The following is a 60,948-nucleotide window of genomic DNA, read 5'->3' on the forward strand; positions in this document are numbered from 1 at the left end:
GCCCCGGTGATTCCGCGGTACGCAATGCCAACCATCTGATATTTGTGCTAAGTGGGATTGCTGAGCGAAACATCCGGGGGGCAGCTTACCAACATGACAGGTGGCGGGAAGGGCTCTGGGCTCCAGCAAGTGGGCATCTGGACTCCCTAATATCCATCCAGGAAGGGAGATGCGAGCCCACATTCCTCCGAAGCCCGGGATTGCAGCCTTGGTTGCCGCCTCGCTCAACATCTGGTCAAGGCTGTGGGGCGGGCAGGCCACGTTGGTTGGTGGTGGTGACAGCTGTCGTTGACAGCCAATAACGAATCACCTTATTTGGAGAAGAGTATTTGCCTGCCCCCCCATCCCCCCACCCACATTACCTGGGTCTGAAAGGCTAGAATGTTCTCAGAGAAGGAACTTTTCTTGGCAAATGTTGGCTTCATAAAGGATGAAGTCATGACGAAAGAGAAGACCTTGCAAGGGCACGAGTCTCATTGTTTGCAGGGACAGCGCTGCTTCTCGAACCTTAAAATGCTCATTGGTTTCAAGCCTCAATCGTGCTTCTGCAGTGGGGCCTCTGATTCAGAATTTCCATCCCGCGTTCATAGGGTGGTGCTGGCCCCATGGACCCCTGTCCGAGGACTAAAGGCTTGTGTCCATGAGTCTTATGGGGACGCATAGATAAGAACCACCCGGAGGGAATTCTTCCCCTCTCTCCCCCACGAGGACTGCCATAGGGGGTGATGAGGGGCAGTGCATATTTTTAAAAAGGATTTTTGAGACCTAAGTCACATGCCATAAAATCCACCCATTTTGAGCGTACGTACAGTTCAATGGTTGTTAGTATTCGTTGTGCAGCCTTCACCACAATCTGAGATTAAATCATGTCCCTCACCCTCTCCTCGTTCCTCTTCCATCATTCCCCACGCTCATCCCCCAGCTCTCGGCAACCACGAATCTATTCCCTATTTGTATAGATTTGCCTTTTCCAGGCCTTTCATGTGGGCAGAATCACCAATATGTGGTCTTTTGTGTCTGGCTTCTTTCACTTAGTGTAATATTTTTGAGATTCATTCATGTTGTAGCCTATGTGCCAGGACTTTGTTCCTTTTTATGGGCACATGTGCTTGTGAAAAGCTCAGTGTGATTTCGTGGCTTCCTGGTGGAGGACCACCCCATAGAAACTATCAGCTTGGAAAGCATCATCTTTTTTTTAATTTTCAAAATGAGGAAGCAGAGAGGCCGAATAATTCCTTTGTGCAATTAGTAATTGGACCCAGTGTCTTTTGACTTCAAACCCCAGGTCCTTTCCTTGATGCAATGTCCATGAACCCAGCAGATAACACATCTGAGGTCACCTCAGGCTGTAGTGCTCTCCCAGAGCTTGCTCGCCGGAAGGCAACCGGGATGCCTTTGCAACAGTCTTGGCAAAGGACAACATTCAGGGGAACATTTCCAGCTTCAAGAAGGTCTTGTAGAGCCTTTTGAGTTTTTATTGAAATCATTGGAGGAGACACATTACACGTCATGATACATAGCAAAATCATCCTTTTTGAGTGTCACATCCCCACATTGCACAGTACAGCAGCTGTCCCCTCCTGGGGTATCCCTCTTTCTTTGTGTTCTCTCTCTCTGTCTCTCTTTCGGGCTATTGGCTGGGTTTTTTTCTGCTTCCTCCACCAGGAAGGAGTTATTTTCTTTGTTGCTTAGTCCTTGCGCTTTAAAGCAGATCAACTTAGTCATTCTGGGCTGTTCTCTCCTTCTCTGTTTATACCTTTATCCGTTTCTCAGAATGGTGCTCTAAGGACTGGTGAGGTTGGAGAAGGCTATGGCAAGTTTGGAAATATATTTTTTTTAAGATTTATTTCCTTTTTTAAGAGAGAGAGAGGGAGCAAGTGTGCGTGAGCACACACAAACTGGGGGAGGGGCAGAGCGAGTGACTCCTGTAGACTCCGCTGAGTGTAGAGCCCCACACAGGGCTTGATCCCACAACCCACGAGACCATGACCTGAGCTGACACCAAGACACCAAGAGTCAGATGCTTAACTGAGCCCCCCCACCCCCAGGTGCCCCAGTTTGGAGTATTTTCTGTGCTGTGCTACAGGTGTTGGAGGTGGGTCATGTTCTGGGCTACCACGGCCTATCTTTGGAGGAGGCGTCCAAGGGCCCAGGCATCAGCCGCCTGGCTGATGTCCAGTCCAAAGAGGGATGAGAAGCCATCCTTCTTCTTAACCTCAGCTTCAGGCCAGAGTCTTCTTGGTAAAGGCCTCATGAAAAACAGCTTCCTCAAGAACTTTGACCCTTTTATCAGTCACTGGTCTTCCTCCCCCCCAGCCTCCTGGTTCCCCTCTAGCTCTGGACAAGCTGAATTGTGTTCAGAGCCTCTTGTAATTGAGGCCGTTACATGCTGGGCTCAGAGCAGAGCAACTTGGCAACTCAACAGCTTTAGCGTCCCTGCTCTCGACGTCGTCCGTGCCCCGGTGCCTCTCCCTGCCTTGAGCTGCCTTTGCTCATTGAAAAAGGAAGACCTGCCTGCTTGGGACCTCAGCATCTCGGACAGGCCTGCAAGGGCCCTCCGAGTTTATCTTCTCCAACACGCCCAATTGTCAGGTGGGGAAACTGAGAGCGTCAGGAGCCAAGTGTCTTGCAATCGTCAGGATGTTAGCTCCGAGTGTGTGTGTGGCCGTGTGAGAGTCAGAACAGAAGCAGCAGAAGAGAGCAGATTCTATAGAAAGCAGAGAGCAGAAAAATATATCGCAAACTGGGAAAACAAGAGCATTTGAGTTGGAGGTAAATTCCCGAACCGTCTCTGTTGCCTCATCGTCTGGGGCAGAGGAGTGATGGGAATATTAATGTGCCATGCCGGCCTTTAGTTGCAGAGTGCGTGAGTTCTAAGGGGGAAAAAGATCCTGGAGAGCTTCTGGAAACCACGTGTCCAACACAGTTCTGGCACACAGCAGGCGCTCAATAAATATTTGTTGATTGATTCAAAGTAGAACAAGTAGGCATGCTCCACATGTAGCGGCAACCCTGCCAAGTATGTGCTGCTTTTTAAAAAATATATATAATTTAATTTATTTTTCCTTCTCTCCCTACCCCCCGCCCCCGGTAAGTATGTGCTTTGTTTAACAGGCTGCAATTTCTGCATTTGGCTTGCAGGTGTCTGTGGGTACCAGCCCCGGGCATGAATGTCACCCTTTCTTCCCGTGTCCCTTGTACGGGTCTTTGAAGCTGCCCAGTAGTGAAGGGACCGTGTCCCTTCACCTGCAGCACATCCAGTTGAATTCGACTTCACAATCAAGACATTCTGAGTGCTCCCTCCTCATTCATCTTTCCTGCAGAGTGGGACTCAAAGGGGATAGAAGGGAGGGGCAGGGAACATTATGTCTTGTAGGTCCGATGTCTGACTTTTGTTTAATCACAGCGCCTAGAGGTAACAGTGCGTAAAGCTTGCAGGACAGTATCTCATCCATTTTCTCACTTGGTTCCTTCGATAGCCCGGTCAGGGGCTCCTGGGAACGAAGGTCAGGCTGCCCACCCCAGGTCAGTGCCCGGCTTCCTGTCTGCTCTGAGGTCTTTCAGGCCCCGCCACCCAGTGCGGTTTCCCCGGCACCCTGATCGGTTCACCCCAGCACCTCTGACGGGGCCTTCCCAGGGTGCTTTTGGAGCAGGGCTCCCTTGGGCAGAGCTCCCCTTAGGGCTGGGGCCCTGCAGCCATGGCTTCCCTCGGGAGATGTTCTGTGCTCAGAGACCGTGACTCACAAGCTACAGGAAGTTCTTGGCAAGCTCCCTGCACGCTGCAATAAAATTAATGGCTCAGAAGGTGTGTTTGGTGAAGAAGAAGGACACAAGCAATGACTGTACAGTTCCTGGCTGGAAAGCACCTGCTGGGACCTGGGGAGGTCGGGCCCTGGTTTGGCAGGACGGCTGCGGCCTCCATGGCATCAGGGGCCAAGCGGTCTGTGTGAGGGTCCCCGGGACGCCTCCATTCCCTTGAGCTTGCCCCGCTCGATCTGGGTCAGGTTCTCTGGACCTTGACACATCTGTTGGGATTCTTGCTTCACCCCGCCCTCCTCAAAAGGCCACCCTCCTCATCAACCCATCCTCGTTCCTCTGGCGCCTCGTCTCAGCTAGCACCGAGGAGGAAGGTAGCCGCCGATGCCAAGCCGCGCGTAGCCCGACGAAGGCCGTTCTATGAGGAGGCGATTGCCACTTGTGCATGCAGGGGTCCAGTCATTTTTTTTCCAAACTGAATATTTATTAAGGTCCCACCATGTGCTAGATTCCTGGGATACGATGGCAAGCAGATAACACCTGCTCTTCACACGGATAGGGCTCCTCAGAGGGCCTGGTTCTAGGGCAGGACAGTTACATCGGCAGCAACAAGACGGCATGAAAGGGGAAGGACGGGGGCCTCAGAGCATGTGGCAGGACCCTCCGGTCGCTTACGGGTGCGGAGTCAGGGCTTCTTAATTCAGAAGGGAACTCTGATGGTGGAATGCCAGGCAGTGTGACAGACTCCCATGGGAGAGGCCAGTGCCACGGGCTCTGGGTCCCAGGCCCCGCCTCGGGCCTAACCAACCACGTGGCTTCCGCAAGTCAGCTCACTTCTCGGCCTTGTTCTCCTTCTCAGCACAATCAGGACCCTGGTCTTGAGGGTATCTAAGGTCCCCTTGAATGCTGAAACATCCGGTGAGCCCCGGCTGCATCCAGTGTTTGTTTGGCACATCGATTCTTTTAAAATTTAATGTTCTACTGTATGTTAGTAAATTGAACACCAATAAAAAATAAATTAAAAAAATTTAATGTTCTAATTGAGTAATCGACAAATATAACCATATATTTAAAGTGTGTAACGTGGTGATTTTTACCCAGAGACGCTGTGGTTTGATTACTAGGTCAAGATGATTGACGACACATGCATCACCTTGCAAGTTAACCGCCCCCCTTTCCTGTGGCGAGAATGCTCACGGTCTACTCTCAGCGACTACAAGGTACACAATCCCGTGGTATGAACTATAGTCCCCAAGCATCCGTCAGGTCCTCAGAACTTAGCCTTCTTAGGACTGGAAGTCTGTACCCCTTGGCCTCTGTCACACCATTTCCCTCTCTCTCCAGCTCCTGGCAACTGCCATTCTATTCTCTGTTTTAACGAAATTGGATTGTTTGTCTGTTTAAGGTTCCACATGTAGGTCACATCACGCATTATTGATTTCTCTGTCTGGCTTAGTTCACCGAGCCTCATGTCCTCCAAGGTCATCCGCGTTGTAGCAAATGACAGGAGTTCCTTCTTTTGTATGGCTGAATAATATTCCTCTGTGTGTGTGTGTGTGTGTGTGTGTGTGTATCACATTTTCTTTTTCTAGTCATCCATCGAAGGACATTTGGGTTGTTTCTATATCTTGGTGATTGTGAATAATGCTGCAGTGAATACAGGCATGAGGAGGCTGATTCTTAATCTTTTTGGATGACCAGATCCCCCAGAAAACTGTCGAGTTTCTCCCAATGCCACCCAACATTTTGCATATAAATTCAGGGGACTCCCATGGCGTTTGGCAACCCCTGGTGAATTTCCGATGGCTTGACGCCAGGGCAGTGGAAGGCAACGCATTTGACCGTGTTTGCGGAACACCGACACCTCCCTTAAAGCAGAGAGAGGGCTTTTCACTTTCAGAAAGTGACCCCCTGGAAAGTGTCTAATAGACTCCCTTCTGCTTCTGTGTTTGGGGAGCTGCTTTGCCTTCCAAGGCTCTTCTAATTCTCTGAGGAGTGGCGTAGAGGAGCTGTGCGAGCGTGGGCTTTGGTGTTACGCCATGCGGTGCAAAGCCTGCCTCTGCCACAAACTGGCTGAATCATTTGGGCAAATTACTCAACTTCTCTGTGCTTCAGTATCCCCATTTGTAAGCTATTGAGGGTAATAGCACCACTTACTGATCTCACGGGGTTGTTGGGAGAATTAAGTAAGATGAAATCTGTGGCCTGGCCAATAATCAAAGCTCAATATACAAGAGCTCCATAACAAGAGTGGACATCAACATTAAAGCAACTGTGTGCGTTGCTTTTCTGTCTCCCAGACTGGGGGAAAGCTTCCGGAGGTTGGAGACCTGGAGAATGAATTTAAAACTGCTGCCTCATACCGACTATCAGCTGCAAGTATCGAAAGACCTAATAAAAAGCTGCCTCTGTGGTAAGGACATCTGGTATCTCACACAGGACGTCTGGAGTTGGTGACTTCAGGGCTGGTTCATGGAGCGCTTGAGGGGTTATCCATGAGCTGGTCCCTTCCATCTTCTCAAGGGTCCTTGGCCATTGGCTCATTCATGAAGTTGTCTCTTTTGGGTCAGAATATGGCTGCTGCTGCCTTAGGCATCACGTGTGGAGGGTCTCCTGCATGAAGAAGGGGCATTTCTTCCCATGGATCTCTTTTCTGGGAGAGGAAGCACCCTCCCCTGAAGCCCCCGACCCCTGCTTCCCCCAGCAGTCTTCTCCTCAGGACCCCTGGCCAGGACTGGGCCACGCGTCCGTGCTTTCTCTCCAAGGAAGGCCGTGTTGGTAGCTCCGGCGTGGCATGGCTGTGGGGTGGCCCATCTGTGCCACCTGCCTTACCAACGTTGGGGTGGCCTTGGCCCAGACTTCTCACATCAGCATACCAACCTCAGCCCTCCGTGTCTCTTCCATGACAAGCCCATGCTTCTTCTTGGACTAAAATATATTCCATCAATACCGCCCATTGAAATCGATGCTTTGGGAAGGTATCCAGCGTAGACTATGGCTTCCATGACAGTAGGTCTGTGTGGACCCCGGTGTGAAAAATCCAGGGAGAATAGGTTTTTGCGGCATTCACTGAAAGCTTTTTGAAAAATGGAGGGATTCCGACAGAAAACTGGGGACCCCCAGATTCTAGGTTCCGAGCTCCTTGGCTGGAGTGGTTGGTGGAAGGTGTGGAGCGGCGGCAGGGGCAGGACTTTACTGGGATGGAGAGAGCGATGGGCATGGCCAGTCCTTGGCTGGAACGTGATTTCCGGTGAACCCCCAGCCCCGGGCCTGCTCCTTGCCCCAGGTGAGGAGCGGAGGGAATTCCTTGCACAGCGTCTCTGGGAAAGGGCACTGTGTGCCCAGAGGCCTACCTGGCAGCCGTCCGGCAACGGAGTCGGCTGAGGGAGATTCCCAGGTCCCTGCCTGCTGTTGAGCCCTTATCTCGTCCCAGGCTGCGTCCCGAGCACTGAGCGCTCGTCGCGCACTTGGGCTTCACAGCAGCCGGTGACATGCTGGTGACGCTCCTTCCCCGCTGCAGGTGGGGAGCGTCTGAAGCAGCCCGGCCCGGGTCACTCAGCTGGTAAGGGGTGGCGCTAGGGCCGGGGACCCTGCGGCTGACTTGGGGGCCCTCTGACCCGCGGCGAGGAGTGTCCGTGTGAAGTGGGCCCCACGCCCTTCTCTCGCGGCCTCCTACCCTTTCCTCAGCTTCCCGCAGTGGCTCTGCGGCCTCCCCGGGGATGGTCAGCACGTGGCCCCTCCCGGTTCGCTCGTAGTTTGCTCGTGTGCACCCTTGTCCACACACACGCACACGCACACACGCGTGGGACTCTGGCTTCCCAGGGGAGCAGAGAGGCCCCGTCTGAGGCGTGGGGGCAGCGGGAGAGGCGTCGCGCCCGTCCCCGGCCCCGCGGCTTGGGTTGCGGCCCTGGGGCTGCAGGTGGGGGAGGAGGGCGCACAGGCCGGGCCCCTGCCCTTCCTTGTCGCCGCACCCGTTGCCGTTGGCTCTCAGTACTTGGCCTTGTAGGAGGACGGGGGTCGTCCGGGTGGGTGACAGGTGGACGGCTGTGGGACTCTGGCCGCGAGGTGCGCCCGGGACCTGCTGCGGCCCGAGGGCGGCCCGGGTGGCCACGGCTGGGAAGGCCCGTTTGTTCTCTGCTGACGGGGGCCGCGGCGCTGTGGACTCAGCCAGCTGTCGGGGGTTACTGAATCCCGCGGGGCAGAGGACCCCCAAGTCAGACGCAGGGTCCCCCGAGGAGGACTCCGGCTCGCCAGCTCGTAGCCGGGCTACAGGTACGTGTGTCCCCCCCAGGGCCTGGCGTTCAGTCAGACGGGTTTGTTTTTCATTCCAGAGATTGCCTGGAAGTTGGCTTTTCAGGGGATAACATTTTTTTTTTTTTGACTTTGAATCAACTGATTTTTTTTTTTTTAAATCAACTGATTCTTTTCAGACAATTCCTTCCTGTAGCCAGGACTGCAGGACGGGCCTCTCCTGAAAGTGCTGGACAGGAGTCGCGGAGAGGGCCAGGCCCGGGCGGGAGCCGGAGGGGGCGTGGGGTGCTGGGCCCGGCTGGCGGGTCTCGGGTGACAGGCCAGGCGCCCCGGCTCTGTCTTGGGTTTTTCCCCCCAGATGCACTTGGTTCGTGTGGTGGAGAGGGGCCACAGTGCCCCAGAATGTGCTATTTCTCCGTTTCCTTGGGCTGGAAAACCTTCCTGGCAGTGTTTCTGGGAGTGTGTAGAGGCATAATGTGGGGGGATGCTGAGGGGTCGCCCTCTGTCACCGAATAATCCCGTCGGGAAGACAAGACGGACACTTCCACAGCGACATGACGTGACTTAAGCAACAGAGTGAGGGTCACTTCCGGGGGGCGCCTGGGTGGTTGGGCGGCTGGGCCGGCCTTGGGCTCAGGGCGTGACCCCGGGGTCCTGGGATCCAGCCTGCTTCCCCCTCTGCCTGGGTCTCTGCCTCTCTCTGTGTCTCATGAACAAATGAATAAATTTTTTTTTTTTTTTAAAGGTCCTCTCGCTTGGTACCCAGGGACCGGAGGAGAAGCTGGTGACTGAGGGGCAGAGCAAGGGAGGGACGCGGCCAAGGAGACCGGGAGGGCGCACGCCCAAAGGGCCCCCAGCAGGCTGGGCTTTAAAGACCCGTGGAATTGGGCCCCGGGGACATCGGTGACGGTGACAGTGTGGGCCCCGGTGAGCCTGCGGAGCACCGCGCTGCAGCCTAACAGGCAGGTGCTAACTTGACCTATGACCGCTCCATGGTGAATGCAGCTCTCTGTGTTTTATAGACGAGAAAACTGGTTTGGAGAAATCCAGAAACAGGGGCAACGTCGCCCCACCAGTAAGAGGGGTCCAGGGGCTTGAACCCCGTTGCGCCGGGCTGCGGAGCCTCTCCCTGTGGGCTACCGGGGCCTTGGCAGACACCTGTCGGCGGCTCCGCGCTTCTGGGGCCCGCGTTCCAGCCACGTGCGCACAGCCGTGATGCTCCCCCTGGAACAAGGGGGGAGGGAAGGTCCGGGTCCCTAAGCGTTGGGTCCCCGTCCTGTCGGGGAGCCTCCCCGGGGCGTGTCCGCAGTGGCCGGCCTGCGGGAGCTGGGGTGCAGGGACCGCCCCCGCCCCGCCCCCCACCTCCCCCCCCCCCAGCTGCTGGCTGCGCGCTGAGCAGCTGCTCTTGTTTCAGGCACCCCCCCCCCCCCCCCCGCCAGCTCCCCTGGGGGCCTCACGCCCTTCCTCCCTGGCCCTCCCGGGGGCGGCATCGGGGCGTCGGGAGGGTCAGTGCACAGGGGGGGCTCGCGCGTCCCGGGGGTGCTGGCTCCCCGCCGGCTTTGCAGGTGGCCCGAACCGCAGCTGGGGATGCGCGGCCGCGACCCGCCCCCCGACTCGGCGGGGGTTCACAGGCCCAGGCAGGTGTTCTAGGGCCCCGCGGGGACGGGACGGGGACGGGGGGGCGCGGCTCACCCGGGAGTGGGGTGACCACCTCCTCCGCCCTCCTTCCTGGTCGCTGGGCGCCTTCCCTCGCGTCCCTAACCCTGCGGGGCGCGTGCCTCCTGGCCCGGGGCTGCAGGTGCGCTGGGAACGGGGGCGTGGCCAGGGGCGTGGCCGGGGCGTGGTCTGCGCTGGCCCCGCCCCTGGCGCTCCGGGCGGACTGCGAGGCCTGAGCATCACTTTAGGAAATGCATGGAGAAAGGAAAGAACCATTAACTAATTAATTAATTAATTTCAAACTAAGGGGCTTCATTTATTTATTTACTACCCTTTTTTTCTCTTTCTCTTTTTTCCCCCATACATATAACTCTATTGGAGCTCGATTTGCCGACATAGAGCATAACACCCAGCGCTCATCCCATCCAGTGAACCAGTAATTAGGTAAAAAAAAAAAAAAAATTATTAATCCTAATTAGGTTTTCAATTTTTTAAAATTTTTTTTTAATTTTTTAATTTTTTAAAATTTTTTTAGGTTTTAAGCTGCTTTTTGTCTTTAGAGGCTTTTGAAAAGAAAACTGATTTAGGTCCACTTCAATATCCACCTGTAAGAAAGGAAAATTTTGTTGTTGTTTAACTTGTCTTTTCTGTTATCCAAATGAAGACTATTTTTTTTAATGTGTAGTTCTGTTTGTGTTATTTCAAATATCAAAAGAAAGATTCTTCCACTAAATTGGCTTTGTAATATGAAAATGTATTAGTACGAACGAATAAGATATGTACTATATATATAAAAAAACAAGAAATGAATGAAAAAAAAAATGAACTGAGTATCACTGCATTTCGGTACCACCCGAGGGGTCTACACCAGGTGTATGATTAGAGTCCCGGGAAGGGGGTGGAGGGGCAGGAAAACAGGTGAAGAAACGGCTGCCTTGGATTTCATCGTCCTAATGGCCCATAACTCGTGGGATCGAGCCTTCGGGTTGGACATTGGGGTGATTTCCAGTTTTACACCCCCGGGAATAACAGTGTAAGGATGCTCCTGCGTGCAAGTCCTTGCACGTCCTTCTCTTGTTTTTAAATCTTTTTTTTTTTTTTTTAATTCATGAGAGACCCAGAGAGAGAGAGAGTGTGAGTGAGCCAGAGACACAGGCAGAGGGGGAAGCAGGCTCCATGCAGGGAGCCCGACGCGGGACTCTATCCTGGGACCCCCGGGTCATGGCCTGGGCCCAAGGCAGGCGCTAAATCGCTGAGCCACCCAGGGATCCCCATCCTTCTCTTGCTTTGGGGTAAACGCCCGCAAGCATGTATGTGGGGCCAACGGTCATGAGCACTCGAGGCTCCAAGACTTACCCTGGCCCTCCCCTTGGGCAGCCTGCAGTGTGCCCGGCGCCTCGTGCCCACATGCCTTGGCTGGTGTGGGCCCGTCCGACAGACTCTCCGTTGTTTTCATTATTGCAGAATTTCATTTCTTTGGTGAAAACTGACATCGGATATTACGTCTCGTTCTCATGTTCAGAGCTGTCTGTCCATGTCCGCACTCACTTCAGTGCTGTGTTGTTACCCACTTCTTTTTTTCCCCTCCCTGGTTATATGATCTTTCTTCCTATGTTGACATCCATCTGGCCTCTATTAGCAGGCATTTCTTCCACTTTCTCATACTTGTATTTGGCATTTTATACATCAGTGTCCATCGTGGTTTGTTGCTAATCACCTTCTGGACTGGTGGCACCAAAACATATGATGACCTTTTGCAGCCCACAGTTGGGGTGTCCGTCGCTACGTGCCATTCCTGGTGTTAAGAGTAACAAGGACTACGAATAATAAGCCCTCTGTTCGATAATGAGTTGGCCGTGCAGGATGTGTGCACGGCCGCTGTGCAGAGTCGTGCAAGTCGTGTCGTGCAAGTCGTGCAAGTCGTCCTAGGGTGCCAGGAGGCCCTCTTCCTCTCCTGGTGGGGGCCAGTCACACCTTTGGATACCTACTTTTAATTCTCAGGAAGACACTATGTTCTTCAGGGTTCTTCAAAGAAACAGATCCAGTAGAAGATAGAGATGGTGCCCAGGTTACGATGGGTTACTTACAACTTTCAGACTTTGCAGGGGTGTGAAAGAGATATGCGTCCAGTAGAAGCCATACGTCACGCTTTAAATCTTGACCTTTTCCCCTGGCTGGTGATATGCCATGCGATACTCTCATGATGCTGGGTTGCAGCAGCGAGCCTCGTCTCCCAGTGAGACACAGGCAATCCTGCAGGTAAACAGCCAACACACTGATAGTCATTCTGGACCCATCTGCCCACTGTGTTTTTCACCCTCCGTAGGGTGAGATGACGTTTTCAATGACGTCTAGGAGATATTCAACACTTTATTATAAAACAGGCTTTGCGTGAGATGACTTTGCCCAACTGCAGGCTAATGTGAGTGTTCTGAGTGTGTTCAAGGTCCGCCAGGCTAAACTCTGATGTTCTGTAAGTTAAGTGTTTTATTTTTTTTTAAAATATTCTATTTATTTATTTATTCAGGTGGGGAGGCAGAGGGAGAGGGAGCAGCAGACTCCCTCCGTAGTGAAGAGTCTGATGGGGGCCTCGATCCCAGGACCCCGAGATCATGACCTGAGCTGAAGGCAGGTGCCTAACAAACTGAGCCACCCAGGCCCCCCAAGTTAAGTGTTTTTTTTTCAAGTTAAGTATTTTAAATGCATTTTTGACTTACAACAATATTTTCAACTTGCAATGAGTTTATTGGAACATAACCCCCACTGTAAGTTGAGGAAGACATATATAAGATTTTTTTTAAAAAAAGATAAATTGGCTCATGCAACTACAGAGGCTAACAAGTCCAGCCTGCAAGGTGGGCCAACAGGCTGAATGTTGGACCCAAGGAGTGTCCAACATTCTAGCTTGGAGATTGTCAGGCAGGAACAGCCAATGTTGCAGATGAAGTTAGATGAAGTCAGAAGGCAGTCAGCTGGAACATTATTACTCAGGGGAGGGTCGGGCTTTTGTTCTATTCAGGCCTTAGCCTGATTAGATGAGGCCCGTTCATATTATAGAGGGCAATCTGCTTTACTCTGCTGATTCACATGGGAATCTAATCAACTGTTAACGAGAATAAAATATGAATGTTAATCTCATCCAACAACACCTCTGAAGAAACACTCAGAATAATGTTTGACTAAATGTCTGGGTTCCCCATGGCCCAGTCACATTGATATATATAATGAACCATCACAGACATCCAGGGACCAGCAGTCCCTGATGATGCAAGAGGGTAAATTTGAGCCTTGACCTCTGTGTAAAGAACTTAATCCTGAAAATACTGATCTTTAAGAGCCTGGAAATGAAGTAATTTGGAGAAAGTTGTGCTAGAATGCGACACAGATTTGTTTGAGATGAAGTCTCAGCTGTTACAATGAAATAGCCTAAGCGAGGGGAGGAATATGATACAAATATTAAAACAAAGTAGAGTAGGGAAGCATTTTGCTCTCATCTTTACTTCAAAGTGATATGGCTGTTAACATACAGGTTTGTATCCACACTTTCCTCAGTAACTTGGATTGAGTGACTTTGAGTTTCTTCTCAAAGCTTGTTAAGGTTTCTTCTTACATTTCATCCTTACAATGGTCCTGTAGGGAAGACAGACAGACACTAGGATTCTTTACACCTGTTTGTCTCTCAAACTCCAGTTACCTGCTTTCCACCTTCAAGACTGTTGCCTCGGTGTAGTGGAGACTATACCTGTGCCATTACTTACTTTATTGTGATTATTGCCACTTTTTATTTAAATTCTTTTGATATATTTTAAAGCAGAACTTTGTATTACTTATTTGTTTTATTTTAAAAATATTTTATTTATTTATTTGACAGAGAAAGAGAGAGCGCTGGGCAGGGTGGACGGAGAAGCGGACTCCCCCTAGGAGCAGGGAGCCCCATGCGGGACTTGATCCCAGGACCTGAGATCGTGACCTGAGCCCAACTGAGCCACCCAGGTGCCCCTGTATTACTTATTTGTAAATGGAAAGCCAGTATGACCTGTCTTAGACAATAGGTACCCATGACAGTAAAGATAGTGAAGAATAGAACATTGAAAAGGTTTAGCTATTGTTATCTGCAGAAATCTCTGAGCTGGAGGCCTGCTCTTTATTAGTATTTGTTAAAAAAGGGAAATTAGCAAATAGTAGAGGCTTGTTTAAGGCTACGGCCAAAGGGGAACTTTCTCCTTGATAGAATCCGAAGGCTTGAAAGGGATCTGGAAAGAGATTTCCTCCTTCTCCCTCCGATTGAGTGTCATTTAATCATCGGAGTTCGAAGTGTAAGAGATGTTTTGTACCATTTGCCTTCCACATATTGGAGAATGCCGCCATCTGCGTAGCTCTGCTATCTGTATCTGTATAATCTAGAAAGAACTGTTTTTACTCATTTCTGTATTTCTGGGACTCAGTATGGTCAGCGAGCAACAGGTAATGAGGGAAGGTAGGAAGGGAAGGAGGGAGGGAGAGAGGGAAGGAGGGAGGGAGAGAGGGAAGGAGGGAGGGAGAGAGGGAAGGAGGGAGATTCCCTGAGGATGCTCCGGGTGCCTGAATTAGGATCAGAATGTACATCAAGCCCCCGTGCGCTCTCCTGGATCCGTCAAACACTCGAGTTTACAGAGGCAGTCGTGAGGGTTGGTCCTGCTGGGCGTCTCTCCAGCTGTAGGTCTGGTTCTTTCCTCAACTGGCTCCTGGCACCAGCCAGGTTGTGCATCCACTGGCCGAGGACCGCCGACAGAGCCAGGGAGGATGAGCCCTCAAACAATCGCTTCTTTAAAAACCTCAGAATAATTAACAATGGAGAGGCTACTGCTGGGTTTCCTTGGGGGGAAGGACAACAATCCTCCAAGGCTGTGCTTCTACTTGCCCGTCCTTGAAGGCCCACGTCCTTGTGCCAGAAGAATATTGCCGAGACTTGGGACCCAAATCAAGGTAATTAAAATAAAATCTCGGAATCTTCCTAGGGAACAAATGAAACTTTTCATAAGGGACTAATTGTGAGGCCATCTGTAGATACTTTGCAGAGCTGAGTAGCTGGTTCATATTAGCCGGGGCTATTTTCCCTTATTGCTTCCCTTGCAACAGACTGACTGTTTTCACTTAGGTGCCGCTCTGCCTGCTGCATTTTTCTTCTCTCCAGAAGCTACTGCTGATTCAGTTCATTAAGATCTTACGGGGAATGACTGCTAGGCCCTCTGCAGGGACATGATATGTAACGTGACAGCCTTGCCCTCCGTGCCATGAGGGTAATAGCAGGTAGCCTGTGGGGTTCCAGGCCACGTGCTGAGCATCCGACACGCGTTATTTCAATTTCCTTCTCACAATGACCCCGGGAAGCAGTCGTCTTACTGGGGCCCCGTCACCCACGCGGAACCTGAGAACGGAGCTTGCCGTCGCTGGCCTGGGTCACACAGCCAGGACTCACACCTACATTTTTCTGGCCTCAGAGCTTGAGGTTTCAGCCGCTGCCCTGTCCAGTGGACCCTTGAACAACACAGGTTTGAGTTCTGCGGGTCCACCTACACGCAGATTTTTTTGGATACAGTACAATATTGTAAAAGTATTTTCTGATGACTTTCCTTCTTCTTCTTCTTCTTCTTTTTTTTTTAAAGATTTATTTATTTATTCAGAGAAAGAGAGAGAGGCAGAGACACAGGGAGAGGGAGAAGCACGCTCCATGCAGGGAGCCCAATGCAGGACTCGATCCCGGGTCTCCAGGATCACACCCCGGGCTGTAGGCGGCGCTAAACCACTGTACCACCTGGGCTGCCCTCCTTTAAAAAAAAAAAAAAAAGATTTATTTATTCATTTGTGGGGGTGGAGGGGGAGAGGGAGAGGGAGAGAAAATCTCAAGTAGACTCCCTGCTGAGCGTGGAGCCCAGTGCAGGGCTCTATCTCACAACCTTGAGATCATGACCTGGGCTGAAATTGAGAGTTGGACGCTTAACCAACTGAGCCACCCAGGCGCCGCCACCTCCCCCGCCTCACCTTATGACTTTCTTTATAACATTTTCTTTTCTCTAGCTCACTTTATTGTAAGATTACAGTATACAATACATATAACATAGAAAATCTGTGTTGACAACTTACTTTATCGGTAAGGCTTCGTGTCAATAGTAGGCTAGTAGTCGTTACCTCTTTGAGAAATTCAAAGTTATACTTGGATTTTCTGGGAAACCTGGGTGGTTCAGTCGATTCAGTGTCCAACTCTTGGTTTTGGCTCAGGTCATGGTCTTGGGGTTGTGGGACTGGGCCCCAAGATGCTTGGGTTGTCTTCAGCACAGAGTCTGCTTATCCCTCTCTCTCTGCTCCTCTCTCTCTCTCTTATAAATAAATACAATCTTAAAAAAAGTTATACTTGGATTTTTGACTATGCAGGGCCAGCTCCCCTCCCCGCCCCCAACTCCTGCATTGTTTAAGATCAACTGTATACTGTTTAGGGAGCTTAGGGATGCACATTTGGTGATAAAATGATCAGCAGCCAAGGAAATGATCATGTATCATCACAGGGAGGGTCGAGGTGGAGATGGTGAAAATAGGGGAGTTTCTGGGGTGGATGGTGAAGTCCTGTTTGTTGGGCTGAGTGATAATCAAATGAATGTGCTCATGGTAATTCATTAAGCTATACCGTGGTTTTGTGGGTTTTCTGTATCTTTCTTTTATAGTAAGCATGGGCCACTAGTAAGAGGTGTTTATGATATCATGATTCATGTAAATATAATTTCCTGTAGGACACTGACGTGCAACTGGAAAGAAACGTAGTCCTCCGTCACAAAAACCGAGTTTCACAAAGTAGACTGTTCCGAACACCAACATCATGCGGATGGTCTTTTCACTTTCAAGATGATGCAAGATCGTGCTGCATTTCAGTTAGCTTCGTGTGTGGGTTGTGACTTTCTTACTTTTGTGCTCCCCCCCCACCCCCACCCTAGAATTTCCGTTTGTCTTTTTTCTCCTGTGGACAAAAGAAGCATATGCCTCCACATCGTCACCAAGACCCTCCGGCTGCCTCATCAGAATACTAACTTGCATTCGTGCCTTCTTGGAGGCTTATTCTCAGAGTTCTCTGATTTCTTATTTTAATTGGAACTGATTATTGCTGCACAACTGACAACTGTTATCCTGGGCCTTTTTTTTTCTTTCGTTTTTTTTTCTCTTTTTATTTTTTTTAATGGGTGCCTTATTTACTGGATCCCATGTTTTCCTTTTCTCTTGGATTCCTTTTTGCTGTTGTTGTTGTTGATTTGCTGGTTACTTTGAAGAGAATTTATTTTCCAAAAAGTTGGCATAAGAGGTCTTTTTTTTTTTTTTTTTGAGTTCTTGAATGGGAAACAATGTCATTGTTTTTAACCTCATGTTTCACTGAGAGTTCGGCTACATATGGACTAGTAGGTTGAAAATAATATTTTCCTTAGAAATATTTGAGAACGACTTTCCAGCATCTATTGTTGCTGATGCACATGACACCAGTCTGGTTCTCATTCTTTTATAGTTAGCCTTCATTTGTTTTTTTTTTTTTTGTCTCAGGACAAAAGGATTGTCTCTTTGTCCTCAGGGTTCACAGTGATGTGCCCTTGTGTGGCTTTTTTTTTTTTTTTTTGTCTTCTGTACTTGCTGAGCCATTGTAGTCTGACACCATATATCTTTCTTCAGCCCTGAGAAATTTTCTTCTGTTATTTATTTCCTCTTTTGCTCTCCTGTATTTGCACTATTTTCTCTTTCTGAGACTCATGTTGGGGATAATTCCTGCAGAGGTCCTCTATGTGATGCTTACCATTCTGCTTGTATTTTCCATTTCTTTGACTTAGGCTCTACATTCCAGGAGAGCTCTGTGACTTTTTCTTTGTAGCCTTTCTAGTAACTTAAAAATATTTAGTTATTTTTTATTGTTCCTTTTTTACAGAAGTCTGCTCGAAGGGTTTTATTTTTTTAAGATTTATTTATTTGAGAGACAGAGAAAGAGAGAGTGCATACGTGCAAGTGGCGAGGGGGAGAGGGAGAGAGAGAATCTCAAGCAGACTCTACGCTGAGTATGGAGCCATCACAGGGCTCAATCTCACGACCCTGAGATCACAACCTGCTCCAAAACCAAGACGCTTAAGCAAACCAGATGCCCCTGCTCTAGGTTTTCTAGGCATAGTTGTCTTCAGTCGCTCTGTGTATACTGGTGAAAATTCGTTTTAGGTTGTCTTTTTGTCACTTCATTAGCTGTTTCTTTTGGGGTCAGGTATTGGATCATCTAGGGAGGTCCTCCTATTTTGTCTGTTGGCTTTTCTCTATTGTGTATGCCTGCCACTCCTTTGAATGGAAGGTGTCATTGGCAGCCTGGAACGAGTGTGTGTGGCCTGGAAACCTTGCTTACAGGGTAGGTGGGCAAGGAGACAAATGCTAACTGAGAAGGGCTTGACTCTGGGCTTATATTAGTCATGGTTCTTTGGATGTGAGGGAAACTTACAGGACAGATATGGAGTTATGAAGCCTAGGGTAACTGGAAAGAACTAGGATCAGGGGCAGGACAGGAGCCGGCACCCACAGGAACCAGAACGTTTCCAGAGATTTACCTCTAAGCAAAAACCAAGGTTTAGGACAGCTTTTTCTTCAGGGTAACAGAAAGAACTTGAACCATATGTAGTCTTTGAGTCACTCTATTAGAGAGATGACCTGATTGGCCTCATTTGGATCAGGTGTCCACCCTTGACCAAGAGAAGAAGGCACTTTGGTCCACGGTTTCCTGACTGACCGGACTACAGGCAATGCAAGATGCATGGTTCCCCAAAGCAACACCTGGGTTCTACAAGAAAGAGGAATAAATGCAGGACAGGCAACGGTTGGTGCCCATTGCAGGTTCTAGCATGTGCACCGGTAAGCTTGTTCCTCCCTAGAGAAACATTCACTCTCTTTATTAAGTGTGTCTTTTTTTTTTTCCAAGAAATAATTTCTCCGCTGACCGTTGTTGTCCAGATGTCAAGGTGGGAATGCGCCTTAGTCTGCAGGTGTTCCAGGGACAGACCTTCAGTGCAGCAGCCTGATCTACTTCCCACTCCTCCTTGAGCAGGTCTTGAACTCAGAGCCCCCGCCCCACCCTGCACAGCTCTGATCTTAGCTACGGCGTTCTCTGCTTTATATTCCTCTCTGCTTTCTCTGCCGGTACAACTTCATGGATTTATTCTCAGAAATCTATCAGATTTCTGACCTTCTACAGGCTTCCTTTAGGTGATCTATTCCCTTTTCTTCTTCTTTGTCACATCAGTGTGGTTGTAGGAAGAGGCGGCAAAGGCCTGTTCCGCCTGCCATCTTGTATCAGGAGTTTTGGTGGCTAGATTAATCCTTTGAATATTTCCGTGGAGGGTTGATTTTAAGGGCTCCCTTATTCTTGGCAAATAACCCACATCTGTTGGCCATCAGATGAGAAGCCCCTAGCTTTTTCTTTGCTCAAGAGGGAAAGAAGATTTACTATTTATGTAATGCTACGTTCAGATTTTATCAGCCGGCGCTCTGTTGATCCAGGTCCGGGGGCCCTGGCGTCCAGCTGTCCTCTCCGGCCGCGCTGACTTCATTGCCGACAAACGTCTTCCACGTTCATCCTCTCCCGTGACTTTTATGTTTGCTCGGATGCTGAATTTTAAGGAGAACTTCCTTCTCTCATCTCCCAAAAGACACAAAGGAGCATCTGTTAAACTCTCAAAGGCTGAGGTTCCCTCTCTTCTGAGTGACATTTTCGTTTTAGGAAAGGGAGGGAACTCAGAATACATGTATTCTCAACATAGGAATGAGGCGACCTGAAATTGTAGCCCCGGCCTTGTCCCTTCCCCGTGTGTGACCTCCGGGAGTCTTCGAGCCTGAACGGCAACATCTGAAAAACGGGGCTAGGAGCACTGACAGTATTTGAAAAGCACTTCGTGAACTATCACATAAATGAAAGCTATTATTCGGGAGGCTCAGCACTGTGGAAGCAACACTTAAAATTGCCTTAAGCCCATGGCCTCTAGAAAAGCTGATTCTGGAACCCAAGGCAGATTTTAATGATTAGATCCACTCCGTGCTACAGGGAGTGTTGGCTCTAAGGTGCATTTATTTGTTCAATGAATATTCACTAAGCACCTTCGCTGGGTCCTTATAGGCATTCCAAGAGGAAGATCAGCTAAGTAACCTGTTTACATCTTTTTTTTGGAGCGAGCAACTGAGCGTGGAGGTGGTGGGGGGTGGGCAGAGGGAGAGGGAGGGAGAGAATCTGAAGCAGACCCCAGGCCCAGCGCAGAGCCCGACCTCACGACCCTGAGGTCAAGACCTGACCTGAAGTCAAGAGTCGGACGCTTAACCTACTGAACCACCCACGGGCCCCGACACGCTTGTATCTCATAGGTAGGTTTGTAGATCCTGCCTTCATCAGACAAAATGTGTAAAAATCTGGCTCCCCAAGGCGTTAGGTGATGCTTACTTACTTCACAAAATGTTTCCCTTTGTAACTGATTCCCCACAGTGAGTTCTCCTAGTGTTTTTATTTTATTTTATTTTATTTTATTTTATTTTATTTTATTTTATTTATTTTATTTTATTTTATTTTATTTTATTTTATTTTATTTTATTTTTATTTTTATTTATTTTTTTTCTCCTAGTGTATTTAAAACACGATTCTGTTTATGACAATCGTAAACACGATTCCAGGGGCCTCTTACGGGAAGAAGCGAGGTGCGTTTAGATCACGCAGGGCATTACGATTTCTTCTTCTCAGGGGACTGTTGCCTTGTTCTGCCTCCCAGACAACACTTGGAAAGGGCAGGAGATAACTACCGAAAACCGAAAACCGTTTTTCCTTCCCCCTGGGCAGGAAGATTGTCAGGATACTGGTTCCGTTGCTGTCGCAGAGGCCAGAGCACCAGTGGCTTGGGCGAGACGGAAGTTTCTCTCGTAGACAGAGTAGTGGCCTCCCCCAGATATCTAGGTCCTAACCTCTGGCACGTGTGAACGTTACCTTGCACAGAAAAAGGAATCTTGCAGCTGCGATTAAGGTTACAGACCTTGAGAGACCTGGGAGGTCATCCTAGAAGATCCAGGTGGGCTCTCCCAGGCAGACAAGCGCGATCAGAGGGAGGAAAAGAGCGGTGGTGAAAGAGGGTCAGAGAGGCGGCCCCGGAGAGTCTCAGCCGGCGCCGTTGCTGGCCTCGAAAATCGAGGAGGGGGCCACAGGCCAGGGCCAAGGGCCGGGACGGCCTCGGCAGCTGCGAACGTCCAGGGGGAGCCAGGCCGGGCCGCACCGCGGCTTTAGCCCCGTGAGGCCCCTGCCCCGCTTCTGGGCCGTAGAACCTGGAAGTAATGGCCCGTACGTGCTGCCTGAAGCCACGTGCTCCGCGTCGACTGTTACAGCAGCAGGAGGGGACGAACTCGTGAGGATTGCGGCGCCTTGGAAACGGGGAGGTCGCTTCGGAGTTGAGCAGGGGCAGAGGCGGGAGCATCCGCAGGGCTTGACTGCCCTCGACAGACCGAGGGTAGGACTTGGGGTGTCCAAGTGTCTGCTGCTGGGGGCTCAGCAGAATCATCCAGAGAACTCCTGCGGCTTGTGAACAGGCTGCTAACAGGAATCGGACGCTCAGGGCCCCTCGGGCGAGGGCCCAGGAGACGCAGGCCGCGCTCTCGGAGCCCCATGAGCGTGGGCCCTGGGCCTGGGGGAGAGGCTGGGCTGCCGAGGCCCGCGATCCCGTGGGCAGCCGAGCTCGTGGAGGAGGAGCGTGGCTCTCCCGCTGAGGAGGTCGTCCTGCCGCGCCTGGAGCTGGGCCCACGTTCCTCCTGCAGAGTTTAGCCAAGTGCAAGGGGACGGGAGCTCCGTTGTTTGGAGAGAGCTCCCGGGGACAAGCTGAGGGTGTGGCTCCGGGACCTCTGGCTGCCACCTCGGACAGGCGCGAGGCTCAGGGTGTCGCCTGTCGCACAGAAGGCCGCTGAAGGGGACGGGCCTCGGCACCCGGGCGGGAGGCCGCAGACCTGGGACTGGGCAGCCCAGCCTGCGGCCCAGAGTCATGCCCAGGAGGAGTCCCTGTGGCCTGCACCGGAGACTCCCAGCGTTCTTGATCATTCTGTGCCCGTCGGCGCACCGTGGGCTCGGGCCGGAAGGGACAGAATGGAATGACACAAAGCTGTTGGGCCCCCGAATTCCAGAGCTGGGGAGCAGGCCCTAGAGCTCCCCGGGTGCCAGGGCGCCCGTCAGGCCTGCGAGAGCAGGTCAGGATGTGGGGCTCGTGAGGTGGAGCCCGGCGCGGGGCTCCGAGCTGGGCGTGGGGGCTGCCCGGGGTTCCCCCTCCTTGTCCCTCGGCCCTTCCCTCTCTCCCTCTCTACAACGAAACAAGACTATGCAGCGGCCAACACGGGCCGAGGCGGGCACATCGTCGGGGAAGGGAGGGCACGGTCCGCGAGCCCCTTTCCTCCGCAGAGCTCGGGCGTGACGCGGGGCGGGCTGCAGGCACACCTGCTTCTTCAGGTAACGTGTCGCGGTCCCTCGTGCTTCCAGATGGCGTGCAACGGGGCGTCGGTTGTATTTACAGGCTGCTCAGGCAATCGTATGGACAACGGTCCGGGTTGTTTTGAAGGAACCAGAAGCTGGTATGGAGAACCAGCACGTTTTTTTCAAGGAGATGTCAAAGTGAGCCTCATCCAAGCTTAGTTATTTGAAGGACACACTTTTTTTAAAAAAATATTTTATTTATTTATTCATGAGAGACAGAGAGAGAGATAGGGGCAGAAACACAGGCAGAGGGGAAGCAGGCTCCATGCAAGGAGCCTGATGTGGGACTCGATCCTGGGTCCCCAGGATCACGCCCTGGGCTGAAGGCGGCACTAAGCTGCTGGGCCACTGGGGCTGCCCAGGACACACGTTTTTATGCCAATGGAAGTAGAAAGAAGGGAAATATATAACGGCATAAGAACAGAGTTAGTTTGTTTTTTTAAAATTCTATTTATTTATCCATGAGAGACACAGAGAGAGGCAGAGACACAGGCAGAGGGAGAAGCAGGCTCCATGCAGGGAGCCCGACGCGGGACTCGATCCCGGGACCCCGGGGTCACGCCCTGAGCCGAAGGCAGATGCTCTACCACTGAGCCCCCCGGGTGCCCCTAGCTTTTTCATTCTACAAGAGTTACCTGGGAACTCTTTATTTAGGTCTGTGGTAGCTCCACTCGTTGAGTTTCTTACATTCACATATTTATAATATGTCTTTTTGTCCTGCGGTCCAGATGGTCCGGATAGCATGTGCTACTCTTGGATTTTGTTAACAAGAACTGATTCCATTTTGGATCCTAAGGGAAATCACATTGGGAATGTGTTGGGCTCCTTGGCAGAAGATGTTTTATACCAAACGGGGAGGGAGGGAACTGTGGCAAGGAAGGACTATCCAAACTGGATTTGGGTTCATTGCTAGGAACAGGCCTGTAGCTCTTGGATAAGTCCCCTCTCCTGACTTCTGAGCTGGAGCATTCTAGAATCCTTCCTCGGGGCTGGAGCGCGAGAGTAATTCTGGCCTCCTGATGGAAAGAGCGTAGGAAGCTGGATCTTGCTCTTGGGCTCCACGACCATTTTTAAAAAAAATATTTATGTATTTATTCATGAGAGACACAGAGAGAGGCAGAGACACAGGCAGAGGGAGAAGCAGGCTCCGTGCAGGGAGCCCGACGCGGGACTCGATCCCGGGACCCCAGGATCACGCCCCACCCGGGCTGCCCTCCACGACCATTTAAAATAGCATTTTACATTTCCGGGATGCAGCCGAGCCCCCGAAGGGAATCTGAATCTTGTGTGACACGAAGGAGCGATTGCTCTGCTGTGCTTGTCAAGGGGATGAACTCACCACCCCCTCGGCGAGTTCCCCGGGCAGGAGGCCTCATCGGGCGGCCTGCGAGTTTGTCTCCAGTCGTGGGCGAGGGGCCGTCCCTTGGGAATCCTTTCTTCGCTATAGGGACCGCTCACCCGTGACTGGGTGCCTTAGGCCATAAAGGAGCTGGAGGCTGCGCTTGTATCTAGGAGATCAAAATATTTAGCATCTTTTGTGTAACATCATGTGTCCTTCCCTTAAATTCCCACCGGTTCCCAATGATATATTCTTTCCTCTTACTTCACGTCTGCGTGTTATATTTCTCCCCAGTTTATGGCAGGGATCGAGCCGTTGTAACATTTAATATTAATTAGCTCATATTTCTCGGCACAGGGCAGGAGAGAGAAAACACTGTGGGTCTGTACTTGTTTAGAGAAGCCGTTTACAGAGGATTTTACGAGAAGAATCGCGATCCTACCACCAAGATCATGAGGACTTAGTCACTGAGAAGTTATGTAGCAGTCTTAAATGATTTTGTGATGTGAGCGGAGTTTTTTTTTTTTTTTTTCTTCTTTGATCTATCAGCTACTCACCCCGTGTCACTTTGAGATTCTCAGAAGAAGGTATCTGAGGAGAATAAGGCTCATTAAGATACCGGTCGAGGGTACGCTAGCGCCCTGCCTGGAAGAGTAGTGATTTCATTAAATATGTTTGAAATGTCAAACTAGTTAGTGTCTGAAAATTTAAAATGCTCACAGAGATTCCCAAGGAGCTCATTTTACGTCCAGAGAGTGTTCGGAGACAGTGTTATGACTTCAGTGCTGGAAGTTTGTGACATTTTTTGAGGGAAACTGCTGGGCCCGGAGCTCTTTTCTGGGAACAACAGAAGCAGTTTTGGTTTCTTTTTTCTTTTTTTTTTCTTTTTTAAGATTTTACTTATTTATTCATGAGACACAGAGAGAGAGAGAGAGACAGAGACCCAGGCAGAGGGAGAAGCAGGCTCCAGCAGGGAGCCCGACACGGGACTCGATCCTGGGACCCCAGGATCACGCCCTGGGCTGAAGGTGGCCCAAACCACTGAGCCCCCTGGGCTGCCCGCAGTTTTGGTTTCTAATCTGTGGCTTGTAGCCCCACACCCTGGCCGCTCCGGTGGGCCCGGGGACTGATGGGCTGGTGAGGGGTTGGCGAGTGACCCAAGGGAGCCTCGCGTCAGCTGGGGTCCAATCCACTATCCTTTCCGGGAGAGCGAATCCCGTTCGCTCAGACAGATGGTGGCACTAACGTGGCACAGAAGCCAAGAGACGTGGACACAGGCAGTGAGTGGAGCCCCGAGAGGGGAGAAACGTCGGTCCCTGGGTCACTCTACGGAAGTGCCCGGGACGGGGGACAAGGGAAGCCTGTAGGGAGAGGTGACAGGACGGCCCGAGACTAGTAGACGCTCAGGGCCCCTTTCACGTGGGAGTGTCCTCTCAGCCACCCGCCTGTGCTCCTCAGCCCCCCCTTCCAGGCCTCGGGGGCACCAGGGCCGGCTCCCATCCAAGCCCGACCAACCCAATGGCCTGTCCTGGGCCTTGAGAATTGGGGCTCAGAGATGTCTGTCTCCGCCTGTGGCTGGAACAAAGGGGCACAGAACTATGGGGTGAGAAGACAAAGCTGGGACGTGCAAGGAAAGAGAGCCCCGGCGTAGGGAGGAGCCCATCGGGCCAGGCCCTGGGGAGGGAGTGAGGTGGGGGACGGCGTGGGGGTCTTGGCTCCTGCGGGCTTTCCACGTCCTGGATCGGGGCCTGCAGAGGGGGCCATGGGGCCCCGAGATCCTTGTCTTTTTTACCACGTGCCACCATTTTCCCCATCAAGGTAGTTGCAGTGTCTCAGTCTCCGTGAGAACGGACAGCTGGTGTGGTGACCTGTGTGTTACCCGGCAGGGCAGCGGTCAGGTTGGTGTCTCGTGTCTCTTCCATGAGCTCCCGGCGAAGCATGTCCCATCCTCTGGCGACCTCGCTGGGCCCGTTAGCATCCTCGGGGGCCTGACACCATCACAGGGTGTGGGACTCACGGCGTTAGATCTTCAAACACCAAATACCAGTTTCTGTTTGGGGATATTTTCGCTAGTTACCGTTACTCCACAGGTGCTTGGTTTTTTTTGGGGGGGGGGCAGGGACTGAGTGCAGTAGGAACGGGGGAGATCTCGGGTTCAGAGATTGCCCCGCAGGGGGGGGGGCTCCCTATGATCCTGTTCTGACAGGGCCTGGGATTCTTGTTGAACAGAGACCTCAGTACCGAATGTGGGGTCGTCATTGTGACTCTACCGTCATTTGTGTGCCCTGGGGCCTCCCACTTGCCCCAATACCGGGTAGGCCCTTCGTCAAAATGTATTGAGTGAAGGCCTAGATAAATTATTTTTATCAATGGCAAGTTATGAAAAAACAGAACATAAAATCTGCAACCGAGCCACTTATTAAATTATGTAACCTGAGCACACAGATGAACAGATGCCTAATAAAATTCTGCAGGGTATTAATTAGGATGATGGTATCTTCCCCACGAGGTTTCTTAGCCCTCCAGCTGTGAATTCCCTCGAGTGCAAACAGAGATCAGAATTTGGGGTCTACGTGTCACTTGCAAGGAGCTTGCTTCTCTCTACCCCAGACTGTGCTTTCGTTTTGAAAGAAAAAAACCGCAAGCCCCGTTGCCACCAAGTCATGCATCATCACCCCTGCTGGATTCCCCAGGGGAGAAGGTTTCAGTGTCTTGGAGGCTTCTACTTATCTCACTCGCCAGAGGAACATTTATAGTTTTCATATACATTTTAATGGGTGGAAACATCCGTGGCCCATCCAGCCGTGATGGTCGCATTGGGCATAGAAGAGCGTCTGGCTGAGCGTGTACTGTATTTGCTGTTTATTGGACGCTCAGAAAAATAACATAACCAAGGACAAAGGTGCGTGGGGGGAGAGGAGAGGAGAGGGGAGCGAAGGAGGAGGGAGGGGGAGGAGGTGGGTGTGTGGGCAGGAAGCCCTTCCCTGTTCCAGTGGGTGGAGCTGTGTGTTGACCTGTCCCTCCTGGGTGCTGTGGGTGGTCCCCGTGGATCCCAGGCCTCCCTCCTTCCTCTGGGAGCACCGTCAATGGGCCCCACGAGCCTCTTAGCTCCATTTTATGGAGCTGCTCCCTCAACATTGTGGGCGCCTCTTGCCCCTCGTATGAGATAGGGGGGATGTGCACCCACGTGCCGTGTGTGTCTTTCGTACCCATTGGCCTGCGAAGCTGACAGCGCTGGCGGCTTCCTGCTTGCTCCTGCACCTCGCGAGGCTTCTCTCTGCCTCGCATCACTTGAGCTCCTAGGGTGCACGAAACAGCGCGGGGCTTGTCCCTCCATAGCTCAGAATTTGCAGAGGAACCCCCCCCCCCTCCTTCCGGGCCCTATTGCTCATCCCTCCTGCACTTTCCATGTTCTCCAGCCACCCCAAATGACCTGTGGTCCCCCAAATGCCCGTCCTTCTGAGCCTTCGCTTCTGCTATTTAGTTGTGAACCTAGAATGCCTTCCGTTTCCATCCCCTGCTCACTGAGTGTTGTCTACAGGCACAGAGCACGCCCGTGAGCACAGACGCCCACCCGCCTGCCCATTTCCCCGCATACCTGAAAACTCAAGACTCGAAGTTTTCTCTGCGAGGTGGTCTCTGGCCCTGGCCAGCATCCTGCCCCCGTGCTCTGTGACAGCGTCGGTCCTGTCCGTTTGCAAAGCCAGTAGTGGACAGGAGAGCTCTGGCTCTGAGGTCAGGTTGCTTGGCTGCCTATCATAGCTCCGTCGCTGGGCTGTGCGATCCTGGGCAAGCTACCCAATCTCTCTAGGCCTCAGTTTCCTGATTTGTAAAATGGGGATATGATTAATAATACCACATACGGATGTGAAGAGAATTAAGTGAGATGTTATATATAAATCATTTAGCAAAATCTTTGGCTTCATGAAGGGCAGCTATTAATACTATTAACTCATCAGGTTTGTTTGTTTTTTCTCCCCCAGCCACGTGCAGGGACTGTCTCTTACGCACCCTGCGTTCCTAGAGACTGGCATGTACTAGATCTTTCCAATCTGTTTGTGGAGTTCAATTGTCCCAATGGTTCCCAATAACTATTGGAGTATGTCCATGTTCCCTGGAGTCAGGAGCTGGGGTTCAAATCTTAATTTTACCAGTTTCTAGCTATGGGTCCTTGTGCAAATTAATTGAACTTTCTGTGTTTCCATTTCTTTGTCCGCAGAATGGTAACTAGGATTGTACCCCTCTCGTAGGGTAATTGGGAGGATGAAAAGAGATAATGCCACACGCACAGGGCCTGGAATACGGAAAGATCTCAATACATGTCGGTTGATATTATTCTCCTTAATGTTACGAGCACTACTTCATTTAAAGGCTCCTCTTGAGTATCACTAACTTCAGGCTGATGAAGTCTTTCCCAGCCCCTCTAGCTGGAAGTGATCTCATTCCTTATTCAGACACCCAATGTAATCATTAAATGTCAACCACAAGCCAGGCACCAGGCTAGACACCAGCTGTGTCGAGGTAAATATATCAGAAGGATCTCCACCTCCGTGTAAGTTCAGGTTTGTGGGAGGGATAAACCTCAACTTGTTCTCGAAGTTCTGAACCCACTGAGCTACTGATTCGGGAGACAGACGGATGGAGACCAAGCTATCAGCTTTACGGCTCATTTTGCTGGATGGGAGAACATGATGTGGTCGGTCACATTTAGTTTTTCTACCACTTTCTTTGCGGAATGAAACGCATTTGTCTATCAAGTTAGTTTGGGCTGCAATGAACAGAAGATGTAACCAACGGTGACTTATTACCTGATACAAAAGTCTGGAGGAGGGTGACTCCAGGTTTCCTTCCCCTGCAGCTCGGTGGCATTGATAAAGACCCAGGCTCTTGCTTGTCATCATCCATGTGTTGCCTCGCTCCCGGCATCCACGTTACCGTCCGAAGACGGGAAGTCCAGCTCCATGTGTATTCCCAGCGGGAAGGGAGTCCGAGGTGGCCATGAGGACTTCCTGTTCATCAGTGAGGACATCCTTTCTCAGGAGCTTTCAGACAGACCTCCATCTACGTTGTATTGGCCAGGACAGGATCCCATGCCCAGTCCTCTGCACAGGGGGTGAGCTTTCCCTGCCCAGCTTAGGCCTCTTCGTTCTCTGATGCAGGGGACGCCCGCCTAGAGGGAGGAGGGGAGGAAGGACTGCTGGCCGGCCATCCCAGTGACTGCCACGCTGTGCACGCAGAGAGCAGCTGCTACGTCCCCTGCCGCGGCCTGTGTGCTGCTCACAGGACAGCAGGAGCAACAGGGGGGTGGGCAGCAGGCGGCCTGGCCCCAGGGAGCATGGAGTGGAGCCTGCCTCCATGCTCAGTTTCCCCCTGATCGTACCGGTGAGGAAGGCCATCCCGTCTCCGCTGCAAGGAGTCCAGGGCAGACGCGCTTCCCAGGGCTGTTTTTCCCAAGGAAGAGGAGACTAAATCAGGCTGGTGTGCGGGAGCCCGGGCAGGCGAGCTGGGAGCGGGAGGGAAGCTCTCCTGCAACAGAGCCCATGTGGTCTCCGCCTCTGTCCTTGGTGCTCGTCCCTCTGGGCCCCTCACCTCTGCATCAGATCACGCTCCTGCCTGCCTCTCCCGGGGTGTCCTGAGCTCCTTGACTGTGTGGCTGTGTGTGCTCGACTGTGTGGCCTGCACAGCATCTCACATGCTCTTGCACATGGTCAGGGCCTGGCACACGGTTGTTGGGTTGCTCAGCCCCATTGCTGTGCATGGTGGCTCATTGCACTCCAGCCTGTTGACGGAGGCCTGGTCGGCCAGCGGGTTGCATGAGATGTCATAATTAGGGAATCTGAACTAACAGACCAGATGAGACGGTGGTGCCTGGTGGTCATCCATATGCCGTCATTCACCAGACACGTAGTGGGTCCTTACCAGGCCAGGTTTGCTCTCGGGAGCTGGGATACAGAGGTGGACCCCATACTCTCCTGCCTTTGGACAGCTCCCACCTGCATGAAGGTGATGCTTCTGTACCTGCTAATGTGGCATCGTGGCTTCGTTCACCTTCTTCAGGCTACCCCGGGGGAGGGAGCGGTGCCAGGGTCCGTCCTTAGGAGCTGTGGAGACTGTCCTCACGTAGGCCAGAGTGGTGGCCGAGACTCCGAAGGATTGAATCTGCCGGTCCCAAGCTGTGCACCCCTTTCCCTCATCCCAGTTGCCATATATGTTTAATGGGGGTAATAGCGGAATGCACTTTATAGAGCTGCCGTGAGGATTAAGTTAGAGGCTGCACGCCAGTGCCTGGCCCCTGTCGCATTGTGCCACCATTAGCATCACACCTCCAGCTAAGGAGCACGCTGGGTTAAAAATAATCCATGCTTATTTAGAGAACAAAGCATGTGTTTGTTAGTCAAAGATTTTTGTCAGATTTTTAAAATTGGTTGTGAAGGAATCTTTTAAGAAATAACAGTAACTTAGATGTACACGTTTTCATCAAATAGGGGCTTGCTTCATTAAAAAAAAAAAAATCTGGACGATATTCACTGCAGGGTGAGTCAAATGCATTCTACCCAAGCCAAAACATCTTGCTGGCTTTTAACTGCTGGAGAAACAATCCAATCGTTAAAGATACAGGGAATCAGGGAAATATGCAATTAGGGGGAAGAAAAAAGCAGGAAAATGGGAATGCTTAGTATACCCACGTGTGAAAGGTGTTGACTACGCATGTCCTCAGCCCGACTATTCATTCTTTTGGCCTTTTTAAGGATATCATTAAAGAATTCTTGTGTCTCCATAATTGGTTAAATCAAGGCCTTTGCCTTAGGCTGGTTTCGACTCCTCGGATTAAATAGTCTCATTGATTTTTCTGTTGCTGGAGAAGGGAACTCCGGGCGAAACATGCTGTTGGCTGGGAAACCAGATTACTTTGGACCACTCTCGGATGATCCCTTCACGGGTTTGGTAGTTGCTAGGGAAGGGAACACCCGACCTTATGCTCTTTGAGGATAGGAACTTGGTCTTATATAACTCTGTGTCCCTGGAGCTTGGCATATTGCTTGTAATAATAACTGCTCAATAAATATTTGTTTAACTCACACTGTTGAACAACAGTTCAGGTCAACGAAAAAATCCAGGTTGACAGTTTTTGTTTTGTTTTGTTTTGCTAAGCACTTTGATCTTGTAAGTAACTGTTTACTGGCTTGTTGTTGCTTTGAGAAGTCTACTGTCCATCCAACTGCAATTCCCCTCTTTCTCAGAGGTAATTTTTATTCTGAGGTTCGTGTGTTATTTTTCTCATCCATGCTCTTATACTTTTTTTTTTTAAGGTTTTATTTATTTATTCATGAGATACACACAGAGAGAGGCAGAGACACAGGCAGAGGGAGAAGCAGGCTCCTTGCGGGGAGCCCAACTCGGGACTCGATCCAGGGACCCTGGGGTCACACCCTGAGCCGAAGGCACTTGCTCAACCACTGAGCCCCCCAGGTGTCCATGCTCTTATACTTCTACTAAATGTATTTAACTATCATATATTAGTGTGGAGTTTTAAAAAATTATATAAATTAATACCCTGTAGATAAACTGCAGTTTGCTCTTTCAAATTACTGTCATGATCTTGATATTTATCCATGTTGATGCAAGTAGATCTGTGTCATTCTTTGCACTGCTGCGTAATATTTCACCGGTTGCTTTCACAAACAAGGGTTTGATGAGCGTCCCTGCGTCTGTCTCCTTGTATAGTATAGAAGATGCACAATTATGAGCGGAGTTGCTGGCTTACACAGAGGGTACTACGCATCCAACGTCCTGGATGTTGACGGTTGACCTCTGAAGGTGGCCATACCTACCTAAGCTCCCACCAGTAAGGCAAAAGAACCTCCCTTTACATTTTCGTCAGCGTTGGCATCGTCAGACTTCTGAATGGGAATGTGCTGGGCCCCTACTTTACACATCTTCTCCGGGATTATCATTCCCTTTTACAGATGAGAAGACTGAGGCTAAAGTAGGGAGTGCTCCGAGTATGAATGAATGAGGGAATGAATATGGCGATATTTTGTTTATTTTATTATTTCTCCCACCAGAACTTCAGCTCCATGAGTTATAAGTACCTCTTCCTAGCCCTTAGAACAGGCTCTGGCATCAGGGAGATGCTCAGCACTTACATATTGTTGAATGAATGAATGAATGAATGAAGGAAGGAAGCTGGGCCGAGAACAGAGACCAGGAGCCTCCCCTTGGCTTGCGGAGATACACTCTGCACTTCCTCACTCACACTGCAGGGTCTTAGCAGGAGCCGTATGGCCTGCGGCTGAGCTAACAGTGGAGGAAGGGGGAAAGCTAAGAATTTTTCAATGGAAAATTGAATCTGCTCAGCAGGAGTCTGATGAGGCGCTGGGGCCAGCGAGGGAGGATGCAGCTGGAAGGAGTGTCCATCTGGATCCCACAGGCCTCTGGGTGTTGAGAGGTTATTCTTAGCCATCTTTTCTTCGGTCTTTATTTTCTCTTAATCAGGGCTCTCTTGATTTTGCAATTGGAGCCTTTTTTTTCCTCCTTCTGTAAAACTACGATTTTCCATATAGTAATTCTTTCCTTCTTTAGACTTCCCGGAGGGGGTGGGTGGTTCTTTTTGTGCTCAGACACTTTGCACATTGCCTCCCACCCAGCTCCTCCCGAGCGCTTTTGTGGCTGGTGGAGACCTATGATGTGAGCTGAGTATTTGACCCCGGCTCCCTGTTGGTTTCCAGAGAGCTGAACCATAGCATTCTCCTCCCTAATTATTTTTTCCCAGTAACATCAGTGTGAGTACATCCCCCGCCCTCCCTCCCGGTGCCTCGTGGGTCCTGCATTCTGCTGGATTAATTTAACTTGAGCCTTAAGAGGCAGCAAAGCCGAGGGCAGGTGGCCCAGCTCCAGTCTTTGGTTCCTGCGTCATAATCATAATCACTGGCATTGACATGGTGCTCTGGGGTTGACACAGCACTTCCACACTCAGTAGCTCTTCCGAATGACAGAGGTCAAGGCCTCTGGGGTCTGCTGACATGCCCAGCATCCCGTGCCTTAGAAGAAAAAAGGCCTGGGTTTGAACTTGCTTTTCTTTTCTTTTTTTTTTCTTTATTGGCGTTCAACTTGCCAACATATAGCATATCACCTAGTGCTCACCCCGCCCGGTGCCCCCCTCAGTGCCCGTCACCCACTCACCTCAACCCCCCGCCCACCTCCCTTTCCACCACCCCTTGTTCGTTTCCCAGAATTAGATGTCTCTCATGTTTTGTCACCCTCACTGATATTTTCACTCATTTTCTAGCTTTTCTTTATTTTTTTTATTTTTTTTATTTTTTTTTATTTTCTAGCTTTTCTGATGCTGAATCCCCTCCTTACCTTTTCTTATAGCTCCTACAGGGGTTACGAAGTCAGATCCCCTTGGGCCAGGTACGTAATCAAATGAGAGAAGCTGGTTGGGGTAGAAAACGGTAGGGGCTAGTGAGGACTGTGGGAAATTGGAGAACATGCCTGGCCTAAAGGCGTTGAAACGCAATACAATTAAAAAGCAATTTAAAAATCCATATATTTTATCACCTCCTCGGTGCCCAGTCTGTGATTCACCTTCTGTTAGTGGGAAAGGGAGAGCATATGGACGGTGTCACCTTTGCCACTGAGTAGCAAGACTTGGTGGCCTGGGTATGCACCCCTTGGTTGCAGTAGGTGTCCAGTGTCGATGAGGCAGTTTGTTATGTTAAAGGCCGAGTGGTTCTCTTGCTATTAGGGTCGTGTTACCTACTGAGGATGCGCGGATCTTGGGTCTACCCGTCATCTCACCTCCCCTAGAGTTTTCAAGGGATGAGAGTCTGAGAAATATTAATGGTTGCACTGGTCCCTAGTCTCCAACCCACAGTCCTTGTCAAAGTTCTATCTCCTCCTTCTTTCCCACCTCTTTCCACCTGCTCTCATCCCTTCTTGAAATCATGGGACTCGGGGGCTCAGGTCTCTATTCTAAGAGGAAGAGTGACAGAGACAGAGAGGTTGCTGGGGCCTTAAATGAACCCCAAGTCCCCATTCTCATCCAGGGCATGGAACCCAGAGAAAGGAGAGGAAGAGGATGGCTCATGCCTTTAAGTAGAGAAAGCCTGCCCCTTGGTAAAATGTGGCCCAGTGAAGGTCAGGGGCTTTGGCCAATTAGATAAAAACTCCTCTTTCCGAGGGGAGTTAGGAGGAAGGTATGGCCTGAGGTGGCAGCATGGGAACGGCTGACGTGTCTCCCCTAGGACGGGTTAAGATCATGGCCCTGGAGGGTGGGCCCTGTGACCTTGGACAGATTGTTTCACCTCTTTCCTCATCCCCTTCACCCGTAAACCATGGGGACGTACAGTGGTGATGATGATGAAGATCTCCTTAGTTTGCTTTATGAAAAATTATTTTTGTTGATTCATTCATGTCCCCAAATAGTTTGTCTAGGACAGTCACCGTTAATAATCTGGGAGACGTGGAAGGCATGCGTATTCAGTAAATGTTAGTGAATTTTGAGCTCTGCCTTCCAGCGACACGGGTCTTCCTGTTAGCTGGGGCCCAAGGGAGCCCTCAAATGCTGCCAGAAGGACTATGGAGAGAATCATTCGTAGACTAAGAAGCTACAATATTCTGCCAATATTTTCCTCTTCGGAACTTGCCACTTGTCCAAATGCCCTGATTCTGCCTTTTTTTTTTTTTTTTTCTTTCCCCGGTTCCACACCCTCAGATGGTCCCAGTGAGCTGGAATCCTGGACAAGGTAGCTGGGATTCTGTGGCTAAGCTCTGGCTCTCGAATGTGCTTTTTGTGAGGTATAAGTGTGATTTTTGTCCACATACTCCAACTTAACTGTCGTTCAGTTGAAACTTTTGCTGAGTAGTTGTTTTCCCAGCTAGGTTTTGTGGGAAGAGAATTTAAGAAGGCAGATTCATTCATTCATTCATTCATTAAAAGATTTTATTTATTCATGAGAGACACAGAGAGAGGCAGAGACACAGGGAGAGGGAGAAGCAGGCTCCCTGCGGGGAGCTCGATGTGGGACTCCAACTCCGGACCCCAGGGTCACACCCTGAGCCGAAGGCAGACGCTCCACCACTGGGTCCCCCAGGTGCCCCAAGAATTAGGTTCTTATCAAAGGCAGAAATAGCATTGAGAGGCTATATAAGATGCTTAATAGTTTCTCATTTATTCTTAGGTTTTAGCCACATAATGTTTCAGTGGAGACCAGTTGACAGAGTAGGAGGCTCAGCACGGAAAAAGCCTGGTAAATTCTGAAATGCAGATAATCCACAAATGACAGGTGTTGCAGCATGCAGTCAGCTATGTCTTAGATGATCTCTTTCCCTCCCCCAGGCAACCCCCGCCCTGCGCCCCCATACTAATCTCCTTTCTCTGCATCTGTGGCCATCCCCTCCTGCCTAAGCCCAGAAAAAGATTCAATGGTAATGAAGGGCACCATCCGGGAAATTATGATACCCGGTTCTAGTTCCAGCTCCAGTTACTACCAGCTGAGTGGTGGTCATCCCCCCGGGTCTCGAGTTCTTATGTATAAAGTAGGAGACTGAGGCCAAGCACCTGGGGTGGAATGAGCTCTAAATTTTCATGACTCTGTGGATCCCACCTTTGCCAGCTCGGGGCCTGACAGGTCTCAGTAGCTGGTCACTTGGATAGTCCCCAGTGCGGATAACTGCATGCGGGATGACTGAGAATGGGCTGTAATCACAGCAGAGCCCAGCCACTCGGATGGATGCGGGCCTTTGGCTGCTTCCCGGAGCCGCCAGCCAACCCAGAGATGGAGCTGGCTGGAAAAGCGGATGGATGTGTTGGAAAAGGCCGGTGTCATCTCCAAACCCAGCGTCTGGGAAAGGCCCATGTCCCCGGAAAGAGGTCACCGAAACCCTTCAGCTGGTGGTGCAGTGCAAAGAGTCCGGCAAACCAGGCTTTGGATCCTGACTTTGCCACTTCCAGGAGCTGCGTGACCTTGGGCAAGCTCCCCGGCCCGGGCACTCTTCTCCACGGAATGGGGGAGGCTATAGTGGCTGCCCTGCAGGCCTGTGGCAGGATGGACCCCACCTCCCTGCCGAGTGGGCCTGGGTACTCCGAGGCCCGAGGTCCTCGGTGCTGGTAGTGGTTAATGTTTGCCCGGAGGGTGGAGGGTCGGGTGGGGGACAAGGCCCGGCCTGGCTCAGGGCTCAGGGCTCAGGGCTCAGGGCTCAGGGCTCAGGGCTCAGGCTCCTCCCCACGGCGGGACCGGGAGCTGCTGAGGGAGCACGGCATGGGGCATGGGGCCGGCCAGCGGCTTGCACCTCTGAGCCAGTGGGTTTTCGCAGCTGCTCTCCCAGGTCCCGACCCCTCATCACCTCTGCGGCCCCTTCTCTGTGGGTCGTGCGGGAGACGGGAAACAGCGGTGTGGGGCTGTCCTGCCGCGTCCCCCAGGGACAGGGCGCGGGGGGGGGGGTGGGGGGGGGTGGAGGGGGATGGGGAGGAGGGAGGAGGGAGGAGGGGGCCTGGGGGGTCGGGGAGGGGGCCAGGGGAGGAGGGGGCTGGGGCTGGGTGCCGGGGTCGGGGAGGGGGCCGGGGGAGGAGGGGGCTGGGGCGGGGGGGGGGGTGCTGGGGGCGGGGAGGGGCGCGCGGTGTTTCTCCATCCTCGCGCACCCACCTGGTAACAATGGGAGGAAACGAAATAAAGGAGCCCGGGATGAACCGTCGTTATTTTTCAAAAGGGAGAGGTTGGGGGGTCACATGACTGCGAGTAACCGTCTGGGCGGCGAGGCCGCGACTCGGGGTTCGCTGCGGAGCCGCCCCTCCCGCGGGGGCGCTGACGTCACGGAAAAGCCCCGGCGCGGACCGGCCGCCGCGCTATAAACTGCGGCCCGCGGCGGCTGCGGCGGCGGCACGGACGGCGGGCACCCCGCGAGCGCCCCGCGAGCACCCCGAGAGCACCCCGGGACCACCCCGAGAGCACCCCGGGAGCACCCCGCGAGCACCCCGGGAGCACCCCGGGACCACCCTGAGAGCACCCCGGGAGCACCCCGCGAGCACCCCGCGAGCACCCCGGGACCACCCCGGGAGCACCCCGCGCGCACTCCAAGAGCACCCTGACAGCACCCCAGGAGTACCGCGCGCGCACCCCGAGAGCACGCACCCCAGGAGCAACCCGAGAGTACCCCGAGAGTACCCCGCGCGCACCCCAGGAGCACCCCAGGAGCACCCCGCGCGCATCCCCGCGCACCCCGAGAGCACCCGGCGCGCACCCCAGGATCACCCCGAGAGCATCCCAGGGGCACCCCAGGAGCACCCCGCGCGCATCCCCGCGCACCCCAGGAGCACCCCGCGAGCACCCCGCGCTCGGCGACCCGGGACCGCAGCGCACCCACGCACTCGCGGACTCGGGGCGCCCCCCAGGCCCAGCCAAGTAAGCGGGCGCGTCGGGGCGGGGGTCCTGGGCCGCGGCGGGAGCGCGGGGAGCGGGGAGCGGGCGGGCACGGGCGGGCGTTCCCAGCGCAGAACTTTCTGAGTTGAGCCGGGAGCCCCGGGAACTTGGGTGCGCGCTGTGGCTCTGGGGGCGCGGAGCGGGGCAGCGGGTGGGGGGGCAGAGCCCAAGGTGCAGACGAGGCCCTTGGTCCCCAGGTTCGTGGGTTCAGGCCCGGACAGGGTCACCTCCGCCCGCAGGGGCTGCCCCAGGAGCGCCGGCGGGCCAACTGAGGCACGGCCCGAGCCCGAGCCCGCTGGTCATCCCGGGTGGTGCGTCCCGGAGGGGAGGCGGGTGTGCGTTTCCCACGCTCCCCACGAGTGGCCTGCGGGGACCTCCGCAGAGGAGAACTTGTCCCCAAGTTGCTGGGGGCGTTGGCAGGTCCTTGCGCCGCCGATTCCCCTCGGGGGGGTGGAAATCTGAGCTGGATGTGAAAGTCCGCGAGTGGCCGTGGCTTAGTGAGAGTGGGGCCTCCTGTCTGCAGAGGTGGTGGGTCCCGGCGCAGCCGTCACCTCCCTGCCGCCCGCGGGCTGGGGGCTGGGGTTTAAGAGGCCGTGTCTGTGGGCAAGAGGGCAGAGCTGAGGCAGGAGCCTCAAACCGAAATCCTTTTATACTTTTTATTTTTTTTGCCCCCGGCACTAGCCCACTCAGCAGCTGCAGGGCGCCAGGGCAACTTTACTAAACATGGAAGTTCCAATGAGTGCTGGTCCCGGGCAGCCCGGGGTGATGTCATTGCCACGTGTCTCCCGCCCGGGCACAAAAGCCCTCTGGACGCGGGTGCAGCTAGGAGCCCTGTTTGGACCAGAGCCGCTAACGTGGCCGCCGTCCCCAGCTCCGTCCCCAGCTGCTCCGGCTTGTTGCTCGGCTGCCTGCCTGCGGGGTGCGCTTCCTGAGGACGCTGGGTGATGCTAGTGGCTCTTGCTTCCTCTTGCAAATGAGCTGGTTACTAATCCTGTGTGTGTGTGTGTGTGTCCAGTGGAAAGCCTCTTGGACTCCAGGATCATGCCCTGGGCCGAAGGCAGGTGCTAAACCACTGAGCCACCTGGGCTGCTCGGAAAGCCTCTTGGATTTGGAGTTTCCTTGGGGTTCCTTGTATCAGGCTTCCTTGGGGCTCAGCCCACCTGCTCGGCTATCGGCTATCGCTGCTGGCTGACGGTATCCACCCCCCCCAGCTGTGCTTACTAACGCGTACCTCTGGGCTCTTTGCTCTCCAGGACCCAGCGATGACTCTGAATAATGTCACCATGCGCCAGGGCCCCGTGGGCATGCAGCCGCAGCAGCAGCGCTGGAGCATCCCAGCGGACGGCAGGCACCTGATGGTCCAGAAAGAGCCCCCGCAGTACGGCCAGCACCACTGCCAGTCGGCCGCCCCGGAGGACCCCTGTCGCCGGAGCTGGTCCTCAGACTCCACGGACTCAGTCATCTCCTCCGAGTCGGGGAACACCTACTACCGGGTGGTGCTCATAGGGGAGCAGGGGGTGGGCAAGTCCACTCTGGCCAACATCTTTGCAGGCGTACATGACAGCATGGACAGCGACTGCGAGGTGCTGGGAGGTAGGTGGCCCAGCCCCAGTGGGCTTCTGTCCGCGGCGGTGGTCTGGCCTGGAAGAGCGAGGGGGCGGCCGTGTATCTGCAGAGCTGGGAGTGGCCGGGGTGCGTTCTTGGCGCTGGCTGGGGAAGCCGAGTCCCCAGAAAAGCCCTGGCGTGGGTTCTCGGGATGAGAAGATGAAAATGCTCGTAGGTGGAACCCGGGCCAGAAAGGGAATTTCTTAGATTCCAGCACCACAGGGACTAAGGGGTAGACGGAGTCAAGAGGGCAGAGTCAGCGCCTCAGGATCCCACCTCTGCCTTTTGCCAACTCTGACCTGGATTTTTCAGGAGCTCAGTGTAGACACAGTTTTTTTTCCGGGGTTATACATAAAACCAAACCGATTAGAAAGGCTGTTAGGATGGATTTATCAGTTTCCACCCTTATTAGAGTCTTCTGAGGGTGTAAGTTTGACATCTGAAAGAGTACACGATTTTTAAAAAAACTTTTTAAAGTATAACATCGGTGATGCATATGTTTGTATAGAGTCTTGCAGGTTTTCAAGACACTTTTCCATGTCCAATCTCGCTTAAAATAGTGATTATTTAAGACTCACCTATTTCCCAGGCTGATTTGAGGTGACACAGTGACAAAATGCACGTGATCCTCAAATACCCCTAAAGCGCAGCACTGTATTCTGCGAAGTAATAGGATCGTGATCATCGATGCTACTCATGCGATGACCTTCAGCCACGGCTCCCACCGGAGCGTACGTGACGAGGGCAGCTGCAGCTCCTTGTCTGCAGCTACAGAAATGAAGGGAGAACCTTCCAGCCCCGTGCGAGGGGTGGGGTCTATCTGTACTTCTTGTTGCGACTCACCGCTGAGCAGGGACTCCCAAGGTAGGCAGATGCCTTGGTGATGCGTGGGTGCGGGAGCCCCGCTCCTCCCTCCCTCCTTCCCTCCCTCCCTCCCATCGGCCCTTGTCACCAACAAATTTTTCCTGGTTCCCTCCGGCGTCAGGGAGTTCACTGCTTCACGTGACAGCTCTTGTAAGTGATGACTCATGGATAGGACATTGATTTGTCCCCTCACTTCTGGAATCTCAGGGCCTACAGCTAAACGAGCATCCAGGAGAAATAGGGTCAGAGGCGCGTTACCTGGTTCTCCATAAAGGCTGGTGGGTGACCGTCGATCCTGGAGCGAGGGAGGCAGGAATGGATTTCTGGGATGAGCGTCTGCCACAGGAGACGTGCTTTGTTGGGTACCTTACGTCTGCCAGTGTCTATCTGAGTGCTTGGAAGATTCCTGTACTCCGGTGGCCAACCGAGTCTCCCGGATGCCGGGGATCAGTAGCTAGGATTAGAACTCAAGGCTTTATGATCTTAGTTAGGTGTCGTTCTCACACTGCCGTCGGCAGGGAACCTGCTCGGTGCCAAGCACTGTGCTGAGTACTTCTCATAAGTCATTTTCTGATAATAGAAAAGTCGAACCGAATTCGTGTTACTGTCCCCATTGTATAGGCGAAGACAGGGAGGCTTGCGGCATCAGGTCCCTGTCCCGGGGTGGTAAAGCTGGTCCGTGGTGTCACAGACCTAGGGAATCACACCTGGGCGTGTGCATCCAGTGTACCCTGCAGGCCCCGAGGCTGGATCCGGCTGCCGCTAGCATCGGGTGCGTGCCCGGCTGTGTAGGCCCCGGGGCACCCCGTGACGCACGTGTGCGACGCCGAGGCCCCTTAGCAAGGAGTGAAGTGCCGGTGACTCATTCAGAGCAGGGTCAAATTAGTAAATCGCTTAAGAAGTAGCAGTCAAGTGTTTCGGGAGGCGGGCAGGAGGGAGAGGTCCCCCAGAGGCTTTCGTTTGTTTTTGTGGAGGGAGGTCTTGGAAAAGTTAGTGGGGGGCAGCCTTTCAAACATGTGTGCCCCCCCACCTCGCTGGGAGGCGAGTGGCTTTCGCTGGGAGGCGGTATCCCCGCAGGCACGGAGCGGAGCGTGGGAAGCCCGACTCACCCCTGGACCTGGAAGGCAGAGGCTTCTCTCTTTGGGGGAGCGCTTTGTGTCACGCGGGGAGGGCGAGGGGGACTCCTTTCCTTCTCCCCTCCAGCAGCGGATCTCTGGCGAGAAGCTTCTCAGGTGACCCGTCCTACGGAACGTGTCCCATTTGAGTGACTTCATTCGTCCTGTCTAGGATTGCATCTCTCTCTCTCTCTTTTTTTTTTAAGATTTTATTTATTTATTCATGAGAATACACAGAAACGAGAGAGAGAGAGAGAGAGAGAGGCAGAGACACAGGCAGAGGGAGAAGCAGGCTCCAGGCAGGGAGCCCGATGCGGGACTCCATCCTGAGTCTCCAGGATCACGCCCTGGGCTGAAGGCGACGCTAAACTGCTGAGCCACCCGGGCTGCCCTAGGATTACACCTCTTATCCGTAGGCAGCTGTTGGAATCACTAGGGGCTTCATGTTTCCAAAGAAGAAGGTTTTCCAAGGCATGTCCCCCACATTGTTCCTTTTTCAGCATTAATCATTAAAAAAAAAAAAACCCAAACCAAAACCCCCTACACGGTACTCTCATCAGATTTTCTTCTAATAAAGATGGTGTGGTTACAGCTATCTTGCAATAATCTTATGACTCTCTTGGCACATTTGATGCCACTCATTCATCCTTCCTTCCTTCCTTCCTTCCTTCCTTCCTTCCTTCCTTCCATCCATCCATCCATCCTACCTTCCATCCATCCATCCATCCTTCATCCTTCCTTCCTTCCTTCCTTCCTTCCATCCATCCATCCATCCATCCATCCTTCCTTCCATCCATCCATCCTTCCATCCATCCATCCTTCCTTCCATCCATCCATCCATCCTTCCATCCATCCATCCATCCATCCATCCATCCTTCCATCCATCCATCCATCCATCCATCCATCCATCCATCCATCCTTCCATCCTTCCTTCCTTCCATCCATCCTTCCTTCCTTCCTTCCTTCCTTCCTTCCTTCCACCCACCCACCCACCCACCCTTCCTTCCTTCCTTCCTTCCTTCCTTCCTTCCTTCCTTCCTTCATTCCTTCCATCCATCCATCCATCCATCCTCAATAGTTACTGAACGTACACCCTGGAGCTTGGTGAGTCACTGCGGAGACATGCAAGTCTGAGGGCTTCCCCTACAGATGCTCACACACCTACAGGGTGTGTAATGGAGATGGCTTTACAGCAATTCTACGCCAGGATAAGGTGTGACGAGCGTCTTGAAGGAGGTACGAGGACAGTGCTGGGGGAAACTGGAGGAGAAAGGATGACTTTTGGCTGTGGAGGTCAGCACAGGGGTCGCGGAAGGGGTGATCTGCGATGTGGACCCTGAGGCCAGCTGGGGTTCGGGAGTGCTGGAGAAGGCCCTGGACTGCAGCCCGTTGGGTGGATCTGAGGCCCAGCTTTGACACAGATGGGCCGAGTGCCGTTGCACAAGGCCCGGACCCTCCCCAGACGTGCTCATCAGTGAAACGGGGACAGTGCCTTTCCCAGGACGCTAGCGGCCGACAGGACGGGGCATACGTGACGCGTGTAGCGTCGTGCCTGGACGTCCGTTCCAGCCGATTCCGAATCTACCCCTTCCTGTCCCTGGACGCAGGGTCCCAAACCGCCACTTCTGTTCCTTGTGGCCTCGTCCACCTGTGTCCTGCCCTTGCCGGGGGCCCCGTGACACGTGCGGAAGACAGATGCCGCCAGCAGGGAGGACAGGGCTCATGGAGTGGCCGCCCCTTCGGAGTTCCTGGGGCTGCAAGGGCAGAGAGCGGAGGAGAGTTCCAGGGGGACGGGGGTACTGGGGCCTCACAGCTTTGGAGGGGGCACGGGAGCCTGTGGCAGCGAGAGAGGGCACCGTGCGAGTCCCACGGCCTTGGACGGGGGGGGGGCCCTCCTCCCACAGTGGGGGTCGACTGAATGGTTAAAGTGTGCCAGCCCAGGGAAGGCCGCTGGTGTCACCCCATCACGGAGGCTCCACCCCACCCCTCGGGATGATCTCTCGTGATGCACAGCGTGTGCCTGTGCCCCCCGCTGCCCCCCAAAAGCCCTGGAGAAATGAGGACTGGCCCAGACCCAGATACCAAAAACCCCCACAAGCCAATAGGCCTCAACCCTTTCTCCACACGCCTTAAACCCAGGACTCTTCTAGCATCCCATATTCTTTAATTTCCCTTCTCCTTACCCGATTAGCCCTTGAGAAGGCGACAAGGTGAGCGACAAGGGGAGAAAGAGAAAGGAGCCTGTTGGGTGCGGCAGGTGCTCCCAAGCTTGGCGCAGGGCCCGGAGCCCGGGCATGGGCATGGGCAGGGAGACAGGGCCCAGATACGCTGTGTCAGGCTCTTGGATTTGCAGCGCAATGATTTTCAGGTGGAGCTGAGTCCAGGAATCTTCCAGAACAGTGGAGCACTCAGGTGTCTACTATTTAAGGTGTTGACCCTTAATCCACATTTTCTCTAGGATGTTCCCATATCTCCTGGACCAGGGAACAGTCTGAGCTTGCTCCCCCACCCCCCACCCCCACCCTGTGATTACCGTGTAGCGTGTTTCGCTTTGAACTGCAGGGGACGCACGGGAACCCTGGGGCCTGCTTGTGGGTGGCGCGTGGTGGGCTGAGGGCACACAAGGTGCTGCTCTGGCGTTTGTGAGCACGGGGAAGGCTTTTTTAGAGAAGAGGAAAGAAGTCCGAGGCAGCCACCAGGCCGCCAGCTCCCCCCCGCCCCCAGTGCGGCTCAGGCTGTATAAATAGGCCCACTGAGGCACGGGGCCTGCTCTGTGCTAAGCCGGCTCGTCCCACCGCGGTCCCGCTCGGCTGCACGTGGTGGATGGGCTGCGTGTGACGGATCCGCTCACCTTCATCCAGTGTCCTAGATGAGCAAGTATTTAAACCAGGAGCGTTGCTTGCCGTAAACCCCTCACTATTCTAGAACAAGGAGCGCCCCAGTTTCCCCGAGGTGCTTTAAAGCGAGGGCGCGCGTAGAATAGGAATAATGGCACATGTGGCGTCGGACCCTCTTTCTCCTTGACTCTCGCTTCGCCCAGCCTCCTCCGCCCGGACGAGCGATGACAACAGCTGACATTTGTGGCCTTTCCGCTTTGAGCCCAGGCTTAACACGTGTCCTTGTCACGCGGCCTTGAGGCACGAATGCTGTCGTCAGTCCCATTTCACAGATGCGGAAAACTGAGGCTCAGGGCACGTAAATGGTCCAGAACTGCGTAGTGCAGAAGGGATGGCATCCAGATCCTAGTTCAGGTTTGCTTGTGCTTGTATCCCCAGGGCTGCGGTCGGCGTTCGTTCATTCTCTCGATAAGTTATTTGCTGCTCACCTGCAGCTTGCTGGGCACTGCCCAGGGGTCGGGGGTAGAGTAGCAAGCAGCACTCATGCAGACCTCTGCCTTAACATTCCAGGGGTAAGAGGGACAGAAAGTAAGAAAATAAGTTAAATGGGACACCCGCGTGGCTCAGTGGTGGAGCGTCTGCCCTCAGCTCAGGGCGTGACTCCGGGGTCCCAGGATCGAGTCCTGCAGGGAGCCTGCTTCTCCCTCTGCCTGTGTCTCTGCCTTTCTCCCTCTGTGTCTCAGGAATAAATAAATAAAATCTCTATAAAAAATAAGTTAAATGGATTGCATGTTAGGTGCCTCGAAGTATGATGAACAAAAACAAAAAACTGGGAGGGAGCAAGAAATACTGGTGGGAGAGGCGTGGTGCGGTTCTAAGTAGATGGCGAGGGAGCTTCCCCTGGACGGGGGTAAGGGCACAAGCCTTTGGATGATCCAGGGGACAGATTTCAGGCAAAAAGAGCAGCAAGAAAAATGGTAAAAAAACAAACAAAAAAACCCATCATTATGAAAATCATAATTTTCAAATGATGAAATTCCAAACGGAGCCTCACTGTGAAAATAGAGTAGGGGACGGGCTGACTCATGCCGAGTTGATGGGACTCCCTCCTGCAGAAACCCCGTTCCCTCGCCCCCCACCTGGTCCCTCCGGGCGGGGGCTGCTCCGTCCTCGTTTGTTCGCTGCCCCTTCCCCTCCACCTACACTGGGTCTGGGCTGCAGGGTGGGGAGGAAGGTCTCGGGGGTCGTACTGAAGATGGGGAGAGAAGCCTGCTTAGTCCCAGGGAACCGTAATTTTTTTAAGGACGTGCACGTGAGCCAAAAGAGCTATAGTCCCGGGATTTTTCCCTCGCTCGTCTCCCAACAGGAGCGATGCCTCGGGATCACCTAGGGCTCCCGAAATTGCCAGTGAGTGTCCAGCAATCAGCCTCCCCCACCCGAGAGGTACAGGGGGTGTTTCCAGGGAAGGCTTAGGAGTGGGGCTTACAGACCCACCGGGTGGCGAGCGTGTTCCCTCCCGCAGCATCGTCCGCGGAGTCGGAGTCAGAAGCTCAGAGACCGTGTCCCCGTGGATGGTTTTCCCGGAGCAAAGGTCTAGGAAGGACGAGGACTTGGGGAGGCTCGGAAGACGTCGGTGTTCTGCTCGGGAAACGCTGGAGGAAGGGACGGACGTGGAGTGTGGCGGGAGGGGTTAGAGATAGCAGCCGGCCCCCCGCGGCTGTGTGCCTGGTTGCCACGTGGAAAGCGTTGCCGACTTCCCTGACTCCCGCACCACTGTCCTTTCTTTTCTAGAAGACACCTATGAGCGCACGCTGATTGTTGATGGGGAAAGCGCGACAATTATACTCCTGGACATGTGGGAAAACAAGGTACGCGGAGCCCGTCGCTGGCAGTGGGTGCCTCGCGGGCCTGCCTTCCAGTGGGCCGTCTGGGGCAGGGGCAGGGGTGGGCCTGGGGCCTGTCCTTTTCCGTGTTCTAGCTGAGGTGGGCCCATTTGCTTCATTAGATGCTTCTTTCCCCCACCGAAGTAGGAGCCTGTTCTAAGGAAGAGGCCACTCGCGGACGGGCTCTGAATAATAAGCAAGTTGCCGCGATTTGCCTTTAGTTCTATTTAAAATGAGACAAAAGCATTATGTCCACTTTAGGGAAAGTGCCAAGTATGGAGGATAATTTAAAACTACATAAAACCAGGTTATATGAAGTTGACATTCTTTTTTTAAAAAGATTTTATTTATTTATTTGAAAGAGACACAGAGAGAGAGAGAGAGAGAGAGAACAGAGGGAGGAGAGGGAATCCCAAGCAGACTCCGTGCTGAGCGTGGAGCCGACGCAGGGCTCGATCTCACGACCCTGATGTCATGACTTGAGCTGGAACCAAGAGCCAGATGCCACCCAGGCGCCCCCGGCATTGACATCCTTAACACCAGTCTCCAACATTTGCCTTTTTAAAAGATTCTGGGCTTCCGAGCACGTAGGCTCGACCTTGTGTTTACGGAGAGTCCTCCTATTCTCACCGAAGGATCCTAAATTTCATCAGCTGGGAAAGGGACAGGGAGTTTCTGGAAGTCAGAAAAAAAGCTCATTTTTGGTCGGTTAGATAGAAATTGGAGATGTGGTTTGGCCAAGTCGTCGTATTAATAATTCACCAACCCAAGCTGTATGTGGGAGGAGTGGACGGTAACAACTTTAGGAGGCGCGTGTTGTTTCTCTGCGAAGGACACCTCACTCGCCAGGCCAACCCGAGCTCAGGGAGGGTCTTCTCGTTGTACCAGGGGGAGAACGAATGGCTCCAGGACCACTGCATGCAAGTCGGGGACGCCTACCTGATTGTCTACTCCATCACGGACCGAGCCAGCTTCGAGAAGGCATCTGAGCTGCGGATCCAGCTCCGCAGGGCCCGGCAGGCAGAGGACATCCCTATAATTTTGGTGGGCAACAAAAGTGACCTGGTTCGGTGCCGGGAAGTGTCTGTGTCAGGTAAGCGGAGCGGCGCCAGGACCGGGGCACAGTCTCGGGGTCGCCTGGCTTTCCTCCAGATGGGTGCCCTTTTCTCTTCTTTCATGAAGCCGGAGCCAGGGAAATGCCCCGTGGAGCGTCGTGGGGGAGGCTCCAGCGTTCCCCGCAGATCCTCTCTGTGCCGATGGCTGCGCCCTCGTCCTTCTGGCCCATGTGCCGCATTCCCCTGTCCCCGCCCTGGAATTCCGTTAGGGAAAAGAGCATGCTCGGCTCAGGGGAAGGGGGGATTTACTGGCACTCCCCAACCTTTTCTCCTTGTCCTTTTCTCTAGGGAACTCTTTGGAGTTCAGGGAAAGAAACGTAAGATGGGAACTCTGATTGGGGGCAACTATGAGAGTTTCAGTGAGAATAAGAATTCTACTCTGGTTGCCTCTGGTTCCTGGGGCCCCGGGAACACCCTCCTTCCTGTCCCCTACCTTTTCCTTCCTAGATTTCCATGAAGACACCAACCTGATGGGGTCACACAGACATTTCCATGCATAGTTCAGGGATATCGCCTCTTTCCTTGGGTCCCTTGAGATGTTATTGGCCTAATACAGATCTGATTCCTGGTACGATGGTAAAAAAATTAAATACTGCATTGTCGGGCCCCACTCAGGAGAAACGAAATCTGATAAGGACGTACCATATACAGCTAGCTTGGGGATGTCTCACTCTTAGGGGACGACTGTCTACAGCAGTCATTTTTTTTTCTAACCAAAACGTGGATACAAGGTCAGGGAACACGACCGAGTGTTCAAAATTGAGGCTCTTCCGGAAAAGCCGGTCCATGCGGTTTGCTGGTGACCGTGTCGTACATTGGTGAAATCATCAAAAGTTTTTCGAAGTACCTCATTGAAGCTTTAAAATTGTTTTTTGAGAGAGAAAAGGCAAAAAGTAGGATTCTTGTTCAATTCAGGAAACTGAGTCAGGTGAAAGACTTCCGAATCTGAGCTTGAGGACGAAGCAGGTCTGGATTCAGACTTAACAGGCTGTGGGAACTCCCTCGCATTTTGATTGATTGATTTTTGGAGATTGTATTTATTTAGTCATGAAAGGCATAGACACAGGCAGAGGGAGAAGCAGGCGGGGAGCCTGATGCGGGACTCGATCCCAGGACCTGGGGATCACACCCTGAGCCAAAGGCAGGCAGACGCTCAACCGCTGAGCCACCTGGGCATCCGTCCCTCATGCTTTATTTTTTATTTTTTAATATTTTATTTATTTATTCATGAGCGGCACAGATAGAGGCAGAGACACAGGCAGAGGGAGAGCAGGCTCCCTGCAGGGAGCCCGAGGTGGGACTCGATCCCAGGACCCTGGGGTCACGCCCCGAGCCAAAGGCAGGTGCTCCACCGCTGAGCCACCCGGGTGCCCGTCCCTCATGTTTTTAAGAGATCCCCCTCACCCCAGTTTCTTCATCTGTCTGAAAGGGAGAATGGAGTTTTCGGGGTTGTTTTGAACCTGGGCATACGGTTCGTGCAGTGTTCAGCCCGGCGGCGCGGGCAGCGCCGTAACTGCAGGCTGTGGTTTTCGCGTTGGAGTTAAGGTCACGTCTCTGCTGGAGGGGCCCTCCTCCCGGGAGCCTGAGGCGGGCCAGGTGCCCAGCCCGGCTCCCCTGCTTCCAGGAAGCTCCCCGCCACCCCGCCCGTGCACCCCTGGGGGACCCGCGTCGCCGCGGCCTGCGGCCCGGTGGCGCCGAGCGGCTCTGACTGTCCCGCCCTCCTTCCCCCGCAGAGGGCAGAGCGTGCGCCGTGGTGTTCGACTGCAAGTTCATCGAGACGTCGGCGGCCGTCCAGCACAACGTGAAGGAGCTGTTCGAGGGCATCGTGCGGCAGGTGCGCCTGCGGCGGGACAGCAAGGAGAAGAACGAGCGGCGGCTGGCCTACCAGAAGAGGCGGGAGAGCATCCCCAGGAAGGCCAGGCGCTTCTGGGGCAAGATCGTGGCCAAAAACAACAAGAATATGGCCTTCAAGCTCAAGTCCAAGTCCTGCCATGACCTCTCTGTGCTCTAGGCCCCCGGGGTCACCCAGATGTCCCCTGACGGACATCGTTGAGCGCCATCGGGACCGATAATCTATATTAGATTGCATCCTTCGGTACTATTACGTGCGGCTTCCCCCACTGTAGCTGGGAATTCACGTGTTAGCCTCACGGGCAGCCAAGGGCATGGCAGACCACAGGTCTTTGTAAAAATCAGTATTTATTTGCAGGAAAAGCCTGACCTTGCTACTGGAACACCCGAGACTCCTGAGAGGGTGTGTTCGGTGTTCACACGTGTTTCCTCTCTCCTCCGGATAGTAGAGGATGGAAGGAAGCCTGCACCAGAACGCTCAGAACGAGGACTTTTCATTATTAAAATTTGTCCCGGTGTTCCAGGAGAGGAAGCTGAGGCCAGGGGGCCATAAACAAATATAGGAAAGCCGTCAAAGGATTAATCCGCGGGCGGGAAAATGAATCTCTCTGTACCGTATACTCATGGAGCTAGGCTTGTAGAACCGGGCTCCTCATAATCGTGACTATTATTGCTCCATCAAGCTGTGAAAAGAAATGATGGACCTTGCTGGAAACTAAAGCTTAGCAAAGGATTTTTGTGCAATGCCCACAGTTGGGGGTCCAGAAATTTATAGCATTGGAACTGATACCGATACCGGTTACGGGATCAAAAATCCTATCTTCGCTTCTGTGTCTTACAGTGTTTTGTTTGGGGCAAAATTATTTAAATCACATTCTACGTAGTCGAACCGCCTCTCATGTTTCATGGTTTTTAAAGTCTTGGGGCCATCATGAATATATTTTTCAAATCTGAATTGTTGATAACCTGGAGTGCGAAATGCCAAATTTTGAAATATGATCAAAAGTCTGAGTTTTTATAAAACACGAAAGGCGAATACTTCCAGTGCTTCGGGTTGACCCTTGTATGCCACAGCTCTGCTCTATTTATTGTTATTTTGCAAAATAATAATCATTTTAACATTTGATAAAGCATATTTATGAACATATTTCTTAATAGGAAAAATGTCCATTTTATTACCATTTTCTATCTTTTTCAGAATATGCGAGTTTTTACCTATATGTCTTATAATAAAAAGAAATAAAATCTTTGGGAAAAAAGGCATTCTTAAAATGTTTTTCCTCCCCAAATAAGCCGATTATGATGCTTTCCGTATAGCTTCTAGGGAAGCCGTCTGTCCTCCCTGATCCAACCATCCTATGTCGGACATACGCAAGCGCACCCTATGGAAACATACCTGTTATTTTATATTTTATATTTATTTCTTCTTTTCGTCGGTGGTGGCCCCGTTGTTGTTTGTTTCAAAGACTACCCCTGACACCTCTCCTCTGGAGCCATGGGTCACAGTAACACAAGGTTATTTTTGGCTAATACAGTTGGGAAGTATTTGGGGTCCTCTAAATGCTAAGTTACGGTAAAAGCCAGATTGATCTTTTGGTTTGGCAAATTCCTGACTGAGCAGATGGGCCTTTGCTCCCCGAAGGCTCATGGTCTTAAGCTTGACTAAAGCATTAGAGGAAATTATAAAGGATTAGGGGGGAAAAAAAGGAACCTGGTGATTTTCAGCCTGAGATCTAGCCAGGCAAGGAGAACGTGGTTAGCGCTTTGCCCTCCCTGCGTTTCTGAGTCTGTAATGAGACACGCAGCCGTGGCACCTGCGACACCGCCTAACGCAACAGCTTTAGGTAACTCAGTTCTGCAGGCCCGTTCTCCTCCTTTTTTCCGAATTGAGCGCGGAGGTACCCATCTCTGTGCACCCCGCCTCCTTGGATCGCTCCAGGGAACGGTACAGGGAGGTGATATTATCAAGAGTGAACCTTCAGGTTTCACAGGTGACATCAGGGCCATTTAACGTCAGCGGGTCTTTAGAGCAAAGGCGAAACCTCTGTGACCATCGGTGTTCTCATCTGCAAAGTGGGCTTGCCGACAATGCCTCTCTGGTAGGATGGTGAGATGAGCACCTTCTGATCAGCCGCACGTGAAGGGCTCAAGACGTGTCCGTTTTCATTGCCCTACGCCTTCCATGGTGTGAATCGTTTCCTGTGTCTGCCTTCCCCCAAGTGGAACTGAAGAACTCCTTAAAGGCAGGGCCTGCTGCATTTCCCTTTTTTCCCTCTGCTCTTCAGCGCCGTCCCTTGTGAGTGTTGGGCTTTTATAGTGTTTCTTCTTGAATAGACCTCCCGACGGCCCCATGGAGTGCGCAGGCCATTTTATAGCAAACAAGGTCAGGGGGATAAGCGGCTTGGCCCAGTTCAGATCTGAAGTGTCTGAGCTACAAGTGGTGTCCAGATGGGACTTGGAGTCCTTGCATCTTCCCGTATCCCAAACTGTTTCCCGGAGACACAGCTCTTTCCATCCCCAGGTACCACCACACACACCACACGTGATCCCCCCTCCACGTCACCCCCCACCTACACACATACCCCACCGTATACACATACCGCACATCCCGTACCCCACTGCACACCTCGCACCCCACTCATTCCACACATACCACACACGCTCTCGTCACACACCCCTCCACACAGCACACACGTACGTGTGAGCATACAGCAAACACAGCATGTATATCCCACACCACGTGCACTGCATCCCACCCACACACCAGCACACACACACCCTGTACATATGCGTTCTTTACACTATTGTCTGTCCTCCCCGATCCGACCATCCTGCTCGCGTATGTTGGACCTTCCCAGCCAAGGGACCAAGAGCTGCCAAGACTCTCTAGCTTAAGGGCCCCCGTTTGGGATCGTCACACTGGGGCTCCCTCAGTTTGAGCCGGGGCAGGACAGTGTGGGGTGTGTTCTGCTCCAAGAGGCTTTCTGGTTAGGAGCTACCACTCTGGAGTCAGACAGACTTGGGTTTCACTCTGGTTTCATCACTTAGATGTGTGGCTGGGAGGAACCTCCTGGCCTTAGTTTTCCATGTGTGGCATGAGAATGCCGGGCTCACAGGGTTGTGGTGAGGATGGTGGAGACCTGCAGAGGTTATCCTCCCACGAGAACTCCGAGGCCTTCTACTCTAATGCAACGTCTACCCCTTCATTCCCTCATGCGCCCTTCAGTGTTATTGGGCACCCAGGACCTGCTGGGTGCTGGGAATGTAATGACTGAGACCCTATCCTGGTTCCCAAGAGCCCTGAAAATAGTGCAGTTGCATGTCCCAAGAAGCCGAAGATGGTGGCATTGACAGTAGGAAGGAACCAAAATAACCACGGGAGGAATATACCTGGAAGGGACTGGACGTGCTGCCATTAGATGAGATCAAATGAAGGAAAAAATTATTAAAATGATTGGATTTGATGTGGAAAAGTAAATTGGGCTATTTTTTAAAAATTCCATTTTGAGGAAGTGGGAACATTGGGGAAACGTTGGTCTTTAAACATCCTACAGTTTTGCTCCTTAATACGTGAGCTCTTCAATAAAAGGAGAGGCAGATGGTTATGAGTTCACTTGGCTAAATTTATGGACTCTTGCTGTGCAAGGGGCTGCAGAGAATACACGTTACGAGAAGGAGGTTGTGCCTCTAAGAAGCTTGTGATAGGTTAGTGGGAAGTGGGCACCGTGGTGAACGAGGACAAATGCACAAAAACCTAGAATAGACTGTAAAGATCAGAAGGCCCAGCAGAGATGTGTAAGGGAAGGCAGTTGGAGCTGGGGTGGGAGAAAGAATTGCTTGCTTGACCGGTGCAAGCATGAATGTCTGCTTGGAGGAAGTGGCATTGAGCTTGATCTCGAAGGCTCTTCAAGATTTCCACAGGTAAGATTGGTTGAAGAAGAGAGAAAGGGAGAGGTTGGTCTATGTCAAGAAAATAGCACGTACGTAGCATGAGCAAGGGCAGAGAGGCAGGAAAGTGAAAAATCTGTTTAGAAAAATGAGAGAGCAGCTCTATTTTTAACTCTTTGAGGAACCTCCCACAGTTTTCCAGAGGGGCTGCACCAGGTCACATTCCCACCAACAGTGCAGAGGGTTCCCCTTTCTCCACATCCTCTCCAACAGTTGTGGTTTCCTGCCTTGTTAATTTTCCCCATTCTCACTGGTGTGAGGTGGGATCTCATTGTGGTTTTGATTCATATTTCCTTGATGGCAAGTGATGCAGAGCATGTTCTCATGTGCATGTTGGCCATGTCTATGTCTTCCTCTGTGAGATTTCTGTTCATGCCTTTTGCCCATTTCATGATTGGATTGTTTGTTTGCTGTTGAGTTTAATAAGTTCTTTATAGATCTTGGAAACTAGCCCTTTATCTGATATGTCATTTGCAAGTATCTTCTCCCATCTGTAGGTTGTCTTTGAGTTTTGTTGACTGTATCCTTTGCTGTGCAGAAGCTTCTTATCTTGATGAAGTCCCAATAGTTCATTTTTGCTTTTGTTTCTTTTGCCTTCGTGGATGTATCTTGCAAGAAGTTACTGTGGCCGAGTTCAAAAAGGGTGTTGCCTGTGTTCTCCTCTAGGATTTTGATGGAATCTTGTCTCACATTTAGATCTTTCATCCATTTTGAGTTGATCTTTGTGTCTGGTGCAAGAGAGGGGTCTAGTTTCATTCTTCTGCATGTGGATGTCCAATGTTCCCAGCACCATTTATTGAAGAGACTGTCTTCCTTCCAGTGGATAGTCTTTCCCCCTTTATCGAATATTAGTTGACCATAAAGTTGAGGGACCACTTCTGGGTTCTCTATTCTGTTCCATTGATCTATGTGTCTGTTTTTGTGCCACATGGATGGAACTGGAGGGTATTATGCTGAGTGAAATAAGTCAATCGGAGAAGGACAAACATTATATGGTCTCATTCATTTGGGGAATATAAATAATAGTGAAAGGGAATAGAAGGGAAGGGAGAAGAAATAGGTAGGAAATATCAGGGAGGGAGACAGAACATGAAGACTCCTAACTCTGGAAAACGAACTAGGGGTGGTGGAAGGGGAGGTGGGCAGGGGGTGGGGGTGACTGGGTGACGGGCACTGAGAGGGGCACTTGACGGGATGAGCACTGGGTGTTATTCTGTATGTTGGCAAATTGAACACCAATAAAAAATAAATTTATTATTAAAAAAAAAGAAAAATGAGAGAAATTCAATATGGCCAGGAGTGTTCTAGAAGGTGGATAAGTGATGTCATTAGTTAAGGATCTCAAGATGAAATCATTCTGGAGTCCAGGTGGGCCCTAAATCCAATGAGTACACAAAGGAGAGAGAGACAGAGATCGAGACTGAGACCCGGACGCAGAAGAGACAGACAGGGAAGAAGCCCCCGTGAAGATGGGACCGACACAGGAGGGATGCAGCCACAAGGTGACAAATACCGGGGAATGCCCGGGACCTCCAGGAGCCGGAAGGGAAGGAGGGACTCTCCCCTAACGTCTTCCCAGTGACTACGGCCCTGCCAACACCGGTGTTTTAGGTTTCTAGCCCCCAGAGCTGCAAGAGGATACGTTTCCGTGGTTTTGAAGCCACCAAGTTTGTGATAAGCTCAGGGGCCCTAGGAAACCCGGGCCTTCAGGTTATTTAGGGCAACTTACTTGGCATCTCTAAGCCTCAATTTCTTCATCTGAAAAACAAGGATAATACCCATCTCTAAGGATTAGTGTGAGGATTAAGTATAAAGCGCTTCATTTATCGCCTGGGGGAGGTGGGAGGTGAGCAATCTGCCGGGGAACTCGGCCACGCTGGCCCAGTCGGTCGGTTTCCAGGCCGAGAGGTTCCGCTTGGTTTGGAGGCGAGGCTGGCGCTTGAATGTTTCCATCAAGGATGGGACAAGGCCACGTGGCCGTGCGGGGACAGCCCGGGAGCTGGAGGCCTGAGATGCCTGTGCGGAGGCCAGCGAGGAGGCCCTGGGGCGCCTGGCCTGGGCCCCGGGGTGCGTGCAGGCACAGGGAGGGCGTCATGCATGGGGAGGGGCGGCCCCCCAGTCCGTGGGGCACAGTCGTGCATGGGGAGGGGCGACCCCCCATCCACAGGGCACAGTCGTGCATGGGGAGGGGCGGCCCCCCAGTCCGCGGGGCACAGTCATGCATGGGGAGGGGCGGCCCCCTAGTCCGTGGGGCACAGTCGTGCATGGGGAGGGGCGCCCCCCAGTCCGTGGGGCACAGTCGTGCATGGGGAGGGGCGGCCCCCCAGTCCGTGGGGCACAGTCGTGCATGGGGAAGGACGGCCCCCCAGTCTGCGGGGCACAGTCATGCATGGGGAGGGGCGGCCCCCCAGTCCATGGGGCACAGCCGTGCACGGGGAGGGAGGCCCCTCAAGGCAGCAGGGGCGACGCGGCACACAGCAGAAGCAGGTGCACACCAGGAGGTGAGGCGGGCAAGGTCCCACTGCACCTAAGGGCTCGGCCTCGGCCCTGGCGACTGCCTGGGGACAGCCCGGAGCAGGAGGCTGTGACCATGGGTCCGCGTCCAGGTCAACTTCCGGGGACGTGAGGACGCCCCGCGGCACACCTGCCTTCGTCGCGCGGCGGCTGGGGAGAAGGGTGTGCAAGGACGGGCTGGGCATGCAGGTGACCGGGCTGGGCTGTGCACCCGAGGATCGCGCGTGGGGGCGCCGACAGGGCACAGAGGGACGTCGCACGTCCCCTAGACTGTGGCCCTGGTGCGCGTGTCAGGGTGGGCGCCACGTGGAGCGCCGGCGTGGCCCGGCTTCAGTGTGGAGGGAAGGCAGCGTGCCAGCGGCCGTGCTTCCAGCCGCGGGGATCCGCTCAAACAGGGCGAAGCAAAAGCTGGTGTGCGGCGTCCTTCACCCCTGACGTAGAGCAGCTAAGCCCCGGCGTTCAGCTTTGAGAACAACAGCAACGGAGGGGGGCCCGGGAGGCGCCCCGCGTCCTCCTACCACCCCGAGGCCCTCGGGCAGCTGTTTGCCCCAGGAACCAGACTGCCTCGCGGGGACACCGAAAGTTTTGGAAGGAACTCTCTCTAAGGTGTTTGCGGTCCTAGGTGCACGCGCGCGCACACACACACACACACGCTGACAAACACGCAGACGGGTGTTCACACACACGCATCCACATTTGCAGCCCCGCGTACAGGCGGGGAGAAGATCCGCCCCGGCAGCTGCGGGCACTGCGGGCCTCCCGGGAGGGCTGGCAGGGTCCTTGCCAGACGCACCAAGCACGCAGGTAGGGCACGTGTGCAAGAATCGGGGCGCGGGCAGGTCACGGGCTGCTGGGGATTCAGCGCAAGCCACCGGCCGGCTTTTAGTTGGCTAAGAACACGCCACCATCCGATGTACCTGAAAGCAGTAATTTCTCTCTTTTTTGTAAACATCAGGCTGCGCAGGCCAAGGGGCCGCAGTGGAAATCCTACTAAAAAGACCCGGAGGAAGTCGCCCTGCGGTTCATCTATTTGATGAGAAGCCGGAGCCGGTGGCTTAGGACGCAGCGGTGCGAGGTGCTGGGGGATCGGCGGGGTGACTGCGCACAGAGGCACCGAGCGGGGGCAGGAGAGGGTGGGGAAGGGCCCCCTGCACCCCCCCCGGGTCTTCTGGATGAGCCCGGCCCCCCCCACCAGGCATGGAGAGCGGCGAAGGAGCGGCCCGGGACCTGCCTTCTGCTCCGGGGAGGTGGGGGGGCGCCCCGATATAGGTAGTGACCCCGGGGCACCTGCCCTCAGCCCAAGGGGGGGCCTGATAGTAGGTAGTGACCCTGGGGTACCTGCCCTCAGCCCCGGGGGGCCTGATATAGGTAGTGACCCCCGGGCACCTTCCCCAGCCCTGGGGGCCCCTGATATAGGTAGTGACCCCTGGGCACCTGCCCTCAGCCCCGGGAGGATGGGGGTCCCGATACTAGGTTGTGGGCCTGGGAACCTTCCCTCAGCCCCAGGGGGGCCCCAATACTAGGTAGTGACCCCTGGACACCTTCCCTCATCCCTGGGGGGCCCGATATGTCATGGGCCCGGGACCTTCCCTTGCCCTGGGGGGCCCCGATACTGTCGCCATCAGTGATGGGTCGCCTGAGTCCCGGCCGGGAGGATGGTTGATGGGGAGGGCAGTGTCCCACAGTCCGACTGTCGAGGCTGACATTTGTCGCGGGGAGCAAGGTGCCAGGTGCAGAATCAGGCCTCCAGAGCAGTGGAAATAGGGTTTGGCCCATGTCCTGGGCCTGGGGGGCCACGGGGGCCGCCGGGGCAGCCGGCAGGTGCAGGCGGCAGGGGAGCAGGCCCGGGCCGGGCAGGGGGGATGCAGGGCTCAGGCCGCGCTGCCCTCCCGTGCAGTCGGGCTCAGGCTGCTTTGGGAGGGGTCGGAGGGAGGCGGCGGGTGGGAGCGACCCCCGCGCCCTGGAGGTACAGGCTTACGGCTCGCCCGCGGTGCCGAGGCAGAGGGGCCTTCAAAATCCCCGCGCGTGAAATGAGAAACGCGGTTCCAGCCGCACAGGACAAAGTGCTAAGCAGCAGAAGGGAGGCTTCATCCTGAGGAACATCCAAGTCCCTACAGGGTTTAAAGGGTCGGGCACGCAGGCGGCGGTGCCGGGCCTGTCTGCCCATCAGGCCCGACCGCCACGTCGGAGGGGGTTACGGGGTGGCCGGAGCGGGCAAGGGCCCTGAGTAGCGGGTCTCAGCGCCCCCCGTGCCCCCGCCACCTCTGGGAGTCCAGCAAGCAGACCCTCGCCCACCCGGCTGCCCGACCGCCACCTCCCGGAGGGTGTAAAGCCGTTGAAAGACCCCAGCCGTTGGGGAAGTGCCAACGCGCTCTCCTGGCAGCGAGGGAGGGAACCGTTAATTCGATTTCCTTGATCGTGTCTTTGAGACTCTCTGTGCAGACAACGGACAACGAGACACGCTATTTTGGGTGTCGAAGATGAGGACGCTTGACTCTTAAAAAATCGGGTTGATCGTGACCTTGGGCCCTGCCCTGCCTCCATCCCGCAGATGAATGCGACCTGAGGGGTTCACACGCAGGTGCCTCGGGCGGTGCGGGTCGCGTGGGAGGAAGTGCCCAAATCCCTGGTGCCGGGCGGGGAGGTGGGGACGGTGGGTGCAGCCGGGTGCACGGGCGGCTGGAGACGTGGGACCGTGGGGCCGAGGAAGGGGTTGGCTCTGGAGCCCAGTGGCTGAGGTCTAAATCCGGGCTCCCCTAATTCCCAGCTGGGTAACCTGGACAAGTGATCCCGTCTTCTGTAAGCTCAGGTTTCTCATCTGAATGAAGAAATCGAATAAATGAATTAAAACATGGGATCCCTGGGTGGCGCAGTGGTTTGGCGCCTGCCTTTGGCCCAGGGCGCGATCCTGGAGACCCGGGATCGAATTTCACGACGGGCTCCCGGTGCATGGAGCCTGCTTCTCCCTCTGCCTGTGTCTCTGCCTCTCTCTCTCTCTGTGACTATCATAAATAAATAAAAAAAATTAAAAAAAAAATAAAACATTATCTCCCTATTATTATTTTTTTTATAAGAAACGGGAAAATGCACACAAAGCCCCGTCACCGGCTCGTGATGAAAGCCCCAAAGCGTTCAGCTAAGGTTCATTTTCTGTACTCGAACCAAAGGCCAGGAGCTTTCAGAGCTTAGCTTTGAGGGGGCCAGAGCCAGGGAGGGTCCTCCTCACCCGCGGTCTTTCCCGGGGGCAGGCCCGACTCAGCCCGCCTGCGCTGGCCCACGGGCGGCCCACACTCGCCGCCGGGGTTGCACGCAGGGGCTGAGAACAGGCTAAACAGTTCAAAAACCTTTTTCAAGTTTTTTTTTTTTTTTTTTTTTAAGTTTTGAGGTTGCTAAGCAACCTGCGTTCCGTCCCTAAACAGTCTGTGAAGTGGGGTGGCCGTGTGAGCAGGGTGGGGGTGCACCTCTTGCGGCCTCTCCGGTTTCTGACCTTCCATGACCTTCCACGTGGGGAGAGGGCTCTGGGAGCAGCGGAGTGTGCCCCCCCTCCGCCCCTGGGTGGCTGGCCCACTGTCCCCCCTGCACCGGGGGAGAGCCTGACCCCCACGCCCCATGGGGCCTCATCCTCGAAGGCCCAGCCACGGCCCCAAGGGCCCCAAGTGTGTTCTGTGGGACCCTTGCCTTGTGGGTTTTCACGGGCCGGTGGAAGGGGAGGTCAGCCCAGGGCCAGATGCGTCCAGGGCAGGGCTCCTTCACTGTGATAAAACATCCGTACGCCGAACTGGCCATTGGGACCGTTTGTGGGTGCAGTTCAGCAGCCTTGCAGACGCGGCTGAGGTTGTGCAACCATCAGGCCACCACCTCCAGAGCCTTCTATCCACGTTGTGCAATACCCTGCCGGGACCCCTCCCGCCCTGTGGGTCACCTTTTCACGTGGCTTCCGGGGTTGTCTGCTGCACGAACATTTTTAGTTCTTTTTTTTTTTTTTTTTTTCATTTTTAGTTCTGATGAAGTCTTTCTCTCTCTCTTTTTTTTTTCTTCTTCTTTGCTTGTACTTTTGGGTTTGTGGCTAAGAAAGAAACCATGGCTGGATCCCAATGCTCTGGAAATGTTTTCTTCTAGAATGTTGCACTTTTCACTTTTACGTTCAGGCCTCGGGTCTATTTCATTTTTGTCCCTGGTGTAAGGTGAGGGTCCAGCTTCACGTTCCTGCGTAGGGAAGACAGGTGTCTCGCCTCATCTAGAGTTCCTCGGCGGCAAGCCACGGAAAGTGAGCTGGGCTACTAAGTGGGACACGTCCAGCTAGTTGGTAGGAGTCGGGGGGAAATCTGAACTGGAGAATCTCTGCAAGTACAGGGTATGACTCAGCTCAGTAACCGTGTGTGTGTGTGTGTGTGTGTGTGCACGTGTGGCAATGAGGCAGCAGAGTCACGGGAAGGTCTCGATAACAAGACCACATGCAGCGCAGGGTCGAGGTGGGGTGAGTGGGAGGGACGGAGAGTCTCCCCAAAGGGAAACCAGAAGGGTGTCATGAAGGTGGAGCAGGGCCACCGGGCAGGCCCAACGGTAAACGCCCGGCGCCTTCTTCCGGGGGACTCCCTCTGAGCGGTGGCCGGGGCTCCTCAGGGCTCAGGTCGGGGCACCGCGGTGTGTGGCGTTTCTCACCCCCGTCCGCCCAGGTCCACTCCTGGTGCGTCTTACAGGATTATGGATCTGCAGACCGTGTCCCGGGAGATGCTCTTCTATGCGAATAGAGAACTGTGGGCTCGTGCAAGAGCAGGTCCAGTCCCGGTTGGCTCTGTCCTTCAGCGTGTAAATTGTGCAAGAGGCCAGGACCTGCGTTGTACCCGCATCCGTGCAGGCGCCGGGCCACGCGGGGTTTGGAGCTCCAAGCTCACGCTGGGGAGCGAGGGGTCAGGTTTGGGTGATCCTGCCGTGGGCTCACGGCCTGAGCGACGGCCTCACAGGAGCCAGGCAGGGATCGGGCTGACGGGTGGCCACCCTATCTGTGCGATGGGTACAAATTTCTCTGTGACATGGAGGTAGAAGGAATGACACGTTTCTTCATTTTCTAAAGGACAATTATGTCTTAGCCCTGCCCCTCCTCAGCAGGGCCGGTGTTCTGGGGGGAGACCTGCACACCTTTGGACTATTTGTGACACCATGAGGTTTATTTCAGGCCAAGGAGGGTCACCTTTACCGCTGTGCTTCCTTGGGCTACTCAGCACCCCGCTGGGCGCTGACACCTGGTGGGTTCCTGAGCTCCCCTCCCCTGCATCCTCCTCCCCGGCCTCGGGCTGGGCACAGGGCTCCTCGGGGGGCTCCCTGGATCTCTAGCGCCCGTGACCCCAGGCCCCACCCGAAGTCCGCCGGCGTGGGGTGGCGCCGTGGGGGCCTGCAGTCGCCCTGTGGTCGCCCCGGCTCCTCCACAGATTCCATCTACATCCAGGGATTTCTGCTTCGTACCGCCAGGCTCTGTCAGCGGCCCCACGGCCCCCGCGGAAGGTGGCGATCCAGCCCCGACACTCGGGGGCCCGGGGGCTGCGGACTGGTGATCGAACTTCAGTTTGGGGGGGCGTTTAGAGACCCCAGGGCCCCGTGTCCGGAGGCTCTGCTGCCCCACGGGAACGGGCTCCCCAGCAGAGGCTGGCCCAGCAGGTCCCGACCTGGGCACCAAGGCCCGAGCAGCCTCCTGGGGGTGCCGAGAGCTCAGGTCTGCAGCGTGGGCCCCCGGCGGCCAAAGCGGACAGCTGCGTTCTCCGGCCGTGGCGATGGTCCGACGGCTCAGGCTTCCTGCTCTGCCCCGACGTGCCCGCACTCGGGCCCTGGGGCTCTGGGGACACAGACGACACTCTGGCCGTCGCGGCCTGGCCGCTGTTGGCGGGACCTTCGCCAGGCTCGAGCTTGCGGGGTTGGTGGCCCGTGTTCCCAGGGCGGAGCCGGGAGTCCCGCCACCGGCCTGACACTCTGGTGACTTTCGGAACCCGCGCCCTTTCCTCTCGGCGTCGTCTCGATTCCACGCGGGTGTCGGTGCTTCAGCGGGTGCTGGAGGGCGGTGGCCGCTCCCGGGACGCAGGGACCTCCCGGCCTCAGAGAAGGGGGCGATGGCTGGTTTTCATTCCAGACCTTTGGGCCGGTTGGCAGGGCGATTTGGGGGCGTCCGGAGACGGCCTCCGGGGAGTGACCGGGCTCGGGACGGGCTGAGGCCAATAAGCTGAGGGTGAGCATGAGCACGGGCGGTGGGAACGCTCCTGCGCTGAGATCGGGGTT

The 60,948-nt window shown here is 53.6% G+C and overlaps 1 protein-coding gene and 1 long non-coding RNA gene across 6 annotated transcripts in view; both read left to right on the forward strand.

The window, feature by feature from the left end:
- Positions 1 to 6,548, forward strand: part of LOC144300158 (uncharacterized) — a 6,630-nt gene extending 82 nt beyond the window's left edge. The window contains exons 1-3 of the long non-coding RNA XR_013366752.1: positions 1 to 17; positions 4,881 to 4,976; positions 6,057 to 6,548. The exon at positions 1 to 17 is cut by the window's left edge and continues 82 nt beyond it. This is a non-coding gene — a long non-coding RNA (uncharacterized LOC144300158). The remainder of the gene's footprint in view (positions 18 to 4,880; positions 4,977 to 6,056) is intronic.
- Positions 6,549 to 36,383: 29,835 nt separating this feature from the next.
- On the forward strand, positions 36,384 to 57,678 carry GEM (GTP binding protein overexpressed in skeletal muscle). Of its 5 annotated transcripts, none has more exons than XR_013366897.1 (6): positions 36,384 to 36,931; positions 38,203 to 38,542; positions 45,162 to 45,238; positions 46,142 to 46,346; positions 55,637 to 57,262; positions 57,449 to 57,678. XR_013366897.1 is itself a non-coding variant. In XM_077876247.1 (6 exons), exons 2-5 carry the CDS (start codon positions 38,212 to 38,214, stop codon positions 55,738 to 55,740), a joined length of 717 nt encoding a protein of 238 aa, XP_077732373.1. In that variant the 5' UTR covers positions 36,384 to 36,931; positions 38,203 to 38,211; the 3' UTR covers positions 55,741 to 55,756; positions 57,124 to 57,677. The 5 variants fall into 5 exon arrangements, 4 of the variants coding, with proteins under 4 accessions (XP_077732373.1, XP_077732372.1, XP_077732370.1 ...); XM_077876247.1 differs by having other exon boundaries at positions 55,637 to 55,756; positions 57,124 to 57,677; XM_077876246.1 differs by having other exon boundaries at positions 55,637 to 57,678.
- The last annotated feature ends 3,270 nt before the right edge of the window (positions 57,679 to 60,948 follow it).

This window comes from Canis aureus, chromosome 28 (assembly GCF_053574225.1).
Source record: "Canis aureus isolate CA01 chromosome 28, VMU_Caureus_v.1.0, whole genome shotgun sequence".
In the NCBI taxonomy this organism is placed as follows: domain Eukaryota; kingdom Metazoa; phylum Chordata; class Mammalia; order Carnivora; family Canidae; genus Canis; species Canis aureus.

Bases quoted from the DNA above. Each gene is read 5' to 3' on its own strand.
- GEM (XM_077876244.1), top strand. From the start codon at position 38,212: ATGACTCTGAATAATGTCACCATGCGCCAGGGCCCCGTGGGCATGCAG. The intron at 38,543-45,161 runs GTAGGTGGCCCA...TTTCTTTTCTAG, and splicing joins CGACTGCGAGGTGCTGGGAG to AAGACACCTATGAGCGCACG. The intron at 45,239-46,141 runs GTACGCGGAGCC...TCGTTGTACCAG, and splicing joins TGGACATGTGGGAAAACAAG to GGGGAGAACGAATGGCTCCA.